The sequence below is a fragment of the Anolis sagrei genome, chromosome X (assembly GCF_037176765.1).
Source record: "Anolis sagrei isolate rAnoSag1 chromosome X, rAnoSag1.mat, whole genome shotgun sequence".
In the NCBI taxonomy this organism is placed as follows: domain Eukaryota; kingdom Metazoa; phylum Chordata; class Lepidosauria; order Squamata; family Dactyloidae; genus Anolis; species Anolis sagrei.
In genome coordinates, this window is record NC_090034.1 from 90,142,022 (window position 1) to 90,213,007 (window position 70,986).

The window sequence follows — 70,986 nt, forward strand, 5'->3', positions numbered from 1 at the left end:
GATTTAGAACAGTACATATCCACCCAAAAACTTTACTATTCTTAAACAATAGGGAACTAGTTTCCCTCAACTGTTATTTTGCAAATCGCCTGATGGAAAAGGTAAAGGAAAAGGTTTCCCCTTGACAGTAAGTCTAGTCGAGTCCGACTCTGGGGGTGGTGCTTATTTTAATTTCTAAGCCGAAGAGCAGGTGTTGTCGATAAACACCTCCAAGGTCATGTGGCCGGCATGATTGCATCCCTGTTACCTTCCTGTTGGAGCAGTACCTATTGATCTATTCACATTTGCATTTTTTCGAACTGCTAGGTTGGCAGAAGCTGGGGTTAACAGCGGGAGCTCACCCCTGGATTCGAACCGCCAACCTTTTAGTCAGCAAGTTCGGCAATTCAGTGGTTTAACCCGCTGTGCCACTGGGGGCTGATAATCTATCATAAATTTTGATCTACTTTGTGACTTCCTTGGCTATGTAGATGAAATCAACAACATCAATATACCTTATAAAAGTAATTCTAAAGACAAAATCACCCCTGCCCAATATGTACTAATATATAATTGCAACAAAAAGCTACCAACAGTCCATTATGCTCTCTTACTTGAATTCTGATGTGATTTTAATTTTTGAGGAACATGCCAGGTTGCTTTCCCTGACGTCTGAATCAACTGTCAGTTCATATAGATCAGACTAGGAGCCCCCGGTGGCACAATGGGTTAAACTCTTGTGTTGGCAGGACGGCTGACCGAAAGGTTGATGGTTCGAATCCGGGGAGCGGGGTCAGCTCCTGTCTGTCAGCTCCAGCTTCCCATGCGATGGCATGATAGAAGCCTCCCACAGGATGGTAAAATATCCAGATGTCCCCTGGGTAATGTCCTTGTAGACGGCCAATTCTCTCACACCAGAAGCAACTTGCAGTTTCTCAAGTCGCTCCTGACATGAAAAAAAGTCACCTGTAGGTATTGTTATGTAAAATCCTTCATTGATCTGTTTGCCTTCTGAACTTTATAAATACCATATTTCTTCCATTGTAAGATTTATTTATTTACAGTATTTATATTCTGCCCTTCTCACCCCTCAGGGGTCTCAGGGCGGATTACAGTGCAGATACATGGCAAAAATTCAATGCCATAGACACACAACATATATAGACAGACACTCAGAGGCTATTTAACATTCCAGCTTCTGACCACCAGGGGAGCTGTCGCTTCCTCATTCTTTGCATACTTCCTGGAGATTTTATGGCTTCGTAAATCAGTTAAATTAGCCTCCCCACAGAGTGGTACCTAATTTTTCCTACTTGACAGATGCAACTGTCTTTCGGGCTGCAAAGGTTGACAGCAAGCTACACAATTTTGGTCGGGAGCTCACTCCGACCCTGGCTGACTTCGAACTCATGACTTTTTGGTCAGTAATGATCTTAATGCAGCTGACTCCCAGCCAGCTGCACCACAGTCCCGGTAAGATGCTCCTGACACACACACACACAAATTAAATCCAACTTGTCTGCTGAGTTCTTATTTGATACCTTTTGTGTACCATCACTTACCTTATTCTGACTACTCACTGTGTTTTCATTGCCTTCCTTATAGATGCCTCCTCTCCGATAGTGATAGAACCTGCACCAAGACATCTCATCTCTATGCTTGATCAACGCCCCCATCTTCGAACCCGGAAGCAAAAAGCTCAGGGGGATGGGCAGTCCAGCTACCAAAGGGGACAGCCCCAGAAATATGGCCATTCACATCAGCTGGAGCTGCAGAAAATGCAGAGACAGGTTGCTAGTCAGGCAGAGGAGAAGCAAAGTTTAGCAGAGTTCATTCAGCACGATAAAGACATGCGCCGTGAGGATAGAGAGTTCCAAGCCCAGCTCTTTGAGAAGCTTTTCCAGAAACAAACTGAGCTTATCCAAGCCCTCACTCAGCGACCTCCTCCCAGTCCTACCTCTACTGCCTGCACCAATGTTCTGCAAACCTACCAGGTGCCTGCAAAGGCTGGAGCAGGAACAACAACAACTCCAGGTCCTGGCTCACAGCTACAGGCCTTACTAGAACAGATAGTGCAAGCTGAAGGATCAGGGAAGGCCTTGACTAGACTTGCAGTGAAGGAAGCACTAGGAGGAACAGTGAAGGTGCCCCCCGACGTGCAGTACTGGACTGCTGAAGAGATACTGAGGTGGCTACTGTCTCAGCAGTCTCCTGGAGACCAATGCCAAGAATTGCCAACAGGCTCGAGGCAGTTTCCTGGTGCAGGGCACATAGGAACAATTGGGAAAAGTGATAATCCAGAGGCACATCTCTCTGTTATGAATCCATTACATGAGTCTTACCAAAATCCAGCGCTGGAAAAGAAAGACCAACTTCACAGCAAAGCCCAGCAACTCTGTGGCACTAAAACATTAGAAACAGACGCAGACTTAGAGACCCAACGCCACAGTTTCAGGCAGTTCCGCTACCAGGATGCAGAGGGACCTCAAGAGGTCTACAGGGGCTTGTGGCGCCTTTCCCACCAATGGCTACGGCCAGAGGTTCATACCAAAGAGCAGATCATGGAACTTCTGGTTGTGGAGCAGTTTTTGAACATTCTCCCGGAGGAGATTCAGACCTTGGTTCGTGAATGTCAGCCGGAAAATGGCAAGGAGGCTGTGGCTCTAGCAGAAAGGTTCCAGCTTCACTTTGAGTCAAAGAGGCAGCGGGATCGGGTAAGATCACTGTCAAAGGAATTTGTCTGGAAGTAGGTGGGAGGAAATATGAAACCAGAAATCTTTCTGTTTGACCAAAACACTCCCTGTTACCTTCCCATTGTAGAATATACGACATCTAATCACCTCTCAACAAAAGATTGCCCCAGGCACTGCCAGGCCATCAAATGCTAATCAAGGTGGTCAGTTGAAACATTCACACCTAGCTCCAGCAGACAAGAGTTCTTTGTCCCACCCTGGTCATTCCACAGATATATAAACCCATTTTCCTAGTTCCAACAGACCTTACTACCTCTGAGGATGCTTGCCATAGATGCAGGTGAAACGTCAGGAGAGAATGCCTCTAGAACATTGCCATATAGCCCAAAAAAACGTACAACAACCCAGTGATTCCAGCCATGAAAGCCTTCGACAATACTCTAGGTGTATTTACACTGCAGAATTAATGCAGTTTGATACCACGTTAACTGCCATGGCTCAATGCTATGGAATCATGGGAATTGTAGTTTTATAGTCTTTAGCCTTCTCTGCCAAAGAGTGCAAGTATTTTCACCCAACTACAACTGCCAAGATTCCATAGCATTGATCCATGGCCGTTAAAGTGGTGATAAACTGCATATTTATTTATTTATTTATTTCAAACATTTCTAACCCGCCCTTCTCAACCTCCGAGGGGCGACTCAGGGAGGCTTCCATCAGCAGCAATTCGATGCCACAAGATGAAACACTATAACAAATAAAACATCAATTTAAAACAGTGAATAAACATCAAGATGAAACAGATTAATATCCCATTGAAACATTGTCAACAATTCATATAGCCAATTCCAGTCTAATCCAAAGTGCTGTCATGCTTGCTGTCCAAAGGCCTGGTCCCAGAACCATGATTTAACCTTCTTCCTAAAAGGAAGGAGGGAAGACGCCGACCTGATCTCGCTGGGGAGTGAGTTCCATAGGCGTGGGGCCACTGCCAAGAAGGCCCTGTCCCTCATCCCTGCCAAGCGCACTTGTGACGCTGGTGAGACCAAGAGCAGGGCTTCCCTGGACGCTCTTAAACTGCGAGGCGAGATGTAGAGGGAGATGCGTTTGGACAGGTAAGCTGGGCTGGAACCATATAGAGCTTTATAGGTCAGGACTAGCACATTTAATTGTGCTTGGAAATGAACCAGTGGCTCTCAGTCTGTAGGTCCTCAGATGTTTAGGCCTTCAACTCCCAGTTTATCAACTAAGAGCTGGTAAACTGGCTGGGATTTCTGGGAGTTGTAGGCCAAAATACCTGGGGACCCACAAGTTGGGAACCACTAGTATAGATGCACCTTCTTGTCTTCTTGTTAAAAGATTCAAAGGGGTCTTTCCAGGTCACTTATAATGAGCTGATTTGGAATTTCTGATCCCTAATGACAAAAAATAGGTTTGGATCACATCTTCTGCATTTTTGATGCATGCAGAAGGGGTGAGCAAAGTGCAGCTCTCCAGGTGTTGTCGGTTAGAAGCTTTCATCACCCCTAACCAGACTAACCATTAGTGAGGTGTGCTAGGAGTTTCAGTCCAACCACATTTGTGTTGGGCGACTGGGTTTCTTAACAAAAGACTCTCTTCATAAATGCACAGCAGAGTAACTTATTAGCAGCAGCGTGACCCAGTACCAGTAATCCAAAGTGATAAAGAAACAACAACTCACAGACCAATGTTATCTCTTCCACAGGAGGCTTTTCTTTAGAGCAAAATAATATGGTTGCACTATTTACAAAAACAAGGTTTCCATAACACAAAGTTCAACCTTCACAGTGGAGCTTCACACATGAGGCCTTCCTATAATGAGGTCTACCTAACACTCTGAGGCCTTTCTCCCACGGAGATCTATTCTCCCACTGAGGTTTACCTCAAACTGGTGGCTACTAAGCTATAGGAACACCTGTTTATATAGAACAGTTTTTTTTGCTGAATCATTGCATTCATTTAATTTTCAGTTCTTGACTCACATTTTTGTAATTAAAAATACCTAGCTAATTTTCAATATTTCTGACAATTTGATCTGCTCTTCACACATTTCTGCTGAAAAGGGGAGCTGCAAGCACTGAATACAGGTGTGTTGTTCTTATGGTTCTAGACACGAATGGCATCTGATGACATAGTAACAGATCCCTCCCATGAAGAACTGGATGAGAATCAGAGACAATCCTGCATCAAAGACAATCAAGAGAAGCCTAGGAGGGTTGACTCTCATGGTAAGGATTTGTTTGTTCGACTGCGTTAAGGGTTTAATTTGATAGATGAGACCTCATCCTTGATCTTTTCAGGTTCACTTGCTGTAGTCTTCATTTGGAAAGCGGATGCAATTATTCCCGTGAACTTCAGTTTTTCATCTACTCAGGTCTGGTTTTATCTTCAAGCCATACAGTCTCTAAATTGAATTATATGATACCATTATCTCCTTTGTGCTCTTCATACTATGAGGGACTAATTTCTCAGGTGAATATGGACATGGAGCCCACGGTGGCACAGTGGGTTAAACCACTGAGCTGCTAAGCTTATTGACCAAAAGGTTGCAGGTTCCAATCCATGGAACGGGGTGAGCTGCCGCTGTTAGTCCCAGCTTCTGCCAACCTAGCAGTTCAAAAACATGCAATGTGAGGAGGTCAATAGGTACCGCTCCAGCAGGAAGGTAACGGCGCTCCATGCAGTCATGCCGGCCACATGACCTTGGAGGTGTCTACGGACAACGCCAGCTCTTTGGCTTAGAAATGGAGATGAGCACCACACCCCAGAGTCAGACATGACTAGACTTAATGTCAGAGGGAAACCTTTACCTCTATTATGGACATGAATGCAAAGGGATCTTGTATCTCTGAGAATGTGAGGATGATGTTTGTAGTATAATCTTTCATAGGTTGGGCCTGTTTCATTAACTGCCACTTGGATGTTGGTGGTTCGGCCAATCATGTCTGTTTAGGAAATGAGAAATTATTTTATATGGAGCCTCAAATTATTTTATGTTGTCCTCTTTGCACTGGGATGACTGGAACTATTGTGGGATCAGAGCATAGAAAGCACATATTAAGAGGGCTGTAATGTAAATAATTTGTTTTACAATTTTAAGATGAAAAAAAGATCATTAAACATCTTTTATGCTCGATTTGTATCTTCAAAAAGGTGGTAGGTAAGAAAGTGGAGCACGGGTGGTGCAGCAGGTTAAACTGCTGAGCTGCTGAACTTGCTGACCAAAAGGTCAGTGGTCCGATTCTGGGGAGCGGGGTGAGCTCCCACTGTTAGCCCCAGCTTTTGCCAACCTAGCAGTTTGAAAACATGCAAATGTGAGTAGATCAATAGGTACCGCTCTGGCAGGAAGGTAATGGCGCTCCATGTAGTCGGCCACATGACCTTGAAGCCGTCTATGGACGCCGGCTCTTCGGCTTAGAAGTGGAGAAGAGCACCACCCCTCAGAGTCAGACACCACTAGACTTAATGTCAAGGGTGGAGTTGTGCTATATCTGTGGGCCAGGGACCCAGATCTTCTGATTCCTAGCCTTGGGGCCTTAACTACATGCCCATCTGTTATTTTTGTATCTTGGCAGGTCTCTCAAGATAAACTTATTCTCCATCTTCAGGTACAGAAACTCACCTTCGGCTGAGGAAGAGGCCAAAACCAGGTCCAAGGGAACGGATTGTACCCAAACAGGAGGAAGAACACGAAGAGGCAGCGACAAAGCAAAGGAAGCTGATTAATAACGTAGAGGGGCCGGAGACAATGGATGCGGGTGAAAAAATAAAGCAAATGCCACGTTATGTGCCAGGAAAGCAAGGTGGGAAGGCAAAAGCTCGGGGGAGATCTGTTCCAGGATGTCATGCTTCTGTCACTGGAGAGAGTCAGATTGAAGGAGGAGCCAAAACAGATGGAAGTGGCAGAGTTTCAGAAGCTCTGAATGGAATACTCTTGCCTAAGCCATTGAACGAGCAGAAGGGACCAGCTGAGCTTGGGCCTTCTCGGTTGGTTTTTGACAAGGTTGGTTCCCAACGTGGAAATGATGGCCACATGTCTCCTGAGGTTGATGGACCATCACTCAGTGGCAGCATTGACATTTTACTGGATTCTCCCTGGAGTGGAAATGGCAGTGGTGACATAACACATGATGGCCCATCTGATCCCAGCATGCTACCATCTTGTGCCAGATGCACCATGTTGAAGGCTGAGTTGGATACTGTACGTGAAGAGCTCAGACGAACGCAAGGTATCTACTGTATTCATCACATAATAGTCACAATTTAAACTCCTTTTGTTGCAGACGGCCAATTCTCTCACACCAGAAGCGACTTGCAGTTTCTCAAGTCGGTCCTGACACGAAAAAAAAAATCCTAAAACATTGTGAGGTATTTGCCATGTGAACAATGGCAATGCTAAGTGACTCAGCTTGAGATCTAATGTAAAATAAGAAACAATCAAAGATGAGTGAGATCACTGAGATGATTTGAAAAAAGCTTTGCAAAGATGTGGGTCCTAAACAAGGATGTGAAAGAAAATAGGCAGATGGGAGGCAAAGATAAACAAACTGTTCTAAATGCAGAAAGCAGCATAGTACAAGATGCAGGAAAAATATGAACACAGGCCAATAACCAAAATAGAATTGTGGAATGATGTGACAAGTCCATAGTCTGTGTAGAACTCACCTTCAGGGTGAGAAGGACGGGGTATAAATATAGAAAATAAATACATAAATAATAAATAGAGCTAGAGAGTTACAAATTTAGTCCATAACACCAGTTATTGTTTAGGCAATGTTAAGGCCTTTGCCATCCTCTGAGGCTGAAAGATTGTTACTTGCCGAAGATCACTCTGGCCCCTTCTGCACTGCCAAATAAAATCCAGATGATCTGCTTTGAACTTGATTATATGGCAGTGTAGACTCATATAATCCAGTTCAAAGCAGATAATGTGGGTTATGTGGCCCTGAACTATATGCCCTGGTGGCACAGTGGGTTAAACTGCTAAGCTGCAGAATTTGTTGGTCGATAGTTCGAATCTGTGGATGGGGTGAGCTCCTGCTGTTAGCCCCAGCTTCTGCCAACCTGGCTGTTCAAAAACATGCAAATGTGAGTAGATCAATAGGTATCACTTCGTCGAGAAGGTAGCAGCACTCCATGCAGTCATGCTGGTCACATGACTTAGCAGGTGTCTATGGACAACACTGGTTCTTCGGCTTAGAAATGGAGAGGAGCACCACCCCCCAGAGTCGGACACAACTAGACTTAATGTCAAGGGGAAAACTTTACCTTATGGCAGTGTAGAAGTGGCCTCTGTGGGTTCCTATGGCTGATTGGGTGATTCAAAACCTGGTGCCCAGAGTCTTACTGCCAAACTTAAATCACAGTGACTCAACCCCCCCCCCCCCCAAAAAAAAACCCAAAACCTACTGCAACAATATAAAGGGGAGTATGCAGGAACTGGGGTAAATGTAAGGATCATACAAAGATTAGTAACTTAATTAAGATGGCAGGATGTAAGAATCTGAGTATTTGAGCAGCACCCTAAATAAGTTTGTTTTGACATTTATGTAGCTTCCACACTGTATGGGCTGAGTGGAACAGCTTTACAAGATTTGTCAGAAGCCCTTGGTACTGTTGTGCACATTCTCAGCAACAGGAAATCCCTGCCCAACACTAGTGCGTCCCAGAATGTCACTGAAATTCCCAGTAGGCCAGGATGGCGAGACAGAAATGTAAGTACTTATTTTTTCTCTACCCCTGTGCATAAAGAAAACTGTTCCCTCTGTGTTATTCAGCGATGACTTTTCCTTTTTCAAAAACAGGAAAATTGTCATGTTTCTTCACATTGCAGGCTGGCAAAAGGAGAGAGTACAAAATTAAGGATATATACTTGGTTTGCCACTTTTAGTGACAGAATCTACAACTTCTGCCTCGTTCCAGAGAAGCTGTCTATATAAGAGCTGGTAGTGTGGAATTTTTCAGACCTTGTGAATGACCTGATAACGAACCCAGTTTTCTCTTGGGTTCTCATAGTGATTAGGAGCTTGTGGTCATCTTGATATTGTTGCATTACAAGTCGGAATATTGTGTCCAATTCTGGGCACCACAATTCAAGAGAGATATTGACAAGCTGGAATGTGTCCAGAGGAGGGCAACTAAAATGATCAAAGGTCTGAAGAACAAGCCCTATGAGGAGCGGCTTAAGGAGCTGGGCATATTTAGCCTGAAGAAGAGAAGGCTGAGAGGAGATATGATAGCCATAATAAATATGTGAGAGGAAGCCACAGGGAGGAGGGAGCAAGCTTGTTTTCTGCTTCCCTGGAGACTAGGATGCGGAACAATGGCTTCAAACTACAAGAAAGGAGATTCCATCTGAACATGAGGAAGAACTTCCTGACTGTGAGAGCTGTTCAGCAGTGGAACTCCCTGCCCCCGAGTGTGGTGGAAGCTCCTTCTTTGGAAGCTTTTAAACAGAGGCTGGATGTCCATCTGTCAGGGGTGATTTGAATGCAATATTCCTGCTTCTTGGCAGGGGGTTGGACTGGATGGCCCATGAGGTCTCTTCCAACTCTATGATTCTATGATAAGTCCCTGTATCCTTCACAGTTGGCTATGCTGGGTAGATGATAGTTGTAGTCCAACTTCTGGAAGCCCACATGTTATCAATAGTTGAGGACGAAGGCTCTAGATCAGTGGTTCCCAACCTTTGGGTCTTCAGGTGTTTTGGACTTCGGCTCCCACAGTTCCTCACAGCTGGTAAGCTGGCTGGGAATTCTGGGAGTTGAAGTCCAAAACACCTGGAGGCCCAAAGGTTGGGAACCACTGCTCTGGATCTTTACTATAATTAATAAGCACTATTGGGCTATTTAAACTGTTTGGCTTCTGCAGTGGGTATAGGAAGACATTTCTTTTGGGAACAAGTCCAGGATAAAGTTGGATTCCCAAGAAAATATTCCAGTTTGCAGATGAGAAAACTGGCTGTGTTTAAACAACATGCTAAACCATCTGTTGCGGTTAACTTTAACTGTGGTTTGTGAAAAACAACCCAGTGTGAAACCAACAAGTGCATGAAAGCAAAAGTCGAAGGAAATGCTTCTGAACTCTTTCCCACAGCTGCACCAGAGAAGGAAAGTGGAGTGAATGTATGAACAAAGTCTCACTGCATCTCATTCCAAGCCAGCATGATTTTATGGGGCAAATCACAGAATACTTGCTGTTGATTACTTATGTGGGACTGAAGGAACCTATTTAAACATTAGAGAATTGCTGGAAAGGATGTTTGCATCTAGAAAACATTTTAACTGTGTTTCCTTTTATTTATTTATTTTGTCTTCACTCCCTAAATAGAACAAAGTATATACAAAATTCTTGCATGTTTACTAATTTTTTAAACATAGATTTTATTATTCCAAAAAAGGGGGGAAATGTTTTGTTATTATACATGGAAAGTGGGAGAACAATCGGGAGATAACAAAGTAAGAAACATAGAGGGAAGAGAGAGAAAAAGAGAAAGAAAAAAAAGGAAAAAAGGTACCTTGACTTCCATTCTGAGCTGCTGCATATCTCATTTACATTCTTCGTAGATCCAAATATCCGTATGTATTTCTAATAGATACTGTAAACAAGAGCCCATAATTAGCAAAAAATATTTATAATCCTTTTGTTTACTAATTTTTTTTGTCCTCTCTTTAGCACTTCTGAGACATCACACAGGCTGAACATAGACCAGCATCAATAAATTCAGCAGCAATATCGACAACATTAGGATGAGGACTTAATTTTTAAAAGAAGGAAACTGCTCTCAGTTCCTAGTTGTTTGAGACTTACAACTTACCCTTGCTACGTTGATCCCCTCCCCATCCTGATAGTGCATCATGTCAATTGTTCAGATTCCAATGGACTCCGGAGCGGATGCTCTTTTGCCCAATGTATGAGAAATGTTGATTATTACCTTGTATTTTTAAACCAACCCTACATTTTGTTTGTTTTTTATACAGTAGTAGCTGTTTCTTCCCTTTCCTGCTTGGGTCTAAATAAAGCTACTGGGAATGATTTTGTGTACTGTGTACATGATTGCTGCCTCACTGATGGAGTCTTTGGTGGTTTGCTCCGGAACCACAGCTCCCTTGCTTTATATTGAGACCAGTGCAACCTGAACCACATGGCTGCTGCTTCCAAACAAGTCCGGCGTTTTTCTATCTCTGCCCCAGCAGTGCTGCTTATTTGTCGGCTGACCTTGCTGCTGCCCGCGCTCCTTGTTGCATGGATACTGCCAGCTGAGCTGCCTCCAGAGAACCCCCCACCACCACCACCACCAACCAGCATGTGGCCATTCTGGTCGTTCTGACTGCTTGAGACCTTGCTACCAGCTCTCTGTGACCGGTGGTGGCTTGCTGCTCCGAACCTTACCATTGCCCTTGGGCCAGCTCCCAAAGAGGCGCTTTACACCACTTCCGACCGCCAGCTGGCAACTAACTGACTAGACTGATTGCTAACTGGCAAATAGAGGGGGAAAACGTGGAGGCAGTGACAGACTTTGTATTTCTAGGTGTGAAGATTACGGCAGACACAGACTACAGTCAGGAACATCAGAAGACATTTATTTCTTGGGAGAAGAGTAGGGGGCCAATCTCAATTAAATAGTGAAGAGTAGAGACATCACAGTGGCAACCAAGATCTGCATATTTATTTATTTATTTCCTATATTTATACCCCGCCATTCTCCCCCTGAAGGGGGACTCAGGGCGGCCTAACAAAAGCATCATATGATGCCAGCATCATAAAAATAACCACAGTACAATCAAAATATTAAAAATTAAAACAACAATTAAAACTACTAATTAAAACACATCCATTAAAATCAAAATCCAAAAACCAGTCCAGGTCAATTCATTGCCATAAGTTGTGTGATCTTCTTCCACTTGCTGCTCACTGATCAAATTCTTGGTCCCATAACCAGGTCTTGATTTTCCTTCTAAAGGACAAGAGGGAGGTGGTCAATTTAATATCTCTAGGGAGGGCGTTCCATAGGCGGGGCGCCATTGCTGAGAAGGCCCTGTCTCTTGTCCCCATCAACCGTGTTTGCAATAGTGGTGGGATTGAGAGCATGGCCTCTCCTGAAGATCTTAAACTTCGTGATGGTTCGTGGCAGGAGATACTTTAAGACAGGTAGTCTGGGCCAGAACCATTTAGGGCTTTAAAGATTAAAACCAGCATTTTGAATTGTGCTCGGAAGCTGATCGGTAGCCAGTGGAGTTGGTGTAACAAAGGAGTTGTATGTTCCCTGTATGTCACTCCGGTGAGCAACCTGGCTGCCAACAGTTGGACTAGTTGAAGCTTCTGGGCAGTCTTCAAAGGCAGCCCCACGTAGAAAGTGTTGCAGTAGCCTATTTAGGATGTAACAAGAGCATGGACCACTGTGGCTAAGTCAAACTTCTCAAGGAATGGGCGCAGCTGGTGCACAAGTTTTAATTGTGCAAAAGATCTCCCAGTTACCGCCGAGACCTGTGGTTCCAGGCTGTGATGAGTCCAAACTGCGAATCTATGTCTTCATGGGGAGTGTAACCCCATCTAACACAGGCTGTAACCCCAATCCCTGTTCGGTCTTTCGACTGACCAGCAGTACCTCTGTCTTGTCTGGATTTAGTTTCAATCTGTTCGCCCTCATCCAGATCAACACAGTGGCCAAGCACCTGCACAGCCTCCTTAGTTAAAGCAATGGTATTCCTCGTAGTAACCTATGGATGTGACAGCTGGACCATAAGAAAGGCTGAGCCAAGGAAGACAGACGCTCTTGAACTGTTGTATTGGAGGAACATTCTGAGAGTGCCTTGGACTGTGAGAAGATTCAACCAGTCCATACTCCAGGAAATAAAGCCCGACTGCTCACTGGAGGGAAGGATATTAGAGGCAAAGATGAAGTACTTTGGCCACATAATGAGAAGACAGGAAAGCTTGGAGAAGATAATGATGCTGGGGAAAATGGAAGGAGAAAGGAAGAGGGGCCGACCAAGGGCAAGATTGATGGATGGTATCCTTGAAGTGACTGGCTTTACTTTGAAGGAGCTGGGAATGGCCACGGCCAACAGGGAACGCTGGCATGGGCTGGTTCATGAGGTCAGAAAGACTTGGAAGTGACTGAATGAATAAACAACACAAATAATATCTAGCTTACTATTACAAGTTTTAGATTCTTTGAAAAACCATACTGATCCAGACAAAGTAATTATGCTTTTAAACTGCCAAGATTTTAACCGTTGCCTTTGAGTGGCAAGATTACTGAACCAAGTCTGTAAACTGAACGTGCAGCGAAAGCGAAGTTCTCTTTTCTATCATTTATACTGTATTGCTATATATATGCCAATAAAGGCATATATATTAGACCAGCTGTACCCGCCACGCGTTGCTGTGGCCAACCTTCCCTCCCTTTCTTTCCTTCTTTCCCTTTTCTTCTCTCCTTTCTTCCTTCTCTACCTCTTTCCTTCCTTCCTTCGCTTTTTGTTTCCATCTTGCTTTCTCTCGTTCCTTATTCCCTTCCCCCCTCTTTCTCTCCTTTCTTCCTTCTCTAATTCTTTTCTTTCTTTCTTCGCTTTTTGCTTCCATCCTTCCTTCTCTTTCCTTCCCTCCCTCTTTTTCTCCTTCCTTTGCTCCCTCTTTCCTTCCTTCCCTTTTTTTCCTTCTCTCCTTTCTCTACCTTTCCTTCCTTCCTTAGCTCTTTCCTTCCACGCTTCCTTCTCTTTCCTTCTTTCTTTCCCTCCCTCCCTCCCTCCTCCCTCCCTTCCTTCCTTCCTTTCCCTCCCTCCCTCCCTCCCTTCCCTTTTTTCTATATTGCCATTTAGCTTTTCATCATTTAGCTTTTTGGGAGTTTTAAGTCCTTTCCACTTTTTAGGGGAGGTTATGAGTGATGGTCACTCCTTGGGTTAGTAGGTGTCTTGTGGCCAAATTTGGTGTCAATTTGTCCAGTGGTTTTTGAGTTCTGTTAATCCCACAAACGAACATTACATTTTTATTTATATAGACTAGCTGTACCCGCCACACATTGCTGTGGCCCACCTTCCCTTGCTCTTTCTCTCCTTCCCTCCCTCTTTCCTTCCTTCCCTTTTTTTTCCCCCTTCTTCTTTCTTCCTTCTCTACCTGTTTCTTTCCTCCCTCTTTTTGCTCTTTGGTTCCATCCTTCCTTCTCTCTCTCATTCCTTCCCCCCCTCTTTCTCACTTTTGTTCCTTCCTTCCCTCTCTTTCCTTCTTTCATTTTTTATTCCCTTCTCTCCTTCTCTACCTTTCTTTCTTTCCTTCCCCCTTTCTGAGTATTTCTGTTGTGTGCGTATATATGCACATATTATATATATGTTATATATATATATATATATGTGTGTGTGTGTGTGTGTGTGTGTATTTGTGCATGTGTGTATATATGTGTGTATATATATGTGGTTTTGCGCATGTGTTGTAATGCATTTTTGTTTTTTTGCCTTTTTAAGTCCCCTCTGCTGTGTTTTTCAGTGTTTGTATGAGTGATGATCACTCGTTGGCCTGATAGCTGTCTTGTGTCCAAATTTGGGTTAAACCGCTGAGCTGTTAAACTTGCCAACCGAAAGGTCGCAGGTTTGAATCCGGGGAGCGGCATGAGCTCCTGCTGTTAGCCCCAGCTTCTGTCAACCTAGCAATTAAAAAACATGCAAATGTGAGTAGATCAATAGGTGCTGCTCCCACGGGAAGGCAACGGTGCTCCATGCAGTCATGCGGCCACATGACCTTGGAGGTGTCCATGGAGCACGCCGGCTCTTGGGCTTAGAAATGGAGATGAGCACCACCACCACCCCCACCACCCCCGAGTCAGACATGACTAGACTTAATGTCATGGGAACAATGTGGTTATGTGCATGTGTTGTAATGTATTATTTTTAAGTCTCTTCCGCTGTTTTTCAGTGTTTTTATGAGTGATGGTCACTTGTTGGCCTGATAGGTGTATTGTGTCCAAATTTGGTGTCAATTCGTCCAGTGCTTTTTGAGTTATGTTAATCCACCAAACAAACATTTTTATTTATATAGATTGGATTAGAATGAACAACAACAAAGCCTCCTGCACAGGCCCGTAGCCAGGATTTTGATTCGGGGGGGGGGGGGGGGGGGCTCAGTCTGAGTGAAAGAGGGTCTACTCTAGCAAACCTTTTGTATAATTACCCCAATACCCCCATGCATATGAGATATATTGAGCATGGTGATCAGATCATGATATGAATAAACATAACAGTTTAAATAATGTACTTTAGGAAGGATACACAACTCGTGACAATGAACGGGATCCCAGCTGAACTGTTTAAAACCTTAAATGATGCTGTCAAGGTGATGCATGCCATATGCCAGCAAATATGGAAAACACAAGAATGGCCATCAGACTGGAAAAAATCAACTTATATCCCCATACCAAAAAAGGGAAATGCGAAAGACTGCTCAAACTTCTGTACAGTGGCCCTTATTTCTCATGCCAGTAAGGTAGTGCTCAAGATCCTGCAAGGAAGACTCCAGCAATACATGGAGTGAGAGTTGCCAGACGTTCAAACTGGGTTTAGAAAAGGCAGAGGAACGAGAGACCAGATTGCCAATATCCGCTGGATAATGGAGAAAGGCAGGGAGTTTCAGAAAAACATCTATTTCTATTGTCGAAGGCTTTCATGGCTGGAATCACTAGGTTCTTGTGGGTTTTTTCGGGCTATAGGGCCATGTTCTAGAGGCATTTCTCCTGACGTTTCGCCTGCATCTATGGCAAGCATCCTCACTACCTCTGAGGAGGCTTGCCATAGATGCAGGCAAAACGTCAGGAGAAATGCCTCTAGAACATGGCTCTATAACCCGAAAAAACCCACAAGAACCTAACATCTATTTCTGCTTCATTGACTATTCTAAAGCCTTTGACTGTGTGGATCATAATAAATTGTGGCAAGTTCTTGGTGGGATGGGCATACCAAGCCCCCTTCCCTCTCTCCTGAGGAATCTGTACAAGGACCAAGTAGCAACAGTAAGAACTGACCACGGAACAACAGACTGGTTCAAGATTGGGAAAGGCGTACGGCAAGGCTGCATACTCTCACCCAACCTCTTTAACGTGTATGCAGAACACATCATACGATGTGCGGGGCTTGATGAATGCAAAGCTGGGGTGAAAATTGCTGGAAGAAACATTAACAACCTCAGATATGCAGATGACACCACTCTGATGGCCGAAAGCGAGGAGGAGCTGAGGAGCCTTCTAATCAAGGTGAAAGAAGAAAGTGCAAAAGCCGGGTTGCAGCTAAACATAAAAAAACCAAAATTATGGCAACAAGAATGATCGACAACTGGGAAATAGAGGGAGAAAATGTGGAGGCCGTGACAGACTTTGTATTTCTAGGTGCAAAGATTACTGCAGATGCAGACTGTGGCCAGGAAATCAGAAGATGCTTACTTCTTGGGAGGAGAGCAATGTCCAGTCTCGATAAAATAGTAAAGAGTAGAGACATTAGACTGGCAACAAAGATCCGCCTAGTCAAAGCCATGGTATTCCCTGTAGTAACCTACGGATATGAGAGCTGGACCTTAGAGAAGGCTGAGCGAAGGAAGATCGATGCTTTTGAGCTGTGGTGTTGGAGGAAAGTTCTGAGAGTGCCTTGGACTGCGAGAAGATCCAACCAGTCCATCCTCCAGGAAATAAAGCCCGGCTGCTCACTGGAGGGAAGGATACTAGAGACAAAGTTGAAGTACTTTGGCCACATCATGAGGAGACAGCAAAGCCTAGAGAAGACAATGATGCTGGGGAAAGTGGAAGGCAAAAGGAAGAGGGGCCGACCAAGGGCAAGATGGATGGATGGCATCCTTGAAGTGACTGGACTGACCTTGAAGGAGCTGGGGGTGGTGACGGTTGACAGGGAGCTCTGGCATGGGCTGGTCCATGAGGTCACGAAGAGTCGGAGACGACTGAACGAATGAACAACAACAATCCCACAAACGGGCATTACATTTTTATTTATATAGTTAGATCGGATTAGAATCAACAACAACAAGGCCTCCTGCATAATTCTGGGACTTATAGTTCAGGGATGGGCCTTTAAACTGCTCATCCAGACTGTTCCTGAGCCTCACTAAACTACAAACCCCATAATTCTGCAGGATTTAAAGTGGACCATGCAGTAGAATGGGAGGAAGAACCTAAAGGACTTCTGTAAATCCTGAATGAAAGGCACCTTCTCCAAGGAATGAAATGGCTACCTCTATGGTGCCTGGCTCCCTTTGTGCGCCCAGCTTGCCTATCTCTCGCTCCAAGAGACAGGAAGTTGCGCTTTGCCCTTTGGACCATAGAGCTCAAACACCGCGGAGCCACTCAAAACTAAAAGACGAAGCCGGTCAGCCTCTACAGTTGAGGCTTCACATTGGACCGGAAGTTTGCTCTTGCAATACAAGATGATATCTCTATGGCCTTTCCTGGTTCGCTGATTCGACCGCTGGCCTTGTTATGGTCCTCGCCCCGCCCACAACACACCAGGACGTTGATGACGCGCTCTTCCCCCACCCCGGATGTAGATTAGGAACTTCCGGAGCTAGTTCAGAGGCTTTGAATTCGGCCTGGGCAGGACGCAGGTAGGCGCTTGAGGGGCCTGAGCTGGAATGGTCGGCGGTGTGTGCCTTGGAGTCGCCAACCAAGGGGATTCCTTGGCAAGAGGTGTTCAGCGGGGAGGTTTGCCTTGGCCTTCCCATAAGGCCGAGAGAGGGCGACTCCCCCAAGGCCTTCCGGGTGGTTTCCTTGGCAAGTGGGCTTCAAAGCCTGGTCCCCAGAGGCCTAGCTCGTGGCCGACACCAGGCGCCTCAAACTGCGGCCTTCCACCTGGTTCGGTCTCCAACTCCCAGATTTCCTGGCCATTCAACAAACTGGCCAGGGCTTCTGAGAGCTGGAGGCCCGCGCATTGATGGTGATCTTAAACTGCAAGGCGGGACGTAGAGGGAGATGCGTTCGGACAAGTTCATTGTCACGAGTTGTGTATCCTTCCTAAAGTGCAAACAGTCTATCTTATCTACAACCAGTTATACTGTATTTTGAGAGTCAGGAGCACAGAGCTTCCACAAAGCTGTATAAAATGTACACTGAACTAGATTATATGGCAGTGGAACTCTAACCCAGTTCAAAGCGTATATCAGGGGTCCTCAAACTAAGGCTTATGGGCCAGATGCGGCCCTCCAAGATCATTTACCCGGCCCTCGCTCAGGGTCAACCTAAGTCTGAAACGACTTGACAGCACACAACAACAATGACAATAATCCTATCTCATGAGCCAAAAGCAGGCCCATACTTCCCATTGAGATACTAATAAGTTTATATTTGTTAAATTGTTCTTCATTTTAATTATTGTATTGTTTTTAAGTGTTTTTACACTACAAATAAGATATGTCCAGCGAGCATAAGAATTCATTCAATTTTTTTCAAATTATAATCTGGCCCTCCAACAGTTTGAGGGACTGTGACCTGGCCCTCTGTTTAAAAAGTTTGTGGACCCCTGGCGTATATTGTGGATTATCTGCCTTGATATTCTGGGTTGGATGGCCGTGTGGAAGGGCCCTGAGATATAGAAGTTACAGAGGAACACACTCACATGAGTAGAATGCACTTTGGGTGCCTTTACACTGCATAATTAATGCAGTTTCACATCACTTTAACTGCCATAGCTCAGAGCCATGGAATCCTGGGAGCTGTACTTTTAAAAGGGCTTTCACCTTCCCTGCTAAATCGTGCTGGTACTTCCCCAAACTAAAACTCCTATTTATTTATTTATTTATCTATCAGAAGTGATTTGAGGGTACAGTTGTAATGTATTTAAAACATGCAAAGTTAAAAAAACTTGGCATTATAATAAATCTCCTTTGACAGTAGCTGGCCACTTGGACTGCCTCTGGTGTTGCTATAAGAAGGTCCTCAATTGTGCATGTGGCAGGGCTCAGGCTGCATTGTAATAGGTGGTCTGTGGTTTCCTCTTCTGCACACTTGCATGTTGTGGACTCCACTTTATGGCCCCGTTAAGATTAGCTCTGCATCTCATGGTGCCAGAGGGCAGTCTGTTGAATGCCTTCCAAGTCACCCAGTCTTCTTTGTGCCCAGGAGGGAGTCTCTCATTCAGTATCGGCCATGGATTGAGGCTCCAGTATCAGTTTCATGGATTGCAACTCCCATGATTCCATAGCACTGGGCCATGATAGTTAAGGTGGTATGAAGCAGCCTTCGTTTGTCACACTGATGATGTTACTATGTTTATGTTTATTTATATCGTGCTTTTTCTCACCATATGAAGATTCAAAACAGTTCACAACTAAAAGGATTGCAATACAATTTAAAATATTCAAATATACAAGTATTAAAACAATATTGAACATGATTAAAACATATAAAATTACATTAACCCCTGACGATTTTTAAAACCTTCTTTTAAAGCCCGTCTGAATTAAAAAAATATCCTGCCACCTGGATGACAGCAGGGAGGGGGCATTCTGGCTTCCCTGGACATGGAGTTCCAAAGTTGAGGGGCAGCCACCGAGAAGGAAGGCCCGATCTCTTGTTCCCACCAATCGAGCTTGAGATGGAGGTGGGACCGAGAGAAGGGCCTCTTCTGAAGATCTCGGGTCCCGGGCAGGTTCGTACAAGGAGACGTGATCAGCCAAATAGCTTGGACTTGAACCACTTTAAAGGTCATAACTGGTTTAAAGGTGCCCGGAAACAGTGTGAGCTCAAAAGATACCCTATTTTAGATATGCAGATCAATTCATCAAATTCAGTGTTGGCATCAAAGTGTTGCCGGTTTGGAAGCCGTCCTGAGTACCTTCTTGAGGTCAAGAAGGATGGGTATAAATGTGCTAAATAAATAAATATGAAGAAAGATCTGGTATAGGAAGCAAGAGATAGAATTTAACCTCTAAATCAGTGGTTCTCAACCTGTGAGTCCCCACGAGTTTTGGCCTTCAACTCCCAGAAATCTAACAGTTAGTAAACTGGCTGGGATTTCTGGGAGTTGTAGGCCAAAACACTTGGGAACCCACAGGTTGAGAACCACTGCTCTCAATGAACTCTTGTGGAGGATTAGATGAGATTAAGAATATAATAAATACAAGCAGCAAAATTTAATATTTCTCCTTAGGCAATAAGCACCATTGGAAGTTTTGTATAAAATTCCATTTTGGGGGAAGGTGCTCATGGTTTAGATGCAGTATTATGAACCAATGGCTTGTGAAATGAGGGCTGTTTATTTTCTTCCATTGGGGTTTTTTTCATTGAGAAGCAGGAAAGTTTCTGTTCAGAGGTTATATGGTTTGGTTTATTATTCTGTACTTTTTTGTTGTTGTTGTTCTTGTACAGTCTCTGTGTGAATTGACATGACCTGCCAAGTATTTAATCTTTTATTATTATTATTATTATTTGAATAAATTTGTAGGAGACTTTTTTTGTACTTCGATTTCAGTTTGCTGTCTTGTGTTTTAATGTTAACCTGAGTTGGCTCTGAAAGGTATCATGTTCAGTATTTTTAAATGCTGTGATTGCATAAGATCCAATCTGATCTTGCAAATTAAGCAGGGTCATATATGGTTAATGGGAATACCAAGTGTCTAGGCTATATTTCAGAGGGAGGCAACAGCAAACCAACAGACAACCTGAAGGTAAATTAAGGCTACAGAAAAAAGTAAATATTATATATGACATTTTTAAACATTAGATGCAGTGGAATTTCCCCCCCCTAAAGACACTAGATGTTATCTAATCTTGAAACTTTGTAGGTTCAGTGCTGATCAGTACTTGGATTGGAGACAGCCAACAAATACCAGGTACTGTGGGCTGTAACTGAAAGGAAAAACTGCCAGAATCATATCTGAATATTTAGTGCATAAGCAAACCCTGAGAAGTTCACATTTGCTAATTTATTCCTCTGATCCACCATGCAACTTCTGAAATTACACAGTGTACCGAGGGATGGCTTAAGCACACCTTAGAATGTTATGGTGTCGGTGAATTGTGGAAGTTATCATCTTAAAAAGTAACTTTTCTCAGACCTGAATGTTGAATGGTCTTTCTTTCAAAGCTCCCATCTTTTCCTCCCACCTCTGCAGAGTTTACTCGGAAGCAAGAAAGCTCAGAATCTGTTTGGGTCATCTGTTCATCATATTTCCTATTGTTGCTGGAAGGTTGAAAAACAATCTTGTTGTGAAGAATGGCAACCAAGGTGCAAGAGCAGGGCCTGGATGCTTCTTGCTCTGATCCTGTGGAGGAACAGGATGCAGGTTGCAGCATTGTGGCTGAGCATCAGGACTTGGCTAGAGATGAGCCTGAGGCAGTGGGTGAATGTTCAGGAGCAGAAGCTGGCCATTCAGAGATGCCATCCCAGCCTCCAGCTCAGTGTCCGGCCACAAGCTTGCAGGTTAAACAAGAAGAGGAACCAAATACGGATCCCTCCCTGGTGCCTCCTCCTGCAAAGGTAGCAGTGCCAGTTCCTGTGCCCCCGGTAGGAGAAGGGAAAGGAGCAAAGCGGATGATGGAGGATGATGGTGACATCTTTAAGGAAATGCCTGATGTCTGCCAAGACGCTAGGGAGTCAAGAAGGGGTATGCTCTTGCCAGATCTCTTTGGGGAAGCCCATCAGGCTCATAGCAGCCAAGGTGGAGGATGTGCCAAGGTAGAGCATGCTGTTCCTTGTCTCCCCAATTTGGGCTCTGAAAATCAGCGTAAGCGCTTCCGGGGCTTTGCATACAAAGAGACTGAAGGGCCACAAGTGGCTTATGAGCGACTCCAGGAACTCTTGTTCCAGTGGCTGAAGCCAGAAGCCCGGAGCAAGGAAGAGATTGTGGAGCAGCTGGTCCTTGAACAATTCCTGAGCCTCCTCCCTGAGGATGTCCAGCGCTGGGTTCGGGAACGTCACCCTGAAAATGGAGACGAGGCTGTGGCCCTGGCAGAAGACTATCAGTTTCTGCATCCTGAGCCTGGAAGACGACCCTACCCAGAGAGGACAAGGCAACGGTCTTCAGCCAGGAGTTGGCTCCGCTGAAGTTCATGGAGCAAGCAGGCAGGACTCATTATCAGTAAGTAGCTGGGAAGGAAATGTTATTGATGCATCAGGCTTAAAAGGCTCCATTAAGAGTGCTGTTGAGAAGTTCCTACAACTGTGTTTGGAAAAAAATATTGTTTTGGTCCGCAACTTGAAGCCAGCATGACTCCAGGGGATGTTGGCTAAGGAATGCTGGGAGATGTAGTCCAAAAAGTGCATTTCCAGGCTCTGCTTAGCAGTACTTTGGCTCTAAGTGACTGCAGTTGTCAAGCCAAGGTTTTCCCCTTCTGTTTACAAACTGCTATGAAGTTTGCAGAAGTTTTGTCCAAATTTGTGGCAAGTAGAGCAGAGATACCCAGAATAATAATAAATAAAATAATAATAAACTTTATTTATACCCTATCACCATCTCCCTGAAGAGACTCAGGGCAGCTAACATGAGGCCAAACCCAAAGATTACAGTAAGGCAAAATAAAAACATACAACAGACAGTAACATCAAATAAAATGCATAACATCAAATAGAATGCTAAACAATAATAAAATAATACAACAAAATAAACACACAATGTAAAATGATACAAGGAATTAAACACAGCAGGCTGGGCCAAATGCAAGAGATAAAATGATAAAACCCCTGGGTGAGATAGATAGATAGATATAGTAGAGTATCTAGTGGGAAAATGGGGTTAATCTTCACTGAGGGATGAGATAAAGTGCATCAAAAGGACAGATTTGTGACAATTCCATCATCTGTAGCCAATTAATGTTTTACATTCAAGCTATTGCTTTTAAATTACTAGATAGGGCTGGCTCTGCCAATAAATAGGATGAAGGTATCACATCTTTGATGTAAAGTAAAGGTAAACGTTTCCACTTGACATTAAGTCAAATCTGACTCTGGGGGTGGTGCTCATCTCCATTTCTAAGAGCTGGCATTGTCCGTAGACACCTCCTAGGTCATGTGGCCAGCATGACTGCATGGAACACTATTACCTTCCCACAGAAGTGGTAGCTATTGACCTACTCATATTTGTTAGCCGCTAGGTTGGCAGAAGCTGGGGCCAACAATGGGCTTAACAAGTTTTGCAGCTTAACAGTTTAATCTACTGTGCCACTACAGCCCCCATTTTTGATGTAGATATGTGAAAAAGTGGGGAGGGGGATGTTTTCCCCCTGAAGAAAATGAGTAAATGCAATGTTTTTCTTCCATGGCTTTCAGATCTCTTTAGTTTGCAGGTATCATGATAGGCAGCCTGCTCTTGACTACTGAGTGATAGATTAATCTCAATTGCACTGCTTCACACTGGAATTCAGTGTGAAACCGTGAAGGGAAAAGCCATTTCTGTTAATTTGTGACAACTCTTTCATTTTTCCCTCCTGTGCAGACCTGAGAGCATCAAAGACCTTTACCAAGTTATTTACCAAGGTGGAGAGGAACCAGATGGACAGCAAGAATCAGAAATGACAGCAAACTTATGTTAAGCATGAAGAACCTACTTACACGATTTCCCCCCACAGGAAGTACATTTGAAGGGAGGCCTACACCTCATCCCAACAGGCATGTGTGCGTATGTGTGAATATTTCCTTATGTGTGTGAGTGAGGACTAACAAAGTCATGTTTGGTCTTTACTGCATTCCTCAGAATGCCCTGTGCACCATCAGCACAAGAATAAAGTGTGTTTTTATGTGTGAGAGAATGCTTGAGGTGGGTGTTAAAGTGTGAGAAGAGGGTTGTTATGTACCCACAAGCATTTTGATAGGATGCAAAACAAGAAAACCTTCTGAGGAAGAAGACAAATGCATTCCAATTTTAGCAGAGCTTAATTTAAGCAGAGCTTAGAAAGTTGTTTTTGACTACAACCCCTTAAAATAATTTTGGGAGCTGTAGTACAAAAAAAAATAAAATAAAAATAACATTTCCCAAACTCTTACACTGAAACATCTGGGCTAGTTTTCTATAGATCTCTATGGTAACAAAACTATGTTCTTTTTTCTTTTTGCACCTCCCATTAGATTATGTGTATGTGTCTGATTGCCAACATATTGTTTGTATCTGACCCCTTCCACCATTTCTTTTGTATTCAGAGGAATTCTTCAGAATTTGGAGACAGTGGTTTGTCCTGCCTGCCCTTTCTGGGCGGATTGCGGCAGGGAAATCCCTGGGAGGTCAGCTGGGTAACAACACAAAGCATTTCTGTGAAGGGGTAACTCAGATCAGTGACCATATTTTTTACAGATCTACCTCTTTGCTGCACCATCAGCTCTTTGTATTGCTGTGGCTGATAGATGCATTTGTGTTACATATCCCTATACGATCACCTGCTTTCTGGCACACTATTGTGCTTCTGGGTGGACCTGTGGGAAGACTTCCCTGCCATTGTTGATCTTCTTTTATATCCATGGGAAGGAAGCTTTCCCACGGAGACAGAATCATCACTTCAGAAACGAAAGTGTGACATCAGCATGGTATTTTGCCACACAGAAGCATTTTAATCTGTAGCCTCTCCACAGCTACAAAATGAAAGGCCAGTTTAGGAATGCTCTCTTCTTATTGGCCCCAAGCACAGCCCTTGTCAGAAGACCCACCATCACAATTAACCTATGATTGGTCACAAAATACCTTGCTAATTACTTTTCCTTCCCCCGTATTTCATTATTGCTTATGCCAGGAGTTCTAAATTTTCACTCACTAATGACAAAAAGTTGGCTAATTGGGTATGTGAGAGTGAAGTTATTGTTTTGTAGCATAGTTGAAGTTTTTTTAAAAAAAGGATCTTTGCTTGTCATTTCGTCTCTCCTCCAATGCCATGGCTTATATTAGCGTATCACTCCTCTGGTTCGTAGAAACTAAGTTTTTGAAATTATTCAATGTCCTGATATGCTATAGCTTACATATTTGCTTTGCATCGGGTGGCTAGATTTTGAGCTCTGCATTTATCTGTGTTTTAGTTTTGATGTATGTATCTCTGTGGATGAGCACATAAAATAAAGGATTCTTCTCCCACAGTTGTCTGGAGGTACTGTCTCTTCTGCCACACAACATTTATTTTGGTTGCTTTTCAAACAATCTTTTCTCATATTCAGAGTAGAATATTTATGCTCTGAAGATCTTTATAGAAAAATGGCTCCTTAAGAAAGCTCAGGTGAGGGCCAGAAACTCAAGTAGTTTCTACTTTAGTTATCTCTATGGTCCACAATGACTAGGAAATAGTTGGGTGCTTCTGCTGAGGTGGGGCTCACTTTGATGAAAGGGCATGCCCTTGTCCATACTCTTTAGGCAATGGAAGAAGTCAAGATATCTATGTGGGGTGGGGAGATAAACAGGCTCCATATGATTACTGGATTTAAGAACATTGGCTTAACAATATATAGTGATTTGCAAGATTTTTTTATGTTAATAAGAAATTCCTATTTTGTGGGGTTGTATTTCCTGTCCCCCATTTGGAGAAGTTGCCAAATACTATTTATTTATTTACAGCATTTATATTCTTCCCTTCTCACGTCAAAGGGGACTCACAGAACACATACAGGCAAACATCCAAAGCCATTAAACAGACAGGACAGACAACAGGTAGAGGTATTATTTCGGCATTTCCCCCCAACTTTGGAGTCCTAAAGGTTGTGCTTGATTCCGGCCACACGGGGTGCTGTCACTCTATCCTCTATGACAAAGAGCCTTGATCACAGACTTCTTCCTTTGATTGCCAGCATTTTCTGGTATTTCTTTTATGGTGCTGTAAAATACCTCACCACTTAAGAGGTGCTTAATTTATCTACTCACAGCTGTTATCAAACTGCTTAGGTGCACTGTAACCTGGGCTGAAGGTTGGGTGCTCACCTTGACCTGGACTTCAAACTGCCAGGCTTTCAGTTGGTAAGATGTATTGCTGCTGGTGATTAACCAGCTGTGCAAAAGAGTCCTCAAAGACACTGCCCATAAAGAATGTGTGCTAGAGCTAGAGTGAAGTACCATATATTCCAGCATATAAGACGACTGGGCATATAAGATGACCCCCAACTTTTTCAGTTAAAATATAAAGTTTTGGATATATTTGCCATATAAGACTACCTCTATTCCAACGCACACCAAATAAAATTTTTAAAAGTATCAGTTTTGATTTCAATATGGTTATTTTCCTATTACTGTCCCTCCTTCTCTGCCTCTCAGATCTCGCACCTGCACCGCTTCACTGCAATCTTCAGGAGCGAGATCTGAGAGACAGAGGGGGAGGTATGGTAATAGGATACAAGGGTGGGCCAAACAGGTAAAAGAGTTGTGTTTTTCTGGGCCCAGAGCCACTCTATCTTTTTTCCATACCCAGGGCGCACCGGAAGCCTGCAGCTTGCTCCGCCCTTCACTTACACCTTCCCAGTGAGGCGCCCCTTCACCTCACCATCAGGACTGCATTAAGTCCACAAATCCTGATGAATGGATTTTCTTCTACCGTACTTGTACAATGTCGCCCTTAATGCTTTCATACAGTCGCTGCATACAGCAGGGACATGGCCATTGCCATTTTTGAGCTCCCCTCACAATATGCGGCAATCACGGATTCTCCAACCTGATTGGAAGTTTCAGCACCTGCTCTATAAGACTACTCCCACGTATAAGACGACCCCTGACTTTTGAGAAGATTTTCTTGGGTTAAAAAGTAGTCTTATACACCAGAATATATGGTAGCTTCTTTGGGTAGTGAAGAGTCTGCCTCAGTCAGATCCTTTCAGTTAAGAAAGATGCACAAAAGGAAAAGCAAGTAAAAATCTATTCCTGTAGGTGTCGATAGTTGAATGGCTTTAACTGTGTGCGATTTTCAGCTTTAGCTTCTTTTCTGTTAATTTGCTTGCTTTGTGATTTAAGAACTTCTGAACAATCTGATGACTAAGAAAAAAATCCATCTACTGCAGTGTTGTGTTTTGCACCATTACAACTGATGCCATTTGGTTTGTGTGCAGCCCAGCAATAAAGGGAACAAACCATTGCTTTCCATTCCCCTGCAGCTGACATTCAGAAATCTTCTGAACAAGGTAGCATCACATAGCTGTAGTGTGCTAAGTGATCCATAAATGTGTTTATAGAAGAGCATGTCTGCCTATGTCAAGGAAATCAAAATTCTAGGCGCCATCCACACTGTCAGATAAGGCAGTTTCAGAATACAGTTTAAGCTGCATTGTATGGCAGTATGGACTCATAATCCAGTTCAATGCAGTTAAACTGTGTTCTGAAATTGCATGATATGGCAGTGTAGATGGAGCCTTAGTAGGTAGAAGGCACAGCACCTAGTATTAAGAGGCACTCTGCCTTTGAACATGGATGCTCCATTTCATAATTGTGATAAGGTGACCTATACCAAAACATAGTTCTGAGTGGCTTCCTGTTCTACCTTCTTTAGTGCCATTGCCATGCTTCCATCTAAGCCTTTTGCAAACTATCTTAATTCTAGATTTCTTCTATAAACATTTTAAATACTGGAACAGCTTCACCTGTAACTTTAACTCTGGCTTGTTTTTACAACTGCACTGTTATTAAGCAAACTTTGCCAAACTAAATACTTGCTATATGTTAGGTCCCCAAGAGCTTCTGCATAATTAAGTAATAACTATTATTTATGTTGCACTTCACTTTCCAGCTGCGTTTCAGTCCCTTGCTACTAAAACTGTGTCAGCAAACAGCTATTTTCTACCAATTTTACTCTTCTTACCTTGTTCCACCAAATTGACTGGAGACTACCTGTTTCTCTCTTCAGCTGTTGCTGCTTGAGTAATTGTTTTTCCCCATGATTTGTAATTGCAAGGCAGAAACTGTACTTTTCATGGGCATCTGGGACTTGCTATTTTGAACATTTGCAATTTGGTCCTGTTTGCTTCCAGGGGAAAATCCACAGTGACCTCACAATTTGATTTTTAAAAATTGTTTTGGCACTTGAAAGAAATTTCTTAGTTCTGCTTTTGCTCTATTATGCTTATTCCCAGTTTGATGGGATAGGACGACAGCTGCTGAAATATTATTTTTTTAAACCACACTGGGCGTTAAGAGTTGTGTACGGAATTCATTTCTCTCATTCGTTTCTTTCATTCCCTTGGGAGCACAGAACGGGAAGGTCCCTCCCAGTATGAAAATCAGCTTGACACAAAAACAAGCAAGAGCAGGTACCGGCTCGAAGCTTGCTTTTCGGCATCATAGTTTAATCTTTTTTTATTAACCCCCCAGCAAACAATACTAGCTATCAATGATTGGATGCCTCCTCATTTTATTGGGGTTATCTCACCCCCGAGATAGAGAAGAGGGATTGTGCTCAGGGTGAAAACTAGCCAGCTCTGCCACCATTCCTTGCTGCCGTTTCACCCTTCAATCGGGAAACCTATATTGTGCAACTGCTGAGATCTTCATTGTCGGCTGGCCTGTTCCATCTGACCTTGAGTCAGGAGCTAGGGGCAGACCCATGATGGGATCCTTGCTACGGGGCTGGGATATGCCACATTCACTGGCAGCTTGCCGGGGCTTGCCCTCCATCATTTTTGCTGGGAATCTGTGCTGCCTTGTTTGCTGGTGCTGCCGGGCTCCATCCCAGCGGCACTGCTCCATCAAATCGCCTGTTATTGCCATTTGTTGGCTGCCACCGCTTTTTGGGGAACTTTCCATCGCTCCCCTGCCCCCCAGACTAGAGCTTGCATTGTTCCGCGACCCTGCAGGACCAGAAAGGCATTGGTAGGTGTGGGCACTTTCTGGGCCTGCCAGTACATGTGTGGTGTGCAGGCCCAAGAAGTGCCCACACCTGCCACTTCCTTTCTGGGCCTGCACGGTTGCAGAGCAATGGAAGTGGCGGGGGAGCGATGGAAGGAACATGCTTTGGGCAGGAATTCCCATCATCCACAGTCATGGTGGCTAATGGCAAAAGATAATAACAGTTCATTTGTTGATTATTCGTTCATTGCTTCTGACTCTTCGTGACCTCATGGACCAGCCCCACACCAAAGCTCCCTGTCGGCCGTGGCCACTCCCAGTTCCTTCAAAGTCAAACCAGTCATTTCAAGGATACCATCCATCTACTTTGCCCTTGGTCGGCCCCTCTTCCCTTTTCCTCCCATTTTCCCCAGCATCATTGTCTTCTCCAAGTTCCCCTGTCTTCTCATTATGTGGCCAAAGTACTTCATCTTTGTCTCTAATATCCTTCCCTACACTGAGCAGTCGGGCATTGTTTCCTGGAGGATGGACTGGTTTGATCTCGCGGTCCAAGGCACTCTCAGGATTTTCCTCCACCACAACAGTTCAAAAGCATCTATCTTGTTTTTCTCAGCCTTCCTTATGGTCCAGCTCTCGCATCCATAGGTTGCCATAGGTTACAGTAGTTCACTACCTTTGCTGAAGGAGAAAGTAGCTTGAGCAGTTTTAATGACTTGGGAGTGAGAATTTAACAGGATTTGCAAGTTGTTGTGCACAGGATTGCACTGCAGTTCTCTTGTTATTAAAAAGGAACATATAGTGAACTAATTTAAAAAACTATCAAGTTCCAAAAATTTGACTGCTTGAGATTGTGCAAGCATTCCTATGAAATCTTCAACAATACATTCCTATGAAGTTTTACTGAGGAACCAGCACCACTAAACCAAGTAGTCATATCTAGATACCTTCTGTGCATGAATAAGTTGTTCTCTTCATGACATAGCATTCTATACAAAAAGCTCTCTCAACTTGCTCCTGTTTTACAAAAGGCGATTAATAACTGCAGTGGTTACTATTTGACTGGTTTCCAAAAAAATCCTGCAAATCTCTTGGGAAGACAGGCGGACAAATGCCAGAGTGCTGGAAGAAGCAAATACCATCAGTACTAAAGTGATGGTCCTCTGCCATCAACTCCACTGGGCGCCGGCCATGTTGTCCGAATGCCTGAACACCATCTCCCAAAACAGTTAATCGTATCTGAACTCAAGAACAGAAAACAAAATGTTGGAGGACAAGAAAAGAGATTTAAAGATGGGCCCAAAGCCAACCTCAAAAACTGTGGCATAGACACCGAGAACCGGGAAGCCCTGGCCCTTGAGAACTCTAACTAGAGGTCAGCTGTGACCAGCAGTGCTGTAGAATTTGAAGAGGCACGAATGGAGAGCGAAAGAGAGAAACATGCCAAAAAGAAGGTGTATCAAGCCAACCCCGACTGGGACCACCTTCCACCTGGAAACCGATGCCCTCACTGCGGGAGAACATGCCAGCCAAGAATAGGGCTCCAGAGTCACCTACATACCCACCACCAGAACACCGAACTTGGAGGGCAATCTTACTTGGACAAGGTGGGATCGCATAAGTAAGGTTTTGGTACCTACTCAGTCAAGAAAGTCACTGGGTGAGCTTGAACCAGTCACTCTGTTTCAACCTGACCTTTTCTGCAAAATGTTCTGAAAATGCTTAGGAAGTGAGCTATGTATGTATATACAAACACTGCAATGAGTTCATTGGAGGGAAGGCTGATGGTAAATATAAGAAGTAAATGAATCACGCTACTGTACTGATATTAAAAGTAATCCCAATGGGGGCGAGCACTCATAAGGGAAAAAAATTCTAGATGGTGATTCCCAGTGTGTACTGTTCACAAAATCGGAAAACAAGAAGTAGACTCATAAATGATGAAATTTTCAAGATGCTGTAGCCTCTATTTTATTTCTGTGTTCAAACTTTCACAGTTAGAAGTTCACCTTAAGACTATGATTCTAATGCTGGGGGTGAGTGGGAGAGAGATTTGTGTTAATATAACCAAACTTTTGCTCACTGGCCTAGGAAAGAGCTCTCATTCAATTTACTAAAACTATTGGAGCAGTCAGTCTAGGAAGCTATAAGGATCCACGGTGCTACTTTCCTTTCCATGGTTGTTTTGAAGTATGTTCAGAGAGGATTGCTCCCAGGAATATATGCATATGTATTTTCTGACTATGATCAGGGAGACGCTGGTGGGGTAGGCTCCCCCTCCTCGATTTAATTCAAGAGGTTTCTGGTGAATTGTTCGAAATAATACTCTGGATCCAAACAACATAACTCTCGACCTTAGCATAAACACCAGGCTCAAGGGGTTCAGCACAAGGAAAGCCTCCAAAAGAGACAATTCCTTGAAGTTTGTTACCGCAGATCAGGGGTCCTCCAGAATCACCCTGTGGAGAGAACAGAACACAGACATATAGACAGATACATACCTATAGATGTTGGGTCTATATCACAGTTTCCTCACAGAAATGAAGTTCAAGGAAGCTCTCAGTAAGACAACATGTTTAAAAAGTAATGCTTAAATAAATAATAATGTTTAAATATGATTTACTGTAAGGGACATAGTAAGCACTACACACAGCATTTTTATTATTCGGCTTTTGGTATCATGGCTGTATTCTACAGAATCCTAGAGTTTGCAGCTTATCGAATGGCATTTAGAATTCTATAAATTCTTGAGAGCCAGTGGTTTGAGTATTGAGCTCTGACTCTGGAGACTAGAGTTTGAATCTCCACTCGGCCATGGAAATCCACTTAGTAACCAATGTAATCAATCAAGTCATTTTCTCAAACCTGAATTCTAGTTTTACATTCTGGTGCTCCTTACAGAGAGAGGTCAACCCTCCTGTTTAAGGAGCTCCATTGGCTGCCGTTCATCTTCCGGTCCCAATTCAAGGTGCAGGTGCTTACCTACAAAGCCCTAAACGGTTTGGGACCTGCCTACCTGCGTGACCGCATCTCTGTATATGAACCCACACGATCACTCCGTTCATCTGGAGAGGCCCTGCTCACAATCCCTCCTGCGTCTCAAGGAGGGACGAGGGACAGGGCCTTCTCTGTGGTAGCCCCACCGACTCTGGAACTCTCTCCCCAAGGACATCAGACAAGCCCCAACATTGGCAGTCTTTAGGAAGAGCTTGAAGACCTGGCTGTTCCAGTGTGCCTTTCCAGAATAGGAAACTCCCAGCATCATGTCCCAAACGCACTTTATTAGAGATTTAAGATTGTCTGCACATTGCACCTACCCTAAAATCCTTACATTTACCTGTCATGTCCAGCACTTTTTCTTTTTATTCATTACATTTGGCCCGGCCCTAGTTTTAACTGTGTCTTAATGTTATTGTTTAATGTTTTATTGTTTATTGCTTAAAGTTTATTGGTTTGCTTGAGTTTTATTGTGTATTTGTTAGCTGTTGTTTTATTGAGGGCATTGGACTATGTAAGCTGCACCGAGTCCTTCGGGAGATGTTAGCGGGGTACAAATAAAGTTAATAAATAAATAAATAAATAATACATTCTATTTAGAGTCTTGACTTATATGTAATTCCTTACTTGCCATTTAATGCTTGTACACTTATTTGGTTTTGTTTGTGAATATGTTTCCATCAGGTGAATTCAAGTTACAAAATAAGGTAAAGGTTTATTTATTTATTTATTGTATTTGTATACCGCCTTTCTCAGCCAATTGGCGATTCAAGGCGGTTTCCAACAAAACAGCACACATAATATCATAAAACAAATTAAAACATTAAAACAGTATAAAACAACAAGCAATAAAAACAACAACATTAGCGTCTCCTTATTATCAAGCATTGTCCAGTTCCATCGTCATTGTCAAGTCATTCAATTTCCTATGTCGGTTCCTCTGCATTTGTGATCTCTTGCTCAAACAACGATGTTTTAACTTGTCTCTGAAACATTAGTAGGGAGGGAGCCGATCTGATCTCCCTAGGGAAGACGTTCCATAGCCGAGGGGCCACTGCTGAGAAGGCCCTGTCTCTCGTCCCCATCAGACATACTTGTGACGAAGGAGGCACCAAGAGCAGGGCCTCTCCAGATGATAATAATAATAATAAAACTTTATTTATACCCCGCTACCATCTCCCAAAGGACTTGGTGCAGCTTACATGAGGCTGAGCCCACAATACATCAGTAATAAAGCAATAACAACAGTAATACAAACAATAAAATAAAAGATGATCTCAGGGTCCCCGATAGTTCGTAAGGGGAGATGTGTTCAGACAGGGAAGTTGGGCCAGAACCATTTAGGTCTTTAAAGGTCAAAGCCAGCACTTTGAATTGGGCCCAGTAGCAAACCGGCAGCCAGTGGAGCTGGTGCAACAAGGGGGTTTATACTCCCTGAGGGCCGCTCCTGATAGCAACCTAGCTGCCATTCGTTGGACTAGTTGAAGCTTCCGGACCGTCTTCAAAGGCAACCCCACATAGAGCGTGTTGCAGTAGTCTATATGGCATGTAACCAGAGCGTGGACTACCATGGCCAAGTTTCCCTTTGATATTACGTCTAGTCGAGTCTGACTCTGGAGGGTGGTGCTCATCAGCATTTCTAAGCCGAAGAGCTGCCATTGTCCATAGATGCCTCCAAGGTCATGTGGCCGGCATGGAGTGCTGTTACCTTCCTACTGAAGTGGTATTTATTTATTTATTTACAGTTTTTATATTCCGCCCTTCTCACCCCGCAAGGGACTCAGGGCGGATTACAATATACACATATATGGCAAACATTCAATGCCAGTTTTGATAGACAACGAATACAGACAATACACAGAGGCTATTTAACTTTTTTTCTGGCCGCCAGGGGAGCTGCTGCTTTCATCGTCCATCAGCGACACCGATGAAGTTCTTCCGCATTCCACATCCCGGAGTTTTCTTTATGGCCTCATAAATTAGTTAATTTAGACTCCCACACAAGTTGGTACCTTATTTTCCTACTTGACAGATGCAACTGTCTTTCAGGTTGCAAAGGTCGACAACAGGCTACACAATGGCTGGACACCCACTCCAGCCCGGGCTGGCTTCGAACTCATGACCTTTTGGTCAGAGTGATCTTAATGCAGCTGACACTCAGCCAGCTGCGCCACAATTCCGGTGCCTATTGATCTACTCACGTTTGCATGTTTTCGAACTGCTAGGTTGATAGAAGCTGGGGCTAACAATGGGAGTTCACCAACCCTACAGATTCAAACCACTGATCTTCCAATCAGCAAGTTCTGTAGCTTAGTGGTTTAACCCACTGCACCACGGCAGCCCCTAGTAAGTCAAATGAAATGTTGGACAGAGCATAAGAAAATATTTGGATTCCGTTTCTCAAAACGGTGGACTGGGGATCTGAGAGCTATAATCCGAAACAGTACTTTTTCTTAATACTGATTCCAGAGACTCACAAATTGCACATTTAGGCCTGTACTTCGGAAAGAAACCTATGTTTCTTAGAAACTCTATCCCCAAAGGAAAGATCCTTACCCGACATGAATCCTTGCCTCCATCCAGAACTCCAGCGCAAAGCACTTTATCATTTGCTGTCCACCAAGGGTAAGCAGCTTCACACACATCATTGTTGAGTATTTCAATGCAAACACAGTAAGGAACAAGAGGATAAGTCTCTGAAAAGAAAAAGGAAAGAAAAGGGGCACCATAAGAACCTTGCAATGGCTCGATTAGGAGCCCCCGGTGGCAGGACTGAAGACCGACAGGTCGCAGGTTCGAATCCCGGGAGAGGCAGATGAGCTCCCTCTATCGGCTCCAGCTTCTCATGTGGGGACAAGAGAGAAGCCTCCCACAAGGATGACAAAACATCAGAAATCATCCGGGCATCCCCTGGGCAACGTCCTTGCAGACAGCCAATTCTCTCACAACAGGAGCGGTTGCTCCTGACACGACAAAAAAAAAAATTGCTCTATTTTGTAATGGATGAAGACCTCTATTTTTCAAAGGCAAAATGTCCACTTTCAGGATTATGGAGACTTTCAAATTAAGCACGTTCAGTACTCATGCTTCACCTGTGAGAAGAAATATGGACATGTTGAAACTTCTCTAGTGCAAGGATGGGAGTTACACAGTTCTCCAGCTCTTGTGGGGTTGCAACTCCTAGTAGGCCTGCACAGCCAGTGGTGAGGAATGCAGTCCAATGACCTACAGCAACTGTTCAGTCCTAGATTAAAGTCAGAGGAGCCCCTTTCGTAGCTAACAAAGAAAGCCAGAGAGATACTACTTGAGTAGTATATAATGAAGTCACTTGGAACAGACCTGAAATGATGTGGGTTAATTTTAATCTTGTGATGATGATGATGATGATGATGATGACGATGATGACGATGATAATGATATCATCATCATTATCATATCCAACCCCCCAAATGAGACTCAAAGTGGCTCATAGTTTAAAAAATAATACAATTCAAAACTAACAAAAAGTGAACATTAAACAAGAATCAAACTACATACAGTATTAGAACAGTTAAAATGTAATTAACAAGACAAAAAGCTTTTTAAATGGATACATAACTTTGGTTCATAGTCATTACCAAAGGGAGAAAGAAAGAATACAGGCAGTTCCCAAGTTATCAGCAGGATAGGCTCTGTAGGTTTCTCCTTAAGTTGAATGTGTATGTAAGTTGGAACAGGTTTTAGAAGATGTCACCTCACTTTCTGTCCTGTGGTAATGGGATTTTGAAAAAATTGGCTTGCTGTGGAAAGAAGGATTGGTGATAAAGCTTCGGTGGAGACACCTTTTCGTCACAACTCTTTCAGAGTGGATTTCCCTTCTGAAGGGTAGATTACTCTCACTTCATGTGTCTCTCCCCTATTCTTAACTATAAGTCGTTTGTAACTTGGGGGCTGCTTGTAATTCATAACAGGCAACAATGTCACTTGTAACTCTGGCAGAAATGAAATCTTGCTGGTGATGTATGCTGCTGTAAGCCACTTTGTTATCAGGAGCTAGCAACAGGGGAGCTATGGCAATGAAACTATATTTACCAAGCGACAGAGCAGCGTTGTCAGTCTCCAAGCAGCTTTCATTGTCTCTCTTCCTACAACACCTGCAGCAACTTTACTTCCTTACCCCTCCACACTGCAACTTTTACAAAGGTTGTGGGGTTGAACAGGAGTCTCCCAGTAACACCTTCTGAGACCGACCCTCGAGGAATGAGCGGAGCCACTGCAGAACAGTACCTCCAAGACCCATCCCCGCGAGGCATCCCAGAAGGATACCGTGGTCGACGGTATCGAAGGCCGCTGAGAGGTCGAGCAGCACCAACAGGGACACACTCCCCCTGTCGAGCTCCCGACGCAGATCATCCACTAAGGTGACCAAAGCTGTCTCGGTACCATGCCCCGGCCTGAAGCCAGACTGTGCCGGATCCAGATAATCCATGTCTACCAAGAATGCCTGGAGTTGTGAGGCCACCACACTTTGCCCAAAAAGGGGAGATTGGAAACAGGTCGATAGTTGACGAATTGAGTGGGGTCCAGTGATGGTTTCTTCAACAGTGTTTTATCACAGCTTGCTTTACAGCTTGCTTTATCACAGCTTGCTTTAATGCCTCCCGAAGGGAGGCATTAACCACCACCTTCACCCACTCGGCCAATCCCCCTCTGGCCTCCTTCAGAAGCCAGGATGGGCAGGGGTCTAGGATGCATGTGGTAGCTCTCATTCCTCCAAGCACCTTGTCCACATCCTCGGATTGAACCAATTGAAATGAATCCATCAAAACCGGACAAGCAGATGCTCGTGTTACATCCTCAGATACTGCCGTTAATATGGTATCCAGTCCAGAGCGGATCAAAGCGACTTTGTCTGCGAAGAACCGAGCAAAGGCTTCACAGCGAGCTGCCGAGTCATCAGGGCACCCATCCTGAGTGGCGGGTTTTAATAGGCCTCTGACAACTCGGAACAGTTCGGCCGGACGGTTCTTTGCAGACGCAATAGTGGCCGCGAAGAAAGTCTTCTTTGCGGCTTTTATTGCCGCGGCATATGCCCTTAAAAAGGACACAAACCGTGTTCGATTTGGCTCGCTCGGATCCGAACGCCACACGCTCTCTAGTTCCCTCTTCTTTCGCTTCAACGCTGCCAGCTCCTCGGTGAACCAAGGAGCTGGTTTAGCTCGGCTACTTGAGAGGGGACGTTCTGGAGCGATCGTGTCTATTGCCCTAGTCATCTCCCCATTCCAGAGAGCGAACAGAGCATCAACAGGATCACCAACCGAGGTGGCGGGAAATTCCCCAAGAGCCGTCAGGAATCCATCCGGATCCATAAGCCTCTTGGGGCGGACCAGTTTAATGAGTCCTCTACCTCTGCGGAGGTTGGGGGGTGCAGTGAGTCTAAAGCTGACCAGGTGGTGGTCGGTCCATGGCAACGGAGAGATGGATAACTCCTCAACACCGCCACCTTCCTCCCATCCCTGGCAGAAAACCAAGTCTAATGTATGTCCAGCACTGTGGGTGGGGCCAGATACCTGTTGGGACAGCCCCATGGTTGCCATGGTAGACATGAAGTCCTGAGCCGCTCCCGATAAGGCAGCCTCGGCATGGACATTGAAGTCCCCCAGCACAAGCAGCCGTTGGGACTCCAATGACAGGTCCGAGACCACCCCCGCTAGCTCAGGCAGGGAGACTGTAGTGCAGCGAGGTGGACGGTACACTAACAGAATCCCTAATCTGTCCCGGTCACCCACCCTCAGGTGGACGCATTCAAAATTTGTTGACTGCGGGATGGGGGCCCTGGTCAGAAGAATATTCTGGGTTATATGGCTGTGTGGAAGGGCTGTTAAAGCCTGATGGGATTGTGGGCTTTCCTGAGATTTATTCTGATGCAGACACAGAAGCAGGGCCTGAGAACATAATTGCCTCTGAACCTCAAGGCCAGACACAGGAGTTGGATTCATTGTCCCTAGATAAGGAGTCGAGCAAAGATGAATGGATGAGAATTGATGAGAAACTCTCATGGGAAACCATACATTCCAGAGCAGGCATAATGCTTTCATGTCTGTTTATTAGGAGCTAATGGGTTTTTTGTCTTCAGTTCAGGCAACATAGCTTTCAAGTACAGCTAGGCCTGAGTACTATGGTTCATGTTTCATGTCTTGGTTTGGGATTCATGTATCCTGGGATACAATGTTCTTGTTTTGTATTCTTGTTCAAGTTTTTTTGTGGACTTAAGCTTTCTTTGTATTTTGGGACTAATAATAATAATAATAATAATAATAATAATAATAATAATAAACAACTTTATTTATACCCCGCTACCATCTCCCCAAGGGACTCAGTGCGGCTTACATGAGGCCGAGCCCACAACACATCAATAATAAAACAATAGCAACAAACAATACAAAAACAGTTAAAATACATCTCACGAACAAGAATAAAATAAAGCAGTACAGTAACACAACAAGAATTTAAAACCTATGGCCGGGCCAAATTTAAAATTTAAAATTTAAAAAATAATGCTGGGCATGAGCAAGGTAGGATATAACTGGGATGGAAATTTTTCGACTGTATTGCTTTTGGTCATAGGTGGCTTCAGACCTGGGCTGTGACAGTTCTGTTTTTAACAGAGACAGAGAATTTACTCACCCTCATAACACAGGATCACTTCTACCCTTTTCAAGCTCAACTAGCTCAAGTTCCCCTTGGAAATACTCCTTTCAACGGAATCTCTCCACCTTCTCTTTGAATCCCTCCTCTAGAGGAGATCATTTATAAAACACTTCTTTCAGTGGGACCCACACTGTCTTTAAATCACTAATGCATAGAAGGGTCATGGAGGGGCACTTCATAAAACAGAAATCCACCACTTCCTATCCCAAGCACAGATATCTATTTTAAGGCACTTCTACTCACACTCAATGGAGTTGAGTCAATTTGTGCTTGGTTTTGAAATCCTCCCATTTCTATATGCCGCTGAGATGGAGTCTCATGAGCAACCATTGGAAGCAGTCCTGTTGTTTGATTGGCTCGTGGAAATCTGTCTTTCAACCATCTTTGAAGTGTGTAGAAACAAAAGAATTACATTTTAAATGTCATGGTCCCATCCAGCTGATTCCTGTAGTCTAGAGAGCCTCTAAGCTCTCTGTAAGAGGATTTAACATACTTCATAAAAGTACAAATGCTGAGATGCCATAGGTTGGAGCCATACAGTTAAAGTGGCATTAAAGTACTATAATTGTGTAGTGTGAAAGAGCTCGTGGGCACGAATCCAGCTCTGTTCTGGATTCAGACAAACACCTGACAATGCAAAGAACTATGTACAACCACGACTTACCTTCAGGACTGGTGGTGGAGCCCCAGCCCATCACTTTGCATTCTGTTCCCTCTTCGGGCACAGCAGTGGGCAGGATAATAGGTTGAACATTGTCATTGTAGTCAACAGGGGCATTCAGTTTGACCAGCATGATATCGTCTGTGAAGGTGGCTTCTGCACAGCTGTTGGAGTCAGAGCTATCCGGATAGCATTTGGCCTCTGCACAGGTTCTTAACTGCTCTCCCTCTCTTGGCACCTCTCTGTTGTGTAGTCCAAACTTCAACTGCATTCCAGAGCTACAAGGAGAGAGCAAAGGCATTATGGAGCTCTTGAAACAGGGCATAGGTGGGCAGGTTTCTTATGTTAGTTCTTCCTATCCTTGGCTTTCCATATATTTGAATTTCAGCTCTCAGAACCCTGAATCTGCATGGAGAATTTTGGGAGGTCTAATCCAACAATAGGTTTGGAATGGGGTTCCCAACTCTCGGGGTCTGTCTCTTATGCCTCATCTGCACTGACCATTTAATGCAGTTCAAAGCTGGCATCAAATGGTGGCAACCAGACAACAAACTACCATAAAAGTGTGCAAAAAGAAAGCCCTTAATGTACATCACTGTGTTCTCGGATTTCCTATGTAATCATCTGCACAGCAAAACCCCCTTTTTTAATACAGTTTGAAACTGCATTGAATTATCAGTGTAGATGGGATCTTAATCTCAAGTCTTAGATATTCTTTTTGGAAAGACATAACCTTTTGGAAAACCAGAATGTCCATAACCTTTTGGAGAAAAATGTCATTCACAACCATTTGAAAATAATAACCTTTTGTAAAAGTATGATCTTCCAGAGACCAGCCAAAAATTAGTTTGAGTAAAATCTTCTCTTCAGTGGTATATACTGTATTCACATATACTTATGCAAGTTGTCTCTGATCTGTTAGGAACAGAGATTATACCAACGCACAAAAAATAGCAGTTCTTCAGAAGTGTTCTTTTCAGTGCTCAAAAACATCTACTCTCCCATAAAACATCTTGTTTCTACATCAAGTGTCTCTGTGTTCTAAAATGGAGCCTGAGATCTGATCATGTGGTCTGCAGCTCCTTCCGCAATGTCAAGAAACATAGAGTAAATGGAAAGCTGCATGCCAAAACATACATTTTCCCAAGTTTTGCTTTGGACAGGTTGTATTATGCATTTTCTTAACATGTTAAATGAAGCATCCCAGAATCACACTGCCAACATGGCTCCAGACAATTGTGATAGTCTAGAGCCAAGCAAGTGATTTTTCTAGGCTCTGGGGCAAAGCTGACGAAAGCATTTCTGAACATTTCCAACTGGTTTCTAAACAGCTAGCAATTCTCACCTTACATAGCAATGAGCAGCAGTGAGAACCCAGTCATTACTGACCACTACTCCTGAGCAGTAGAGCCCGTTGGAGTCATAGATCCACACGAGCCAAGGATGCTCAGTCTCAGCACATATCTCGCCTCCAATGATCCGGTTACGAAATGGCAATGCTGCAACACAGACCAAGAAAACGCACCATGAAACACATACCAAAGTGCTTAAATACACAAGAGCATCTCTCCTCCAATTACATTGTATTATCTCAGGCCGTATTTCAGAGGAAAGGAGTAACCCGGCCTCTTCTGAGCAACCTTTGCCTATGAAAATCTTATTAATGTCATGGGGTCAACATAGGGTCAATAAGTGATTTGAAGGCATATACATAAACATACATACACATAGGAATATTTGGCCTTGAAAGAAAATAGATCAATACAGTTTATATATATCAATACAGGAATATGTCGAGGTTGAACACTTTGAAAGGAAAGTAAAACTCTTGACATATTTAGAGCTTCCCAACGCCAACATCATAAATGCATGAACTCAAATATCCCATTTGAAATTGCAACGGAAGCCTGCCTTGAATGGATCCAATTGAAAGATCAGCACAGGACTACTGAGCAGATGTCCACATTCCCAGGAAAGAGGACAAATTGGATCACCAAGTTTTGAGGTCAGGGAAGTAAGACATATTACCATCTACTGAACCCAGCCCTGCTCCCTCCTAAGACCACATGAAGGGAATGAGGCAAGTATACTTTCCACAGTCTAGACCAGGCATGGGCAAACTTTGGCCTTCCAGGTGTTTTGGACTTCAACTTTTTCACACAACAGCACCATGAGTGAAAAACATCTTGGAGTCCTTGTGGACAACAAGTTAAACATGAGCCAACAATGTCATGCACCAGCTAAAAAAGCCAATGGGATTTTGGCCTGCATAAATAGGAGTATTGTGTCTAGATCCAGGGAAGTCATGCTACCCCTCTATTCTGCCTTAGTCAAACCACACCTGGAATACTGTGTCCAATTCTGGACACCACAACTGAAGGGAGATGTTGACAAACTGGAATATGTCCAAATATCAAATATGATCAAAGGTCTGAAGAACAAGCCCTATGAGGAGTTACTTAAAGAGCTGGGCATGTTTAGTCTGCAGAAGAGAAGGCTGAGAAGAGACATGAAGTCATGTATCAATATGTGAAGGGAAATCATAGGGAGGAGGGAGCAGGCTTGGTTTCTGCTGCCCTGGAGACTAGGATGAGAAACAATGGCTTCAAACTACAGGAAAGGAGATTCCACCTGAACATTAGGAAGAACTTCCTAACTGTGAGAGCTGTTCAGCAGTGGAACTCTCTGCCCTGGAGTGTGTGGAAGGCTCCTTCTTTGAAGGCTTTTAAACAGATGCTGGATGGCCATCTGTCAGGGGTGTTTTGAATATGATTTTCCTGCTTCTTGGTAGGGGGTTGGACTGGATGGCCCATAATGTCTCTTCCAGCTCTATGATTCTGTGATTTTATGAACTCCCAGAAATCTCAGAAAGTTTACCAGCTGTTAGGAACTGTGGGAGTTGAAGTCCAAACACCTGGATGGACAAAGTTTGTCCATGACTGGTCTAGATGTACCTAACTGTACCACTGAAAGTTGTGTGAGAGCAGGCATCATGACTGTGAAGGGTGTGGGGGGAGGAAAGCAAGAATTCATACCTGGATAGGGCAGCAATTATTATCAAAATAGCCCTTCCTAGGCAACAGGCATGTTTGACTTCAATCTTCCTAATGTCATAGCTAACTGACTGGGGAATCTTTGAAAGTGTATAATCACCTAAAGGCACCAGTTACCATCTGATCTTGAAAGCGAAGTGTGGTCAGCTCTGATTTGCAGTTGGATGGGAAACTACCAGAAAATACTAGGTGCTGTAGGCTTTATTTCAGAGGAAGGAACTGGCAAAGCCACCTCTGAATATTCATTGCCTAAGAAAACCTTGTGAAATTCATTTGGTTGCCATATCTTGACAGCTGTCTTGAAGACGTGGACACACACATAACCCTACACATCTAGATAGGAGTAGGTGAGGGAAGGTGCTAGACATGGTGTGTGTATATATGGTGTGTGTCCTATTTGGCCTTCTTCAAGAAGAAGACTGCCTTGAGGCAAAGTAGAGATTTCTCCAGTAGGAATTTGCAAATAGTTTTAGCACTGATGGCGGACCTATCAGCTTACCATATGTCATTCACAAATTCCTACCAGAATCCAGATAATATGCAGCTCAGAAGAAATGTCAGAATGTAAGAAAAGGGTGGGAAAACTCCAGCCTATCCTTCTGGGATTTCAAAGTGACCATGTCCCCTTCACCATTAGACTATCACCAGTGGTTCCACGGCTTTTGCTCACCCACCTTCATCTAAAAATTTGGAATGTCTCTTCGAATGCTGAGGTATTTTCAGTAAGAGCAAAAAGCAAAGCTATACTGGTATTTTTGCACTTGTGCTTCTGCCTGTGGAATCATCCATCAATATAGCTCTCTGGAACTGAATTTAGGATGAAAAGAGATTCAGCCCTTATGCTAAATATATGGGCCACTTACACACAAGCTGCTATACAAATATTCACACAAATAACTCCAGGTGGAATAAAAAGAAACAATGCATACAAACTCTTCATACATATACATCCACCCTAGTTTCACATAATTGCTACCATGATATTGGAGGCTCTTACCAAAAGACAGCTGCAGAAACAGAAAGGTAGCCAACAACTTGGTGACTTCCATGGTGGCAGGGCTGCCTGGTGAAGTGTCCGTCCGTTCTTTGAAAATGGCAGGCGGGTTCGGCGATTAAGAAAATGCAATGTAATTTTTTTGGCTCAGCCCTTTGATTCCTGTTTTATTTTCACCCCAAGGTCAGACGGCAGGTGTCCTGTATGTGCCAAGTTCTCACCATTCCACACCTGGTTTAACCAGGTAGCCGTGCGGAGAGGAAAAATAGGGTAGGACACGAAGCCATGCGGAACGAGATCAGGGTTGGACCCAAATGCAAACAGAAGCAGAGTCAATATCTTCTAGAAGAAAGTAGGATGGTCTGTGGTTTTGCAACTAAACCAAATGACACAACTAATGGTGTCTCCATTAGTTCTCTTGGGGTCCTTCCACACAGCCCTATATCCCAGGATATCAAGGCAGAAAATCCCACAATATCTGCTTTGAACTGGGTTATGGGTCCACACTCAGATAATGTGGGATTTTCTATCTCAATATTTATTTATCTATTTATTTATTTGGAATGCTTCTACCCTGCCCTTCTCAACCCCCTAGGGGGGGACTCAGGGCGGCTTACAAAAGGCACAATTCGATGCCCAACAATTCACAAAATACAATATACAAATTACAATATAACAACAACAGTTATAACTAATTAAAACAGTCAAATTAAAACAACAGCAGCAATAAAATCATCTTGTGGTCAACGTTCATCAATTCATAAATCCATAATCCATCCAGCATTCTGCGATATAGGGCTGCGTGGAAGGGCCCTTGGAGTACAATGTGTGGCAGACACAACAGACTTAAGTGTCATGCTTGAAGAGTAGGTTTTTACAGAAATTATGGGTGGAATAGGGATGACATAGAGTGAGTAAATTGGAAAAAGATCTTTAGAAAACATTGATAAATCTGGTGATTATCTCAATTGAAAACAAAAAAGACACATTGTAAGACATTAATACAACAACACTTAACACACAGTCCACAAGGGGCCCTTTCACACAGTCCTATATCTCAGAATATCAAGGCAAAAAAAATCCCACATTTGTTCTGGAACAGCTGTTCCAGGAGCTCCAGGTTTATTTGCTGTGTTTAAATGTTTGTGTGCAATCCCATGCTTGGGATTTTGCAGCAGGGGGTTTCCTGTTATAATTTGTATGTATAGGGTAAGCCACCTGCCAATTATAGTTAGGATCCCTGGTCCCGCCCCTTTTTTGCTTTTTGGAGGGAAGGGAGCCTTTCCCAGTCAGTCACAGCAAGGTTAACGAATACATATAGGATGTGTTTACTTCCCCTGTACAAAGGCTTCAACCTTTAAGAGCTCCAGTGAAAGAACGCCAGGGAAGCATTCCCACAGCTTTAAGGGTCTCCTAAGAACTCCAGGGATTCCTTCCTACAGCCTTGGGAGTTTCCAGGAAGACAGCCAACTCTAAAGAACATCCATCGCCTGTCTGGTAGGTCCTCTCAGTGTTTCGAGAAGCAGTTCGGCCTGGCAGAGGAGTCCACACCAGTGAGGGTTGGATTTTAGTTAGCCTTGGGAGAAGTTAAAAGGGGGAATTTTCCTTTGAAGAAAGTTATTGAAGATAGTGCCTGTTCCCTGCGGGCAAGTTTGAGAGAACTGATACTTTAAAGCTTTACAATTCCTATTTGATTCATTAATAAAAGACATTGTTGTACCTTTTAAGCCATTTGAAGATTCCTTTTGTAAAGGAAGCCTCTGAGAACTTTTCCTAGGGCCCCTGGCTTCCCGCTGGGTAAAGGTTACACATCCTATATCTAAAGTCAACTAACTATAGGCCCAGCGGCGACAGAACAACATTATCTGAGTGTGGATTCAGATAATCCAGTTCAAAGCAGATATTGTGGGATTTTCTGCCTTGATATTTTGGGATATAGGGCTGTGTGGAAGGGCGCTAGACTGATTAGTTAGCTAGTCCAGGAAAACTCTACCCTCACTAGGACTCTGCCTTGGGGCCTCCCACACAGCCTTATATCCCAGAATATCAAGGTGGAAAATCCCAAATTATCTGAGTGTAGACTCAGATACCCAGTTCAAAGCAGATATTATGGAATTTCCTGCCTTGATATTCTGGGATATAGGGCTGTGTGAAAGGGCCCATAGTAGCCAACTAGATGGTTCTGGGTAGCCCTCTCATTACTACCCAGTTCTTCAGCTAGCTCTCTTATCAACAGCTGTTGTAACAGTCCCAGAGCAACCAGTATCCACCTAATGTGTTTTATATTACTCCCTCCTTGGAGATTGCTGAGAGCCCTTCCACACAGCCCTATATCCCAGAATATCAAGACAGAAAATCCCACATTATCTGAGTGTGGGTTATTCTGCCTTGATAGTCTGATTTATATGGCTGTGTGGAAGGGCCCTAGGTCACATCCAGATGGAATGTGCCTGGGGTTGCAGTCTACTCACAAGAAGACCAGTCAGGCCGAAGAAGACCTGGGTGGAACTGCTCTGTTTTCTGGCCTCTTCCTCTACAACAGATTTGACACAGTGCTGGCACAGTGCTGAACACCAGCAATATCTAAACTGCAGGAAATAGCAATTCTCTAGCATTTCAACAGATGATGATTATCAGTGAGCTATCTGACCTTATAAATCCTTTCTAGGCCCAAGTTCTATAAGGAAAGTCGAGCATGAGTCGACTTAGATATACATTTATTCAGCAGCATCTTTACAGTGTGGAATCCTTGATTCTGGTTTTATACAAAAGACACAATGGGCTCATGTAAGGGAAAAGTACAATTCTTGTTTGTGTTGTTGATGATGATGGGTGCGTATTGTAAAATTGAGTGCATTTTTCTTCCTGGAAAGTTGAATTATACTTCCCTGTCCCTGTCCTCAGTTCCTCTAATGAGTAATATACTTGGTTTACAATCCAGCAATAATTTTGCTTCTTTTGACCTTAGGTCAAGATGACATCCAGGTTAAAAAAATAGAAAGGTACCCAACATTCTTACTGAGTTAAATTGTGATTTGTTAGGCGTTTCCTATTTCTTTTTAAACCCAAATCTCCAATGGTTGGATTTTAACTTGAAACTGAGGTGTGGGGAAGGGGGGTTGGCAGGCCAATGAACCTAAGAGATAGAAACATTTCACCCAGGAATTTAGGATATTTGAATCTGCCTAAGTACTGGTCCATGAGGTCACGAAGAGTCGGAGACGACTGAACGAATGAACAACAACAAGTACTTTCTATTTGCCTTATGCAGGAGGCAATCATGGAAGGTTTTGTACATTCGTGGGAATGTACAAAAATAGGAACAGCATATGAAGGTTTAGATACCATAACCATCGGGTTGGAGTCGCCCAATGGTGCAACAGCTGAAATCACTGAGCTGCTGAACTTGCTGACCAAAATGTTGGTGGTTCGAATCCGGGGAGCAGGGTGAGCTATTGCTGTTAGCCCCAGCTTCTGCCAACCTAGCAGTTCAAAAACATGCAAATGTGAGTAGATCAATAGGTACCACTCCAGCGGGAAGGTAACAGCACTCCATGCAGTCATGACAGCCACATGACCTTGGAGGTGTCTACAGGCAACTCCGGCTATTCAGCTTAGAAATGAAGATGAGCATCAACCCCCAGAGTCGGTCATGACTGCACTTAATGTCAGGGGAAAACCTTTACAATTACCTGTCTTCTCATTATGTGGCCAAAGTACTTCATCTTTGCGTCTAATATCCTTCCTTACAGTGAGCAGTTGGGCATTGTTTCCTGGAGGATGTACTGGTTTGATCTTCCCGCGGTCCAAGGCACTCTCAGAAATTTCCTCCAGCACCACAGTTCAAAAACATCTATCATCCTTTGCTCAGCCTTCCTTATGGTCTAGCTCTTGCATCCATAAGTTACCATAGGTTACAATAGTTCACTACCTTTGATGAAGGAGAAAGTAGCTTGAGCAGTTTTAATGACTTGGGAGCAAGATCAATTGAATTTACTAGGATTTGCTTTTTAAGTTCTCTTCTTATTAAAAAGGAACATATAGTAAACTAATTTTAAAAAGTAATCAAGTTCCAAAAATTCGAATGCTGGAGATTGTACAAGCATTCCTCTGAAGCCTTCAACAATATATTCCTATGAAGTTTTACTGAGGAACTAGCACCACTAAACCTGGGGATCACAACCAGATACAGTGAAGACATCTGCCCTTGCGCTGTGCTGAGCATGCATGCCCAGTGTGGAACACATTTCACCACACTAAAACAGTGGATGTGGCTCTTAATGAGACATGCCGCATTATCACGGGGTGTCTGCGCCATACACCACTGGAGAAATTACACTGTCTAGCCGGTATTGCACCACCTGACATCTGCCGGGAAGTAGCAGCCAATAGTGAAAGGACCAAGGCAGAGACATCTCCAGCTCATCCCCTGTTTGGGTATCAGCCAGCACGTCAATGACTTAAATCCAGACATAGTTTTCTAAGATCTACAGAGACACTCGCTGGAACAACTCAGCAAGCGAGAGTCGAAAAGTGGCAGGCTCAAACCCAGAACCTCAACCAGTGGCTTATACCAAATGAGAGACTCCCCCCTGGGCACACAGAGGACTGGGCGACTTGGAAGGCGCTGTACAGACTGCGCTCTGGCACCACGAGATGCAGAGCCAACCTTCAGAAATGGGGCTACAAAGTGGAATCCTCGACATGCGAATGCGGAGAGGAGCAAACCACAGACCACCTGCTGCAATGCAACCTGAGCCCAGCCACATGTACAATGGAGGACCTTCTTGCAGCAACACCAGAAGCACTCCAACTGGCCAGATACTGGTCAAAGGACATTTAATCAACTACCAAACTCACACATTTTGTATTTTCTCTGTTTGTTTGCTTTGTTCTGTTAGAAATGTAATATAATTGACTGGCTGCCCTTACACGCGAAATAAAACCACTAAACCTAGGACGTAGATCCAAGTAGTCATACCTAGATACCTTCTGTGCATGAATAAGTTGTTCACTTCATGACATAACATTCTATACAAAAGGGTCTCTCAACTTGCTCCTCTGTTTTACAGAAGATGATTAATAACTGCAGCGGTTAGTATTTGACTGGTTTCCAAAAAATCCTGCAAATCTCTTGGGAAGACAGGTGGACAAATATCAGAGTGCTGGAAGAAGCAAAGTCCACCAGCACTGAAGTGATGGTCCTCCACCATCAACTCCACTGGACTGGCCACGTTGTCCGGATGCCTGACCCAAAGCAGTTGCTCTATTCTGAACTCAAGAACGGAAAATGGAATGTTGGAGGACAGGAAAAGAGATTTAAAGATGGGCTTAAAGCCAACCTCAAAAACTGTGTTATAGACACTGAAAACTGGGAAGCCCTGGCCCTTGAGAGCTCTAACAGAAGGTCAGCTGTGACCAGCAGTGTTGTAGAATTTGAAGAGGCAAGAATGGAGGGTGAAAGAGAGAAATGTGCCAAGAAGAAGGCGCATCAAGCCAACCCCGACAGGGACCACTTTCCACCTGGAAACTAATGCCCTCACTGCAGGAGAACATGCCGGTCAAGAATAGGGCTCCAGAGTCACCTATGTACCCACCACCAGGACACCGAACTTGGAGGACAATCTTATTTGGACAACGAGGGATCACCTAAGTAAATAAGGTTTTGGTACCTATTCAGTCATGAAACTCACTGGGTGAGCTTGAACTAGTCGTTCTGTTTCAACCTGACCTTTTCTGCCTACTGCCTGATCATTTCACCTACTTTGTTTTCTTCATGAAAAAAGAAAGCACCTCAGACCTATTAAACATCACAGCACAAAAGAATTTCCTATGGTCAAAAAGAAAGAAGTAACACTTTGAGTTACAACATTCTTTAGTGTTCTGAAAATGCTTAGGAAGTGAGCTATGTATGGTATATACAAACACTATAATGAGTTCATTGGAGGGAAGGTTGATAGTAAATATGAGAAGTAAATAAATCAGGCTGCTGTACTGATATTAAAAGTAATCCCAATGGGGGTGGGCACCCATAAGGAAAAAAAACTAGATGATGATTCCCAGTGTGTACTGTTCACAAGATCAGAAAACAAGCAGTAGACCCATAAATGATGAAATTTTCGAGATGCTGAAGCCTCTATTTTATTTCCGTGTTCTAACTTTTACGGCTAGAAGTTCACCTTAAGACTATGATTCTAATGCTGGGGGTCAAGGGGAGAGAGACTTATGTTAATAGAACAAGACTATTAACTGGCATAGGCAAGAGCTCTCATTCAATTTACTAAAACTACTGGAGCAATCAATCTAGGAAGCTATAAGGATCTAGGGTGCTACTATACCATCCTTTCCATTGTTGTTTTGAAGTAAGTTCCAGAGTGTCCAAAGAGGATTGCTCCCAGGAAGATATGCATATAGATTTTACGACTGCAGGGAGACGCTAGTGGGATGTCCACTGATTTAATTCAAGCGGTTTCTGGTGTATTTTCTGAAATAATGCTCTGGATCCAAAAAAGGTAACTCTTGACCTTGGCATAAACACCAGGCTCAAGGGGTTTAGCACAAGGATAGCTTCCAAAAGAGAGGATGCCTTGAAGTTCGTCACCGCACATCAGGGGTCCTCCAGAATCACCCTGTGGAGAGAACAGAACACAGACATTTAGACAGATACATACCTATAGATGTTGGGTCTATATCAGTTTCCTCTCAGAAATGAAGCTCAAGGAAGCTCTCAGTAAGATGACACATTTAAACAATAATAAACAATAATGTTTAAATATGATTTACTGTAAGGGACATAGTAAACTATATACAGCATTTTTATTATTCTGCTTTCGGTATCACGAATGCATTCTACAGAATCCTAGGATTTGTGGCTTATGGGGTGGCATTTAGAATTATCTAAATTCTTGAGAGCCATTGGCCTGAGTATTGAACTGTGACTCTGGAGACTAGGGTTTGATTTTCCACTCAGCCATGGAAATCCACTCGGTGACCAGTGTAATCCATCAAGTCTTTTTCTAGAACCTAAATAATAGACAGTAAATAAAGAACAGAAAACAGAGGAAATCCAGACACAAATCAACCAGGGCCAGCTACTACTTCCTAACAAAGGATTCCCCAGGCAGTAAGCAGCCAGACCTTGAAGCTGAAAGGCTATTCAATGCTAATCAAGGTGGCCAATTGAAACCTTCACACCTAGCTCAAACAGACAAGAGTGCTGTCTCCCACCCTGGACATTCCACAGATATATAAACCCAATTTTCCTAGTTTCCAACAGACCTCATAACCTCTGAGGATGCCTGCCATAGATGCAGGCGAAACTTCAGGAGACAATGCTTCTGGAACATGGCCATACAGTCCGGAAAACTCACAGCAACCAAAATTCTATTTTTACATTCTATTTAAAGTCTTGACCTATGTATATAGATACGATCTGAAGAGAAACCATTTCTTGCCACTTTAATGCTTGTACACTTGCCTGTTTTTGTTTGTGAATATGTCTCCATCAGGTGAATTCCAGTTACAAAGTAGGTCAAATGAAATGTTGGACAGAGCATAGAAAATATTTGGATTCCATCTCTCAAAACGGTGGATTGGGGACTCTGAGAGCTATAATCCAAAGCAGCACTTTTTCTTAATACTGATTCTAGAGACTTACAAATTGAACATCTACGCCTGTATTTCAGAAAAAAAACTATGTTTCTTAGAAAGTCTATCTCCAAAGGAAAGATCCTTACACGACATGAATCCTTGCCTCCGTCCAGAACTCCAGCACACAGCACTTTACCATTTGTTTTCCACCAAGGTTCATAAGCCGCTTCACACACCTGATCGTTGAATATTTCAATGTAAACACAGTAGGGAACAAGAGGATAAGTCTCTGGGGAAAAAAAGGGCACAGTAAGAACTTTGCAATGGCTCTATTTTGTAATGGATGGAGATGTCTGTATTTTTCAAAGGTTAGCCATGCAAAATGTCCACTTCCAGGATTATGGAGCGCTTCAAATTAAGCATGTTCAGTGGGAATCCGTCTTTGAACCATCTTTGAAGTGTGTAGAAACAGAGAAGGATTACACTTTTAAATGCCATGGTCCCATCCAACGGATTCCTGTAGTCTTGAGAGCCTCTAGAACTCTCTGTAAGAGGATTTAACATACTTCATAAAAGTACAAATGCTGGGATGCCATTGGTTGGAGCCATGCAGTTAAAGTGGCATTAAAGTACTATAATTGTGTCGTGTGAAAGAGCTCATAGGCAGGTATCCAGCTCTGTTCTGGAATCAGACAAACACCTGACAATGCAAAGAACCATGTGCAACCACGTCTTACCTTCAGGAGTGGTGATGGAGCCCCAGCCCATCACTTTGCATTCTGTTCCCTCTTTGGGTACAGTAGTGGGTAGGATTGCAGGTTGAACGTTGTCATTGTAGTCAACAGGGGCATTCAGTTTGACCAGCATGATATCATCTGTGATGGTGGAACGTGCACAGCTGTTGGAGTCAGAGCTGGCAGTATCCGGATAGCATTTGGCCTCTGTGCTGGTTCTTAACTGCACTCCCTCTCTTGGCACCTCTCTGTTGTGTAGTCCAAACTTCAAATGCATTCCAGAGCTACAAAGAGAGAGCAAAGACATTACAGAGCTCTTGAAACAGGGCACAGGTAGGTAGGTTTCTTATGTTAGTTCTTCCTATCCTTGGCTTGCCATATGTTTGAATTTCAGCTCTCCGAACCCCGAATCTGCATGGCCAATTTTGGGAGGTCTAATCCAACAATAGGTTTGGAATGGGGTTCCCAACTCTCGGGGTCTGTCTCTTAGGCCCCATCTGCGCCGAGCATTTAATGCAAAGTTTTTCAACCTGAGGATCAGGACCCCGTGAGGGGGGGCATAAGAGGGTGTCAAAGGGAACTCCAAAGATCATCAGAAAATACAGTATTTTCTGTTGGTCATAGGGGTTCTGTGTGGGAAATTTGGCCCAATTCTATCATTGGTGGGGTTCAGAATGCTCTTTGATTGTAGGTGAACTATAAATTCCAGCAACTACAACTCCCAAATGTCAAGGTCTATTTCCCCCAAACACTGTTAGTATTCATATTCGGATGTATTGAGTATTTGTGCCAAGTTTGGTCCAGATCCATAATTGTTTGAGTCCACAGCGCTCTCTGGATGCAGGTGAACTACAACTCTCAAACTCAAAGTCAATGCCCCTCAAACCCTTCCAGTATTTTCTGTTGGTCATGGGAGTTTTGTGTGCCAAATTTGTTTCAATTCCATCATTGGTTGGGTTCAGAAAGCTCTTTGATTGTAGATTAACCATATATCCCAGCAACTACAACTCCCAAATGACAAAATCAATAACCCGCCCAACTCCAGCAGTATTCAAATTTGGGTGTATCGGGTATTTGTGCCAAATTTGGTCCAGTGAATGAAAATACATCCTGCATATCAGATATTTACATTGTGATTCATAACAGTAGCAAAATGACAGTTATGAAGTAGCAATGAAAATAATTTTATGGTTGGAGGTCACCGCAACATGAGGAACTGTATTAATGGGTCATGGCATTAGGAAGGTTGAGAACCACTGATTTAATGCAATTCAAAGCTCACTTCAAATGGTGGCAACCAGACAACAAACTACCATAAAAGTGTGCAAAGGAAAGCCCTTAATGCTCATCAGTGTGTTCTCAGATTTCCTATGTAATCACCTGCACAGCAAAACCAGTTTGAAGCTGCATTAAATTATCAGTGTAGATGGGATATCAGTCTCAAGTCTTAGATATTATTTTTGGAAAGGCATGACCTTTTAGAAATCATAACCTTTTGGAAAACTAGAATGTCCATAACCTTTTGGAGAAAAAAGGCACTCACAACCATTTGAAAATCATAATCTTTTGTAAAAGTATGATCTTCCAGAGAAGAGCCAAAAACTCATTTGAGTAAAATCTTCTCTTCAGTCGTATATATCCACATGTTCTTATGCAAGGCAATTTGGTTTTTGGTTGTTAGACTGATAACTTTGTTGTTTCTGATCTGTTAGGAACAGAGATTATGCCACTGCACAAAATATAGCAATTCTTCAGAAGTGTTATTTTCAGTGCCCAAAATCATCTACTCTCCCATAAAAATCTTGTTTCTATATCATGCTCTCAAGAGACAAAAAATAAAGTAGATTTCATTAAAAGTAACATATCTGGTTTACTCACAACCTTCATGTATTCAGCATTGATTGGTTTGAAGTAGTTTCTCTGTGCAAATAACACAGGACATCTTTCTTATAATCAACAGCAACATGAGTTTGCTCTTAACAGTTCAAAGTCTAATAGCATCTCTGTGTTCTAAAATGGAGTGTAAGATCTGATCATGTGGTCTGCAGCCCCTCTCACAACCCCAAGAAACACAGAGTAAAGGGAAAGCTGCACACCAAAACATACATTTTCCCAAGTTTTGCCTGGGAGAGGTTGTATAATGCATTTTCTTCACATGTTAAATGAAACATCCCAGAATCCTCCTGCCAACGTTTTGACAGTCTAGATCAAAGCAAGTGATTTTTCTAGGCTCTGGGGCAAAGCTGACAAAAGCATTGCCAAACGTTTCCAACTGGTAACAATTCTCACCTTACATAGCAGTGAGCAGCAGTGAGAACCCAGTCTTGATTGATCACTACTCCTGAACAGTAGAGCCCTTTGGAGTCAGAGATCCACACGAGCCAAGGATGCTCAGTCTCAGCACATATTTGGCCTCCAATGATTCGGTTATGAATTCGCAATGCTGCAATACAGACCAACAAAATGCACCATGAAACACAATCCAAAATGCTTAAATACACAACAGCATCTCTCCTCCAATTACATTGGATTATCTCAGGCTGTGTTTCAGAGGAAGGGACTAACCCGGCCTCTTCTGAGCAAACTTTGCCTAAGAAAATCCTATTAATTTAATGGGGTCAACATAGATTAATAAGTGATTTGAAGGCACATACATACACATGGGAACACATATTTACTATTAAGATATAGTGTGCAGGTACAACTGTACCAGGAGCTCCAATTTTGTTTGCTTTGCATTGAATGTTTGTTGTAGTCCCAAGTTTCAGGGACTTTGCAGATAGGTGGCTTCTTTTGGCTGCAATCATAGGGCAAGCCACCTGTCAATTAAAGTTAGGTTCCCTGGTCCCACCCCTTTTTGGGTTTTTGGAGAGAATAGGAGCCTTTTTGGGTTCAGTCCACACAGAGAAGCCTTTCATGCAGGACATAATACCAAGAGCTCCTGTAGAAAGCTTTGTCTTCTACGGCTTGGCCGGGGAGATACAGCCCCACAGCTTGGCCGGAAGATATACAGCCTTACAGCTCCTTTGCTGAGGGACTTCAATCAGCCATCACTGAAACCTGAACTCCTTTTTCCCTGGAAGTCTACAAAGCTCTGCTTGGTAAGGGTCGCTCGCGGAAGCCAGGCGCAGTTGGTACCGGGTGCAGGGGCTCCATGCCAACAGAGGCAAAGACAGACTGCCCAGATTAGAAGTTAAGGATCTCCCTATTAGCTAAAATACAGTTTATGAAGATAGTGCCTGTTCCCTGTGGACAAGATTGAGAGAGAGCCAATAGACTGTTAAGAAAGCTTTAAAGTACCTGTATGTTTTCATTAATAAAGAACATTGTTGAACCTTTAAGCAATCTAAAGACTCTGTTTTAAGGAAATCCAAGGGCCTTTAATCTGAGGCAGCCCCGGTGTCCCGTTGGGCACACAGAATTTATGTCCTGTCTACAGTCTTATGCACAGGCCCAGCATGCAACAGCACATATAGGACAACCATGTATTTTATTCATGGTTTTCCTGTGAATATTTGGTCTTAAAAGAAAATAGATCAATACAGTTTCTGGGTTGTTGTGAGTTTTCCGGGCTGTATAGCCATGTTCCAGAAGCATTATCTCCTGATGTTTTGCCCATATCTATGGCAGGCATCCTCAGAAGTTGTGAGGTACTTTTTTTTTTAAAAAAGTCTGTGGAAGTTCAACACTTTGGGAGGAAAGTGCAACTCTGACGTATATAGAGCTTCCCAATGCCATCATCATAAATGCATAAACTCAAATATCCCATTTGAAATTGCAATGAAAGCCCATCTTGAGTGGAGCCAATGGCAAGATCAGCACAGGACTACGAAGCAGATGTCCACGTTCCCATTCTGCAGCATGAACAGGAAAGAGGACAACTTGGCTTACCACATTTTGAGGCCAGGGAAGTAAGACATATTACAATCTAAAGAATCCAGTTCTGCTCCTTCTTAAGACCATTTGAAGGGAATGAGACAAGCATACTTTCAAAGTCCACAGTTCAGATGAGGCATGGGCAAAGTTCGGCCCTCCAGGTGTTAAAGACTTCAATTTTTTTTCACACAACAGCAATACGTGTGAAAAAGATCTTGGAGTCCTCATGGACAACAAGTTAAACTTGAGCCAACAATGTCATGCGGCAGCAAAAAAGCCAATGGGATTTTGGCCTGCATAAATAGGAGTATAGTGTCTACATCCAGGGAAGTCATGCTACCTCTCTATTCTGCCTTGGCCAACCCACACCTGGAATCACACAGTGTCCAATTCTGGGAACCACAATTGAAAGGAGATGTTGACAAGCTGGAATGTGTCCAGTGGAGGGTGACTAAAATGATCAAGAGTCTGGAGAACAAGCCTTATGAGGAGTGGCTTAAAGAGCTGTGCATGTTTAGCCTGAAGAAGAGAAGGCTGAGAGGAGACATGATGAGAGCCATGTATTAATATGTGAGGGAAAGTCATAGGGAGAGGGGAGCAAGGTTCTTTTCTGCTTCCCTGGAGACTAGAATGAAGAACAATGACTTCAAACTACATCAAAGGAGATTCCACCTGAACATTAGGAAGAACTTCCTAACTGTGAGAACTGTTCAGCAGTGGAACTATCTGATGGAGTGTGGTGGAGGCTCTTTCTTTGGAGGCTTTTAAGCAGAAGCTGGATGGTCATCTGTCGGGGGTGCTTTGAATGCAATTTTCCACTTCTTGGCAGGGGGTTGGACAGTATGGCTGAGAGGTCTCTTCTAGCTCTATGATTCTATTAACTCCCAGTAATCCCAGCCAGTTTACCAGCTGTTAGGGATCTTGGAAGTCGAAGTCCAAAATATCTGGAGGACCAAAGTTTGCCCATGCCTGGTCTAGATGTACCTAACTGTACCACTGAAAGTTGTCTGAGAGCAGGCACCATGACTCTGAAGGATGTGGGGAGAGGAAAGCAAGAATTAATGCCTGGATAAAGCAGCAATTATTGTCAAAATAGTCTTTCCCAGGCAACAGCCCTCCAGACATACTTGACTTCAATCTTCCTAATGTCACAGCTAACTGACTAGGGAATCTCTGAAAGTATATAATCACCTAACTACCGAAAAGGCACAAGTTACCACCTGATCTTGGAAGCTAATTGTGGTTAGTTCTGATTAGTAGTTGGATGGAAAACTACCAGGAAATACCGAGTGCTGTTGGCTTTATTTCAGAGGAAGGAACTGGCAAATATTCCTTGCCTAAGAAAACTTTGTGAAATTCATTTGGTTGCCATATTTTGACAGCTGTCTTGAAGACATGGACTCACACATAATCCAACACATCTAGATAGCAGCAGGTGAGGGAAGGTGCTGGCCATGGTGCATGTACATATGGTGTGTGTCCTATTTGGCCTTCTTCAAGAAGAAGACTGCCTTGAGGCAAAATTGAGATTCCTCCAGTAGAAATTTGCAATTAGTCTTAGCACTGATGGCAGACCTATCCGCCTACCACATGTCATTCACAAATTCCTACCAGAAACCAGATAATATGCAGCTCAAAAGAAATGTCAGAATGTAAGACAAAGGTGGGAAAACTCCGGCCTGTCCTCATGGGATCTCAAAGTGGCCATGTCCCCCTCACCATTAGACTATCACCAGTGGTTCCACAGCTTTTGCTCACCCACCTGCATCTAAAAATTTGGAATGTCTCTCCAAATGCTTAGTTATTTACAGTAAGAGCAAAAAACAAAGCTATACTGGTATTTTTGTGCTTGTGCTTCTGCCTGTGGAATCATCCATCAATATAACTCTCTGAAACTGAATTTGGGATAAAAAGAGATTCAACCCTTAAGCTAAATATATCGGCCACTTACACACAAGCTGTTATACAAATATTCACACAAATAACTCCAGGTGGAATAAAAAGAAACAAAGCATACAAACTCTTCATACATCTTTGTTTCACATTATGACTAACATGAAATTGGACGTTCTTACCAAAAGACAGCTGCAGCAACAGAAAGGTAGGCAACAACTTGGTGACTTTCATGGTGGCAGGGCTACCTGGTGAAGTGTCCTTCCTGGTGAAGTGTCCTTCCGTTCTTTTAAAGTGGCAGGCGGGTTTGGCGATTAAGAAAACACAATGCAAATTTTTTGGCTCAACACTTTGATTCCTGTTTTATTTTCACCCCAAGGTCAGACTGAAGGTGTCCTGTATGTGCCAAGTTCTCACCATTCCACACCTGGTTTAACCAGGTAGCCGTGCGGAGAGGGAAAATAGGATTGGACACAAAGCTACGTGGAACGAAATCAGGGTTGAACCCAAATGCAAACAGAAGCAGAGTCAATATCGTCTAGAAGAAAGTAGGATGGTTTGTGGTTTTACAACTAAACCAAATGACACAACTAATGGTATCTCCATTATTGGGTCTGCTTTTGAAGAACATTTCCAAAGTTCTCTTGGGGCCCTTCCACACAGCCCTATATCCCAGGATATCAAGGCAGAAAATCCCACAATATCTGCTTTGAACTGGGTTATGAGTCCACACTCAGATAATGTGGGATTTTCTGCCTTGATATTCTGGGATATAGGGCTGTGTGGAAGGGATCTTGGTGTACAATGTGCGGCAGACACAACGGACTTAAGTATCACGCTTGAAGAGTAGGTTTTTACAGAAATTATGGGTGGATTAGGGATGACATAGAGTGAGAAATTGGAAAAAGATCTTTAGAAAACATTGATAAATCTGGTGGTTATCTAAATTGAAAACAAAAAAAGACACATTGTAAGACATTAATACAACAACACAACACACAGTCCACAGGGGGCCATTTCACACAGTCCTATATCTCAGAATATCAACCAGTATCCACCTAATGTGTTTTATATTACTCCCTCTTTGGAGATTGCTGAAAACCCTTCCACACAGCCCTACATCCCAGAATATCAAGACAGAAAATCCCACATTATCTGAGTGTGGGTTATTCTGCCCTGATAGTCTGAGTTATATGGCTGTGTGGAAGGGCCCTAGGTCACATCCAGATGGAATGTGCCTGGGGTTGCAGTCTACTCACAAGAAGACCAGTCAGGCCGAAGAAGACCTGGGTGGAACTGCTCTGTTTTCTGGCCTCTTCCTCTACAACAGATTTGAACACCAGCACTATCTAAACAGCAGGAAATAGCAATTCTCTAGCATTTCAACAGATGATGATTATCAGTGAGCTATCTGACCTTATAAATCCTTTCTAGACCCAAGTTCTATAAGGAAAGTCAAGCATGAGTCGACTTAGATATACATTTATTCAGCAGCATCTTTACAGTGTGGAATCCTTGATTCTGGTTTTATACAAAAGACACAATGGGCTCATGTAAGGGAAAAGTACAATTCTTGTTTGTGTTGTTGATGATGATGGGTGCGTATTGTAAAATTGAGTGCATTTTTCTTCCTGGAGAGTTGAATTATACTTCCCCGTCCCTGTCCTCAGTTCCTATAATGAGTAATATACTTGGCTTACAATCCAACAATAATTTTGCTTCTTTTGACCTTAGGTCAAGATGACATTCAGGTTAAAAAGAAAAAGAAAGGTACCTAACATTCTTACTGAGTTAAATTGTGATTTGTTACGTGTTTCCTATTTCTTTTTAAACCCAAATCTCCAATGGTTGGATTTTAACTTGAAACTGAGGTGTGGGGAAGGAGGGTTGGCAGGCCAATGAACCTAAGAGATAGATGCATTTCACCCAGGAATTTAGGATATTTGAATCTGCCTAAGTACTTTCTATTTGCTTTATGCAGGAGGCAATCATGGAAGGTTGACCACATTCATGGGAATGTACAAAAATAGGAACAGCATATGAAGGTTTAGATACCATAACCATCTGGTTGGAGTCCCCAAGTGGTGCAGCAGGGGAAATCACTGAGCTGCTGAACTTGCTGACCAAAAGGTTGGCGGTTCGAATCCGGGGAGTAGGGTGAGCTGCTGCTGTTAGCCCCAGCTTCTGCCAACCTAGCAGTTCAAAAACATGCAAATGTGAGTAGATCAAGGCGGGAAGGTAACAAAACTCCATGCAGTCATGACAGCCGCATGACCTTAGAGGTGTCTACAGGCAACTCCGGCTCTTCAGCTTAGAAATGGAGATGAGCATCAACCCCCAGAGTCAGACACGACTGGACTTAATGTCAGGGGAAAACCTTTACCATTACCTAACCGTCTGGTTATATATAAAGAACTGGACTTACTAATAAAAATGAACTAGGTAACACTTCAGTTTGGTGCTTTCCATCTGATGCCCCCCAATCAGCAGACAAATGTGGAAGAGAACATGCAGAATTAATTACATCTAATTTATCACCTGCAATAATTCTTCTAATACTGATTGAGGTAGATTATATTATGGCAATATAAGGTATGCTACATTACAGTTTTATTACATGATTTATGCAATATTATGGCTATAGTATACAATGTAGCTATAATATTATATCTGAACAGCAATGTAACAAGGGATAAATTACTGTATATACTCAAGTATAAGCCTAATTTTCAACCCTTTTTAAGGCTGAAAAAGTCCTACACAGCAACTCAGCTATCCTTCTTCTCCTCCTCTCCTTCTCTCTTGGCACAGTGCGTGCCTTCCTCTCCTCCTTTCCTGGTGCCAGTCTTTCCCACTTTTTCTTATTCATACACACATACAGCATTTCCCCCAAAATGTATAGTTAAAATAAACTATGGTGATTATTTTAAGGATAGGTAAGCACATTGTGGACAGTCTTTATCTTAAATTACAGTTTTTATGTAAACATTCGAAAACATTTAACCTACTGATGCCTCAATTAATGTCATTTCATTGGTATCTATATTTATTTTGAAATTGACCAGTAGCGTTGTATTTCCCACCCTTGGCTTATACTCGAGTCAATAAGTTTTCCCAGTTCTTTGTGGTAAACTTAGGTGCTTCGGTTTATATTAGGGTCAGCTTATACTCGAATATATATGGGTAATCCCAGTTTAGGGTCCTACTGTAATTTTCAGTGACTTCTATAGTTTCAGAAGTGTGGTGTTTTCAAATGGCAGAGAAGGGATATTTCAGGGGGAACGTGATTATAATATTTTATAATGTTTTAATGTACTTAGTTTTGGTTATAATTTTAATTGTATATTATTGCCTAACTGTAAGCCACCTTGAGTCCCCTCTGGGGTAGAGAAGGGTGGGATATAAATATAGTAAATAAATAAATAAATACATGTTTGCTGTTTCTCGTACTTTGGTGAGGGTCCCGAGGTATCAGTAAGACAATAATCACATGAGGCTTGCAGCATGAATTATGAACACTTTAACAATGAATTGAAATACTCATCACTGCACTAGGAACTTCATTCCACGAGCATGAGGAAAGCAGAGCGAACTGTCTTACACCGTTGCTTACTTTCTTTCTCTGTCTTGTGGGATGGCCAGCTATCCCACATCCTTACTGTGTAGATGTGCTCCCCCTACCCGTCTCCCATTTTTCTTCCTTTGGAGATGAATAACATATGACTCTTGAAGACAGGTGTAGGGCTCTGTTTCCATGTGCTGTGGAAACTGAACCCCACGGAGTCTCACCAGAAATACCCTTACATCATGTGATGGCTTACGGGACTCCGATGGGGCCCTGTTTCCATGTACTCCAATGTGGTATGACAATGAAATATGACTTCATCAGAAGTTGTTTAGGGCTCTGTATTGTCGAAGGCTTTCATGTCTGGAATCACTAGGTTCTTGTGGGTTTTTTCAGGCTATATGGCCATGTTCTAGAGGCATTTTTCCTGACGTTTTGCCTGCATCTATGGCAAGCATCCTCAGAGGTAGTGAGGTTTGTTGGAATTAGGAAAATGGGTTTATATATCTATGGAATGACTGGGGTGGGGCAAAGGAGGAGACCATGAAAATGAACAAAATCTGGCTACCAGTATTAAAAAACTCTAAAATTACAACAGCAAAACAGCAGAGAGGAAACAACCAGGCACATCTTAACACCTCTCAACAAAAGATTCCTCCAGGCTCAGCCAGGACTTCAAATGTTAATGAAGGTGGTCAGCTGAAACATTCACACCTAGCTCCAGCAGAGAAGAGCTCTTTGCCCCACCCCAGTCATTCCACAGATATATAAACCCATTGTCCTAATTTCAACAGACCTCACTACCTCTGAGGATGCTTGCCATAGATGCAGGCGAAACGTCAGGAAAAATGCCTCTAGAACAGGCATGGGGAACCTTCGGCCCTCCAGGTGTGGTGGACTTCAACTCCCACAATTCCTTGAGGCTCGGCATTCGCCCCAAAGGCTTACCGAGCCTCAAGGAATTGTGGGAGTTGAAGTCCACCACACCTGGAGGGCCGAAGGTTCCTGACCCCTGCTCTAGAACATGGCCATATAGCCCGAACCCCCCCCCACAAGAACCTGTTTAGGGCTCTGTTTCCATGTTCTGTGAAAACTGAGGCCCATTGAGTCCCACCAGAAGTACCCTTACATCATGTGATGGCCTCTATGGGACTCCCATGGGGCTCTGTTTCCAAGTGCTTCAAGGTGATATGACAATGATATGTGACTTCATCAGGTGTTTAGGGCTCCATTTCCTTTGGAGCAGTGCAATTAGGCAAAATGGTGTCCTGAGATGGTTTTTAACCAACTTTTAATGTGAATATAAGTGATTTTAATGTTTGTATATATTTATGGTTTTATGTCCCGGCATTGAATGTTTGCCGTATATATGTTGTGCTCCGCTCTGAGTCCCCTGTGGGGTGAGAAGGGCGGAATATAAATGCTTTAAATAAACAAACAAATAAATACATTCTGATGAAGTCATATTTATTTATTTATTTATTTATTTATTTGCTGCATTTGTTGACCGCCGTTCTCAGCCCTAGGGCGACTCACGGCGGTGTACAACATATAAAAACAATTTACAATAAAGCAATATCACTAATACACAATAATATAATTACACTAAATGATCCGCTCCGTCATATCGTAGAATCATAACCAATCTCGTAAACCATATTCCGTTCCAGTTGTCGTTACCAGTTAATGTAGCACTCAGTTAAATGCCTTCTCAAATAGCCATGTCTTTAGGCTCTTACGGAAAGACATAAGGGAGGGCGCTTGTCTGATGTCAACAGGGAGGGCGTTCCACAGCCGGGGGGTTACCACCGAGAAGGCCCTCTCTCTCGTCCCCGCCAGATGTGCCTGTGAAGCAGGCGGGATCGAGAGAAGGGCCTCCCCAGACGATCTCAAGGCCCTCGTGGGCTCATAGGCCGAGATGCGGTCCACAAGGTATTTTGGGCCGGAACCGTTTAGGGCTTATGTCATTGTCATTGTCAAGCCACCTCAAAGCACTTAAAGTTATTTGTAGGCTGTATTTTTTCATAAATGGGAAACTCTTGTTCTTAGGCTTCAGAAAGCATCTCAAAGAGTTAAATGTCTTCTGTTGACTTTATCAATGTTTTCTAAAGATCTTCTTCCAATCCTGCCATAAGTTCAAAGAGCTTCTGCAGCAAGTTTGGGGACAGTGACATGTGACTGTGGTAGTCTTGAAGGCATCACTTTCAATTACTTCACTTTCCCATCTCCAGACTTGCTTGCTACTTCAAGCACGCAGCCCAAGAATACCTCTGGTTGCAAAGCAAGAACTTGCTTCCTGCTTTTGCCTTGTTTGCTTCTGCTTTTTAAAAAATTCAGATAACTGCCCAGTTAGTTGAATTAGGCACTGATAGCATAATTCAGGCACTGATAGGGATTTCCCACTCGTGATTGAGTATTTTCTTACTGTTTGCAATACTTCCTCTGTCTGTTTAGCAAAAAATAAAGTGTGGAGCCCCAAACAAGGTTTACCAATCAAAAGTACATTCCCTCTTTGCAGAATGCACAAAATAGGAAAAGGCTAGTAATTTCACAGTGCATCTTTACTTTTTTTTAATTGAAAACTTTTCCTTACTGTTTGCAACACTTGCTTGTCTGATTCATTCTAGGGCTAACCCAGCATAAGGCATGCCTAACTGGCCCTGGTTTATTGAATTAGTGTAGGTCTTCTCCTAGACAGTCATTTGGTGTGTTGTGTAAGAATGGTTCATAAGTGTACTTCTTTTGTTGTTTATAAATTACGTCCCTGATTTGGTACATGTGGAGAGAAGGAAAGCAACATATTCCATGCTTCCTCTTCATCCTGGAAAGAAGTGACGAGCGGAGTGCCGCAGGGTTCTGTCTTGGGCCCGGTTCTGTTCAACATCTTTATCAATGACTTAGATGAAGGATTAGAAGGCATGATCATCAAGTCTGCAGATGACATCAGATTGGGAGGGATAGCCAATATTTCAGAAGACAGGAGCAGAATTCAAAATGATCTTAACAGATTAGAGAGATGAATGGCCAAAACTAACAAAATGAAGTTCAACTGGGACAAATGCAAAATACCCCACTTAGGCAGAAAAAAATGAAATGCAGCGATACAGAGTGGGGACTCCTGGCTCAAGAGCACTACGTGTGAAAAAAGATCTTGGAGTCCTAGTGGAAAGGAAGGTGAACGTGAGCCAATGTAATGCGGCAGCTTAAAAAGCCAATGGGATTTTGGCTGCATATGTAGGAGTCTAGTGTCTAGATGCAGGGAAGTCAAGCTCCCCCTCTATTCTGCCTTGGTCAGACCACACCTGAAATACTGTATCCAGTTTTGGGCACCACAATTGCAGGGAGATATTGACAAGCTGGAATGTGTCCATATAAAGGCAACTAAAATGATCAAGGGTCTGGAGAACAATCCCCATGAGGAGTGGCTTAAAGAGCTGGGCATGTTTAACCTGAAGAAGAGAAGGCTGAGAGAAGACATGATGAAGGCCATGTATAAATATGTGAGGGGCAGAGGCGGCCCTAGATAATTTTCAATGGTAAGCAATCAGTATTTTGGCGCCCCTCCCAACCACTCACTAATATATATATTCTGTTCATCATGGGAGTTCTGTGTGCCATATTTGATTCGATTCCATCAGTGGTGGAGTTCAGAATGCTCTTTGATTGTAGGTGAACTATACATCCCAGTAACTACAACTCGCATATGTTAAGGTCTATTTCCCCCCAAGAGAGCCCCAAGAGCGCCCCTGGGCAAAATCAACTATACTGCAAATGCTTACATTGCATAATGAGTTGAGCTGCCCCTGGTGAGGGGGAGTCATAGGGAGGAGGGAGCAGACTTGTTTTCTGCCCTAGAGACTAGGACACGGAACAATGGCTTCAAACTACAGGAAAGGAGATTCCACCTGAACATGAGGAAGAACTTCCTGACTGTGAGAACTGTTCAGCAGTGGAACACTCTGCCCTGGGGTATGGTGGAGGTTCATTCTTTGGAGGCTTTTAAATAGAGGCTGGATGGCCATCTATTGGGGGTGCTTTGAATGTTATTTTCCTGGTTCTTGGCAGGGAGTTGGACTGGGTGGCACACAGAGTCTCTTCTAACTCTATGATTCTATATTTAAATGTTGAATTTAACACCAAGATACTTGTTTATAAAGCTATTGTCCTCCCAACCATTCGATACACCTGTGAGACGTGGACTGTTTACAGACGTCATATGCAACTCCTGGAGCAATTCCATCAGTGCTGCCTCTGGAAAATCCTGCAAATCTCTTGGGAAGACAAGCGGACAAATGTCAGCATGCTGGAAGAAGCAAAGACCACCAGCATTGAAGCGATGATCCTCCGCTATCAACTCCACTAGACTGGCCACATTGTCCAAATGCCCGACCACCGTCTCCCAAAGCAGTTGCTCTACTCCAAACTCAAGAACGGAAAACAGAATGTTGGTGGGCAGGAAAAGAGATTTAAAGATGGGCTTAAAGCCAACCTTAAAAACTCTGACATAGAGAACTGGGAAGCCCTGGCCCTTGAGCGCTCCAGCTGGAGGTCAGCTGTGACCAGCAGTGCTGTAGAATTTGAAGCGGCATGAATGAAGGGTGAAAGAGAGAAATGTGCCAAGAGGAAGGCGCATCATGCCAATCCCGACCGAGACCGCCTTCCACCTGGAAACCAATGCCCTCACTGCAGGAGAAGATGCGGATCAAGAATAGGGCTCCACAGTCACCTATGGACCCACCAGTACACTGACCTTGGAGGACTATCCTATTCGGATAATGAGAGATCACCTAAGTAAGTAAGTAACATCAATAAAACAGCCAAGAGGAATCAAGAGGTCCTAGCGGAAGGGCAAACTACAGGATGGTGCTTTTGACACGTGTGCATTTAGAAAAAGCACAGCATACAATCAGTGCTCACTACTAAGTGAAACAGGCAGTACAAAAATATTTGTCATCTTTGTATGATGTCAATAACCCCAACTGGGGAGCAGCAAAGAACTACAGCGCGGAGGACAATAGGGGATTAGAGCAATTACTATGATTATGCTTGCCTGTGGTTACACTCTGAAACAAAAACTAACAATAGTTATGATTGAGATTTTCTACAGATATGTATCTGTCATTAAGAACAGAGTCTCTTACAAGAGATGCTTGGGATAGCTACAGAGAATGAATTTCATTATTGGCCACTGTCTTGCATGTCACATCCAGAGGAGCAGAGCTTCAGAAGAGGACAATCCTTCTAACCAGCGGTTGATATCTGAGTTATCATCATCTGAAGATTTGTGTTGCTTTGGTTTCTGATTATTACTATGTATATTGTATTTTTGTTGTAAGCCACCCTGAGTCCCTTTTGGGAGAGGAGGCGGGATACAAATAAAACATTATTATTATTATCATCATCATCCTCCTCCTCCTCAGATCTTTCTGCCATGTGTTCTCTGCTCTTCATCACATTACTTCTCCCACATGCTGCTGGTAGGATGGCAAGGACAATGTGTGATTTGGACAGAACCTACACAGAGGGCTACTACCAAGATGGGGATCTTATTCTTGGTGGAGTGTTATCTCTGACTCAACAAGAGATTCCTAGCAAAAATTTTAAAGCTCGACCTAAGGAGATTTCCCCATACAACTCTGAAACAACGTAAGCTCCCTATTTCTTAGCGGACAAACTGAAAAGATGCCAAGAAAAATGGAAATATCCAAATTTGATGGCTTACCTTTTCTGCCAACAGCTCTCTGTACTTTTGACCAGCCAGCCATGGTCTACAGGGCAAAGCTGTGCCATAACAAATGAGTATCACTTATGGAAGGAGGTTCACTCTTAAATGCATTATTCTTATTTTTAATTGATATTGACCTTCCTTGAATTGCTCCCTTTTGTTTTGGATTTCAGTTGATCAAATGTGGAAGCCCAGGGTGCCTTAAACCTCTTTTTTCATCTTTTTCTGGCTGTTGGAGCAAATGTGGGTCATTGTGTGGAACTTTATACTCACTAGAAAGGGAAGTCCTGTAGTTGATGGTTTCTGATATTTGAAATACTATTACTTCAGAACCAGTTTAGATATAACTGTAAGACTTACTTAGGTGAGCCCTCGTAGCCCAAGGATGATGGACCTCCAAGTCTGGTGTCTTGGCGGTAGGTTCATAGGTGGCTGTGGAGCCCTATTCTTGATCCACTTGTTCTCCTGCAGTGAGAACATCAGTTTCCAGGTGGAAGGTGGTACCGGTCAGGCTTGGCTTGATGCACCTTCCTCTTGGCGCGTTTCTCCCTCTTCAAATTCTGCAGCACTGCTGGTCACAGCTGACCTCCCGTTAGAGTGCTTCCCATTTCTCAGTGTCTATGCCACAGTTTTAAGGTTGGCTTTAAGCCCATTTTAAATCTCTTTTCATGTCCACCAACTTTATGTTTCTAATTCTGTAAGAAGCTTGCCAATAAAGAGTTCATGTATGGAGTAGGGGTAGAGTTACACCACAAATGTAATGCAGCTTGACACCATTTTATGGCTCAAAGCTATAGGAGTTGTAGTTTCACAAGTTTTTAGCTGTTTCTACCAAAGAGTGCAAGTGTCTCAACCAAATTACAACCACTCAAATGTAGGGTGGGGCTACTTTTCTCTAATTTAAACTTAATTATCAATATATTATTATCATTTCATCAATACCAGGAAGCTATGTCTCCCTGTATGTTCTTTCTCCTCATTTCTTAATAAAGTTACTTATTGTCAACTCTTAGGGTGGAACCCTGTCATTCAGAAACTCTTGATAACAGTGTCATGTTGTCCTTTGTCTCAAACAGCAGATTGTTTGGGGCCAAATGTCATCTGAAGCTAATCCACCTTTCTAGGTAACTGAGGCATGGGAAATGTTTCCTCTGTTCTTTTCACACAGCCCAATGTCAAGGAGCTACCAGCAAGTCTTGGCACTTGTATTTGCTGTGGAGAAAATCAACAAAGATCCCAATTTCTTACCCAATATTTCTCTGGGATTCCGTATCTATGATAACTATTACAATGGAGGCCAAACCTATGAGAACGTCATTAGCCTTCTGTCTGAAAGGGACAAACTCACTCCAATTCTTCCTCCTCCCTATGGATATGGGTACTACTATGGTTATGGGTATCCATCTTACAACATGATGGGCACAGAGAATGAGGAGAAAGTCAAAATACTTCCCAACTACAATTGCCAAGGCCACAAGAAGATGGTGGCTGTCATTGGAGGGTTGACATCAGAGTTCTCCATGCAGATGGCCAACTTGCTGGGGATCTACAAGTTACCACAGGTAAGAGTTCAGTAAATGTAAATCCTGGCTTTTACTTTTCCATGTGGACTTTCATGGAGATGCTCTTAAAAGGGTCTTTCTGTGCCAAAGATGGGCAACCCCATAGGCTTCCAAATATTGTTGATAAAGTGTGGAAGGACCTTATCACATGGAGGTCCAGAAGCCAAGGGGTAGCTGGGGACAGTGGGGGAAATTGTGGGAAAGTGTTCCACTTCCCTTAGCATCGTGGGTCATTGGCTGCCATCCAACAATATTTCCCCACTGTCCCTGACTTCAGTCCATGCTGTCCTCAGCTTCTTCTATGAGGAGTCGGTTAGTCACCCGACTCCTCAAGGCTCTGTCTCTGCATTCTGCTGACACACTGCCAGCACAGACCTCCATTGGAAGTAGGCCTGCGTCATCAGATGGGCTCTGGCAGACTCCATCCTGGCAGCATCGCGGCAGTGTGCAGAGATGGGAAACCACCCATCTGATGAGATTGCAAGTTGCAGTCCAACATCTGAAAGGCTACATATTTCCCACTTCTGCTCTCCCAAATATCCATGGGTAGCTCTGATCCAAGCTATTTTGTTGCTTGCTATAAAGGATGAAATGGCAACACATGAAGTAGTAACATTTCCAAAAGATATGGCTTTTTTGAGCCAACAATGATACAGTGGCTAAAAGAGTCAATGGGATTTTGGCCTGCATAAATAGGAGTATAGTGTTTAGATCCAGTCATGCTACCCCTCTATTCTGCCTTGGTCAGACCAGACCTGGGTTACTGTGTTCGATTCTGGGCACCACAACTTAAGGGAGATGTTGACAAGCTCGAATGTGTCCAGAGGAGAGTGACTAAAATGATCAAGGATCTGGAGAACAAACTCTGTGAGGAGTGGCTCAAAGAACTGGACGTGTTTAGCCTGAAGAAGACGAAGCTGAGAGGAGACATGATGGCCATGTGAGGGGAAGTCATAGGAAGTAGGGAGCAAGCTTGTTTTCTGCTGCCCTGGAGACTGGGATGCGGAACAATGGCTTCAAACTACAGGAAAGGATATTCCACCTGAACATGAGGAAGAACTTCCTGACTGTGAGAACTTTTCAGCAGTGGAACTCTCTGCCCTGGAGTGTGGTGGAGGCTCCTTCTTTGAAGGCTTTTAAGCAGAGGCTGGATGGCCATATGTCAGGGGTGCTTTGAATGCGATTTTGCTGCTTCTTGGCAGGGGGTTGGACTAGATGGCCCACAAGGTCTCTTCCAAATCTATGATTCTATTATTCTATTCTATATCTCAGCAGTATATTGCACTTCAAGCAACTGGATATCCTCTCTATCTGGTTATCAGAAACTGAATAGCCACAGTTTGGGAACAGTGGTGAAAATATATGCCCATGACACAATCACGCCACCACGTGGCTCCACTCAACATCATGGCAGCAGAGCTAGTTACTTACTGCTCCACTTCAACAGTGGAATAAAGCACTTTTAGGAATCTGTTCATGGATTTCCCTCCTGGATTAAAAGCTATCTCCAAACAAGGGACTACCTGTCAGAGTGCTTTGATTCTGTTTTCCCTGCATGGAAGCAGGTTGGACTGCATGCCCCTCGTGGTCTCTTCCAACTCTGTGCTTCCATTATTATATGATGGAGACCCCAGTGGCACAATTGTGCCAGCAAGACTGAAGACTGGCAGGTCGCAGGTTTGAATCCAGGGAGAGTGCGGATGAACTCCCTCTGTCAGCTCCAGCTCCTCATGCCGGGACATGAGAGAAGTCTCCCACAAGGATGGTGAAACATCAAAACATCCTGGCATCCCCTGAGCAATTTCCTTGCAGACGGCCAATTCTCTCACACTAGAAGCAACTTGCAGTTTCTCAAGTCGCTCCTGACACACACAAAAAAGATTGCAACCCCAGTGTGCCATGATGTTGTGCAATAAGCAGCGCAGTCACATACTATTAAATAGCCACAAATGCCCAACAAAATTTTGTAAGTCCTCTCTCATTTTTAATCGGTAATTATCCCTTCTTTAATTCTTACTGCATTGACTATGTAACAACATTGGGGAATTGTGTCTGTTTTCACAGGTTAGTTACGGCACATATAATCCTGTTTTAGGCAACAACATTGAATCCCCTGGTTTGTATCAGATACATTCAAGTGATGATCTCCAGCATGTGGGTATTGTCCAGTTGCTCCTTTACCTTGACTGGTTATGGATTGGTCTTGTTGCTCCAAAATATGGCACTAGTGAGAACGTCCTCCTTAACCTACAAGATGAAATGCAGAAGAATGGGATTTGTTGGGAATTCACACTATTGTACCAACCCTATGCATTTTTTTACCTTGAACTGCAACAGAGAAGAGAAGAGTTGTCATGGTCTTCAAGCAAGATAGTGTTTATGCATGGTGATGCCAAGTTCCTTTCAATTATATTCGACCTCATTAGTGGGATATTGACAGGGAAAGTGTGGTTGACCACAGCAAAGTGGGATTCTGATCTGCATATAAACACAAAATCATTCTCCGGGGCTTTGTCCTTTGGTTCCCATCAAAAAGAGATTCCAGGATTCCAGTTTTTTCTCCAGTCTGTAACTCTGAACAAATATCCCAATGACATTTTCATTAAGAATTTCTGGAGCCAAGAATTTCATTGCAACTTGCCTCCTCCTCGTTCGCGGCCACCAATGCTCGGAGTCAGGCAATGTACTGGGCAGGAAAAGCTGGACGGCCCATATGTCTCCCATTTTGAGATGAACATGAGTCCCCAGAGTTACAGTATCTGCAAAGCGGTCTTTGAAGTGGCCAAAGCACTGCACAAACTAACTCTTGACAGATTGGAACACAAACAAAAGAAAAATAATCTAGGGCTTGGAAAGATCCCTCTCTGGCAGGTAATTTGAGTTTTCTTGACTTTTGACCTTGTTATATGGTGTTGTCGGAGTTGTGTGTTGTTGCTCCGTGTTGTCAGGCAGTGTGGGGAACTTGGCACCCCATGTCCCACATCACCCACCTTGTCACCAAGCTGATCCCATAGAGGAAAACGTGGAGAATGTGTGGTTCCCCCATTTCTTGTAATGACAGCATGGGATAGAATCATAGAATCATAGAGTTGGAAGAGACCTCGTAGGCCATCCAGTCCAACCACCTGCCAAGAAGCAGGAAAATCACATTCAAAGCACCTCTGACAGATGGCAATCCAGCTTCTGTTTAAAAGCCTCCTAAGAAAGAGCCTCCACCAAACTCCGGGGCAGAGAGTTCCACTG

The 70,986-nt window shown here is 43.4% G+C and overlaps 5 protein-coding genes across 6 annotated transcripts in view; 3 read left to right on the top strand and 2 right to left on the bottom strand.

The window, feature by feature from the left end:
• LOC132780233 (uncharacterized) overlaps positions 1-10,727 on the top strand; it is a 17,425-nt gene extending 6,698 nt beyond the window's left edge. The window contains exons 3-7 of the mRNA XM_060783824.2: positions 1,585-2,693; positions 4,804-4,921; positions 6,302-6,922; positions 8,247-8,407; positions 10,368-10,727. Of these exons, the coding sequence (XP_060639807.2) occupies positions 1,585-2,693; positions 4,804-4,921; positions 6,302-6,922; positions 8,247-8,407; positions 10,368-10,376 (2,018 nt within the window). The 3' untranslated portion in view covers positions 10,377-10,727. The remainder of the gene's footprint in view (positions 1-1,584; positions 2,694-4,803; positions 4,922-6,301; positions 6,923-8,246; positions 8,408-10,367) is intronic.
• Positions 10,728-17,181: 6,454 nt separating this feature from the next.
• Positions 17,182-24,730, top strand: LOC132780234 (uncharacterized). Of its 2 annotated transcripts, none has more exons than XM_060783827.2 (3): positions 17,182-17,285; positions 20,790-21,755; positions 23,109-24,730. In XM_060783827.2, the coding sequence occupies exon 2, from the start codon at positions 20,891-20,893 to the stop codon at positions 21,719-21,721; it is 831 nt and encodes a 276-aa protein (XP_060639810.2). In that variant the 5' UTR covers positions 17,182-17,285; positions 20,790-20,890; the 3' UTR covers positions 21,722-21,755; positions 23,109-24,730. The 2 variants fall into 2 exon arrangements, with proteins under 2 accessions (XP_060639810.2, XP_067316787.1); XM_067460686.1 differs by having other exon boundaries at positions 17,204-17,285; positions 20,762-21,755.
• A 5,616-nt stretch (positions 24,731-30,346) lies between these two features.
• LOC132780624 (gilatoxin-like) lies at positions 30,347-42,855 on the bottom strand. The gene is made up of 5 exons (XM_067460687.1): positions 42,802-42,855; positions 40,097-40,250; positions 38,755-39,029; positions 33,957-34,096; positions 30,347-30,862 (listed from the first exon to the last, which is right to left on the bottom strand). The coding sequence occupies exons 1-5, from the start codon at positions 42,851-42,853 to the stop codon at positions 30,695-30,697; spliced, it is 789 nt and encodes a 262-aa protein (XP_067316788.1). The 5' UTR covers positions 42,854-42,855; the 3' UTR covers positions 30,347-30,694.
• A 6,048-nt stretch (positions 42,856-48,903) lies between these two features.
• On the bottom strand, positions 48,904-57,125 carry LOC132780235 (gilatoxin-like). Its single transcript, XM_060783829.2, has 5 exons — positions 57,074-57,125; positions 53,412-53,565; positions 51,126-51,406; positions 50,535-50,677; positions 48,904-49,427 (listed from the first exon to the last, which is right to left on the bottom strand). The coding sequence occupies exons 1-5, from the start codon at positions 57,123-57,125 to the stop codon at positions 49,260-49,262; spliced, it is 798 nt and encodes a 265-aa protein (XP_060639812.2). The 3' UTR covers positions 48,904-49,259.
• Positions 57,126-67,353: 10,228 nt separating this feature from the next.
• LOC132780626 (vomeronasal type-2 receptor 26-like) overlaps positions 67,354-70,986 on the top strand; it is a 7,954-nt gene continuing 4,321 nt past the window's right edge. Inside the window, exon 1 of the mRNA XM_060784357.2 lies at positions 67,354-67,743. Within this exon, the coding sequence (XP_060640340.2) occupies positions 67,354-67,743 (390 nt within the window). The remainder of the gene's footprint in view (positions 67,744-70,986) is intronic.

Excerpts from the sequence above, each read along its gene's own strand:
- LOC132780234 (XM_060783827.2), top strand. The coding sequence starts at position 20,891 with ATGGCAACCAAGGTGCAAGAGCAGGGCCTGGATGCTTCTTGCTCTGAT.
- LOC132780624 (XM_067460687.1), bottom strand. The coding sequence starts at position 42,853 with ATGGAAGTCACCAAGTTGTTGGCTACCTTTCTGTTTCTGCAGCTGTCT. Across the intron at positions 40,251-42,801 it reads GTTTCTGCAGCTGTCTTTTG|CATTGCCATTTCGTAACCGG; the intron begins GTAAGAGCCTCC and ends TCTGTGTTGCAG. Across the intron at positions 39,030-40,096 it reads GCTGCTCATTGCTATGTAAG|CTCTGGAATGCAGTTGAAGT; the intron begins GTGAGAATTGCT and ends CTCTCCTTGTAG.
- LOC132780235 (XM_060783829.2), bottom strand. The coding sequence starts at position 57,125 with ATGAAAGTCACCAAGTTGTTGCCTACCTTTCTGTTGCTGCAGCTGTCT. Across the intron at positions 53,566-57,073 it reads GTTGCTGCAGCTGTCTTTTG|CATTGCGAATTCATAACCGA; the intron begins GTAAGAACGTCC and ends TCTGTATTGCAG. Across the intron at positions 50,678-51,125 it reads CTCCATCACCACTCCTGAAG|AGACTTATCCTCTTGTTCCC; the intron begins GTAAGACGTGGT and ends TTTTTTCCCCAG.